Raw genomic sequence first — 72,089 nt, 5'->3', positions numbered from 1 at the left:
ATAAACACAATCACCCTTTCATCTGCAGAAGATTCTGTAAATATTTTTCTAATACCCTCGTTCACAAATCTGGCAATCGTAGGATGATCTACTTTTTCAAGTTCTTTGCAGGCTTCTAAATAGGAAGAAGAAAGGTCTTCTTTTAAAGCATCAACAACTAAATTTGCGGTATAACGGCCGGAAGTCTCTGCAGTTTTGTCAACTAAAATCCAGATTAATGCTGTCCTTAAGCTGATTTCGTATTTCTTCCAGAAGATTTACGTAAGTTGTCGGTATGTAATTTTTACCGAATGTTGATTCATTTGGTATATTTTGATTTCAGCAATAATTGTGCAGAAAGCCTTTGAGGACTGGGTTACTAAGTTTATGAAGAGGAATATTGCTTGCAATGAATGCTTCACATAGATTCATTTTAAACCGACTTTTCTGGTTACCTTTGGACACATTCCTGCTACTGCAACTTCCTGTTGTCAGAAGTTGTTGTCGTGGTCCTCTCTTCTGCGTTCCTGCGATATGAAGAGTTGTCTTGGTATGCTCGTCTATTTGAAACCTTTTTTGCGCGAAACGTTTTTCTCGCAAACTCGACAATATAAAACAGTTCTTTCATATGTAAATGTTACAGGATGGTCAGTTATCCACGAAACGACGTTTCTTTTTTCGGGTGACATGGCGCACAACACGTTACACACTACACATTACAAACACGTTCAACTGTGTTGTTGTTGTCTTCAGTGCTGAGACTGGTTTGATGCTGCTCTCCATGCTACTCTATCCTGTGCAAGCTTCTTCATCTCCCAGTATCTACTGCAGCCTACATCCTTCGGAATCCGCTTAGTGTATTCATCTCTTGATCTCCCTCTACGATTTTTACCCTCCACGCTGCCCTCCAATAGTAAATTGGTGATCCCTAGATGTCACAGAACATGTTCTACCAACCGATCCCTTCTTCTAATCAAGTTGTGCCACAAGCTCCTCTTTTCCCCAATTCTATTCAATACCTCATCATTAGTTATGTGATCTACCCATCTAATCTTCAGCATTCTTCTGTAGCACCGCACTTCGAAAGCTTCTATTCTCTTCTCGTCTAAACTATTTATCGTCCACGTTTCACTTCCATACATGGCTACACTCCATACAAATACTTTCAGAAACGACTTCCTGACATTTAAATCTATACTCGATGTTAACATATTTTTCTTCTTCAGAAAGGCTTTCCTTGCCAGTCTACATTTTATATCCTCACTACTTCGACCATCATCAGTTATTTTGCTCCCCAAATAGCAAAACTCCTTTACTACTTTAAGTGTCTCATTTCCTACTCTAATTCCCTCAGCATCACCCGACTTAATTTGACTACATTCCCTTATCCTCGTTTCGCTTTTGTTGATGTTCATCTTATACTCTCCTTTCAAGACACGTTCAACTGTATTCAAGTAAATAGAAAGCTTAACTTGAAAAACTGATGTGCGACTAAAAGCTTACGCAGTTTAATGTAATTGCTGACGACGCGTACGGTGTGGCACCGGAGGGGATTAACTGGGGGCGCGGGCGCAAGAGCATTTACTCTGACTGTTGCTGTTCCTCTTCTATAATGATTATGCTGGGCAGTGGCCTCCCGGTTAGCGACTGCACGCAGTTCTAGGTCGCGGAGATAGAGCTAGAGACTGCCCGTCTAAATTTTTAAAATATTGTAAGCAAGGAGCGAAAATATGCATCGTCACTAGTTTTTAGTTAAAATATACAATAACCGGTGAAAAGCAACCATATATGCCAATTCATATGAAACATGCAAATACATATAATCAGGTCTCTACTGATGAGCCTTAACATTATTACCACCTGCTAAATTGTGTGTTTGTCCGCATTTGGGACGAAATATATCACTAATTCTGCATATCAGGCATCCGACAGTTTATTGGTAGGTTAGTGGAGGTTTGTGGCATTAGGTGCCTACGCACAGGTCATGTAATTTACACTCCTGGAAATGGAAAAAAGAACACATTGACACCGGTGTGTCAGACCCACCATACTTGCTCCGGACACTGCGAGAGGGCTGTACAAGCAATGATCACACGCACGGCACAGCGGACACACCAGGAACCGCGGTGTTGGCCGTCGAATGGCGCTAGCTGCGCAGCATTTGTGCACCGCCGCCGTCAGTGTCAGCCAGTTTGCCGTGGCATACGGAGCTCCATCGCAGTCTTTAACACTGGTAGCATGCCGCGACAGCGTGGACGTGAACCGTATGTGCAGTTGACGGACTTTGAGCGAGGGCGTATAGTGGGCATGCGGGAGGCCGGGTGGACGTACCGCCGAATTGCTCAACACGTGGGGCGTGAGGTCTCCACAGTACATCGATGTTGTCGCCAGTGGTCGGCGGAAGGTGCACGTGCCCGTCGACCTGGGACCGGACCGCAGCGACGCACGGATGCACGCCAAGACCGTAGGATCCTACGCAGTGCCGTAGGGGACCGCACCGCCACTTCCCAGCAAATTAGGGACACTGTTGCTCCTGGGGTATCGGCGAGGACCATTCGCAACCGTCTCCATGAAGCTGGGCTACGGTCCCGCACACCGTTAGGCCGTCTTCCGCTCACGCCCCAACATCGTGCAGCCCGCCTTCAGTGGTGTCACGACAGGCGTGAATGGAGGGACGAATGGAGACGTGTCGTCTTCAGCGATGAGAGTCGCTTCTGCCTTGGTGCCAATGATGGTCGTATGCGTGTTTGGCGCCGTGCAGGTGAGCGCCACAATCAGGACTGCATACGACCGAGGCACACAGGGCCAACACCCGGCATCATGGTGTGGGGAGCGATCTCCTACACTGGCCGTACGCCACTGGTGATCGTCGAGGGGACACTGAATAGTGCACGGTACATCCAAACCGTCATCGAACCCATCGTTCTACCATTCCTAGACCGGCAAGGGAACTTGCTGTTCCAACAGGACAATGCACGTCCGCATGTATCCCGTGCCACCCAACGTGCTCTAGAAGGTGTAAGTCAACTACCCTGGCCAGCAAGATCTCCGGATCTGTCCCCCATTGAGCATGTTTGGGACTGGATGAAGCGTCGTCTCACGCGGTCTGCACGTCCAGCACGAACGCTGGTCCAACTGAGGCGCCAGGTGGAAGTGGAATGGCAAGCCGTTCCACAGGACTACATCCAGCATCTCTACGATCGTCTCCATGGGCTAATAGCAGCCTGCATTGCTGCGAAAGGTGGATATACACTGTACTAGTGCCGACATTGTGCATGCTCTGTTGCCTGTGTCTATGTGCCTGTGGTTCTGTCAGTGTGATCATGTGATGTATCTGACCCCAGGAATGTGTCAATAAAGTTTCCCCTTCCTGGGACAATGAATTCACGGTGTTCTTATTTCAATTTCCAGGAGTGTATATAAATAACGGGCCACTGATTTGCATACGCGGTGATGGCTCCCGATAGCTAGCCAGATGTGTTCCATAGGATTTATTCAGGCGAATTTGGTCTCCGAGTCATCAAGGTGAGTTCACTACAATGCTCCACTGTAGAACGGTTCTGGTTCCAAGACACGGAAAATATTATACTGCTGAAAGATTACATCGCCGTCAGCGAAGACATCAGTTGTGAAGGGATGCAGGTGGTTCGCAGCTGTCAGCGTGTCCTCGATTACTACCATACGTCCCATGCAACTGAAGGAGAACGTCTCCCATAGCATAATACTGCTCCCACCAGCCTGCGTCCGTGGCGCGCTCTACGTTTCAAGGAGCCGTTCAATTCGACGACGGCGTTTGGAGAGACGACCATCGACCTAGTGTAGCAAAAATGTGATTAACTCGAAGAGTCGACACGTTTCATTTGATGGACGGTTGAATCAGGATGGTCCCGTGGCCACTGCAGTCGTAATTGGCGATGTCGTTGGGTCAACATGCGAACGTGGTTTGCTGCATGTTCAACAATGTACGGTGAATGGGGTGCTCCGAAACACTTGTGCGTGTACCAGCATTGTGCTCTTTCAGCAGAGGGGCTGCGGATCACCATCCGTCCTACTTTGCAAAGCAGACAAGCATCTGAACCACACGTTCTGTGAAGGGTCGTTGACGTCCAATCACTTGGCGCCTAGTGGTAACCTCACTACCCTCCCACCTCTTTCTGTAGACGTTCACGACAGAAGCTTCGCCTTTTTCGCTATACTCGTTCACAGTCTCTGAGTAATAATAATCTGTTCTTTATCAGAGACGCTTAATGAATTTCCCCATTTGCAGCCCATGTCGTTGCTAAGGTGATATCCCGTCCATGTCCGATCCGCTTACACACTTTCGTCTTACACACTTTCGTCTTACTCACTTTCGTCTTACACACTTTCGTCTTACACACTTTCGTCTTACACACTTTCGTCTTACACACTTTCGTCTTACACACTTTCGTCTTACACACTTTCGTCTTACACACTTTCGTCTTACACACTTTCGTCTTACACACTTTCGTCTTACACACTTTCGTCTTACACACTTTCGTCTTACACACTTTCGGTGGCGCGTCACGTGCCCGCAACGTCATCAAGCGGCATCCAGCGTCGCCGCGGGCGGTGGTCATAATGTTTTACCTCATCGGTGTGAACTGGCGTGAGACGTATTACATGATTCGATATACAAATGGTTAGCATTCAAGTGCAACCGGATAAAATTGGTTGGAGTAACGCCATCTACTTTACAGGAGCAAAGAAGTGGTGATATGGGTCGAGGAGGACAGAGGGTGGGCGCTGGAAACGTGAGCCACATAAAATCCACACATATTACATAAATAAAGTACCTATGGATGCATGTATTTATTTATGTATGTGTGTTCCGCATCTCCTCCTAAACCACTGGACCGATTTCAGCCAAACTTGGTACACATAGAACTTACAGTCTAGAAAGAATAGCTGTAGTTCAAAGAGGCAAGGCTGGGGGTGAGAAAGAAATGTAGCTCGAGATGAGCAAATTCCCATAATTTACTCAACCAGTGTTTGAGAATGAAAACACTTAGCTTTTTTCAACAAACTTTATAGGTAATTTCATACTTTTGCGAAACTTTTCTTCGGTAACAACCCCCACGAAATGATGAAAGCAAAATATCGATTACTACCTTTTTCGCTCATGCAGAATGAGGCATGACGTTTTAATCTGTTACTTCTTTACTGCTAAATGTATTCATGATACATTTTGCAGGCAGTATTGGCATATGTGTCTGAATATACCTGCAAAATTATATCATTCTACTACATGTAGCCCGCATCTCGTGGTCGTGCGGTAGCGTTCTCGCTTCCCACGCCCGGGTTCCCGGGTTCGATTCCCGGCGGGGTCAGGGATTTTCTCTGCCTCGTGATGGCTGGGTGTTGTGTGCTGTCCTTAGGTTAGTTAGGTTTAAGTAGTTCTAAGTTCTAGGGGACTTATGACCACAGCAGTTGAGTCCCATAGTGCTCAGAGCCATTTGAACCATTTTACTACATATAGTCCGGGAGATGTGACGTCATAAACACTCAGATGCCTGAAAACCTGCCACATCATGCCAATGTTTCAATTAATTACTTTACTACTAACCTTATTCACAACATAATTCGAGAAAGTAACCAAATACACCACTGACTGTACATAAGAAATTATGTCATTGTACGACACATTTTCCAGGAGGTATGACGTCATAAACGTAAAGCTGCGTGAAAACGAAACTGCAGGGAGACATTTGCTACAGATACAGCTGAAATATGTGTACAAATAAGTGTGACGTGAGTGAAATACGAGGGTTGGAACTTAAATAGTGGCGACTATTTATTCACAATCGATGCATAAGAGTTACATGTTTGCACCTGTTACTGTCACCAGCGATGTGTAGAACACGTTGCCGGCTACGTGGAAGGCGTAGTATACCGTTTGCAGGGCCTGTTGATAGTGTGAATGGAGCGGTCTACTGCCTGCCGAATCTCTGGCACAGTTCTGAAGCGAATGCCACGAAGTGGTTCCTTCATTTTCGGAATCAAATCAGTCACAAGGACTTTAGTCCGGGGAGTATGATGGATGGTCAAGTACTTCCCAGTCCGATCGATCGAACAGAGCAGCCACAGCTTGCGTTGTATGCGCACGCACATTGATGTGCTAAATGATGGGTGGGTTGCGCAGAAACTGTCGCCGCTTCTTTCGCAAAGCTGGTCGCAGGTGACGCTCCAAAAACGAACAGTAATACTGTGCATTGACGGTCTGCTGTGGAGGAACGTATTGCTTTAAGATAACACCATCACATTCGTAGACGAGAATCACCATAACTTTCACCATATTGGTTTGGTGTTTCAGTTTTGGCTTCGTGGCATTCGCTTCGGAACTGTTCCAGAGATTTGACAGGCAGTAGACGGCTCCATTCGCACCATCAACAGTACAGGCTCTGCTAACGGTATACTACGACTTCCACATCGCTGGGAACGGTTTCTTCACAACGCTGGCAACTACTTTGAAGAACAGTAACAGGTGCAAACATGTAACTCTTTTGTATCGGCTGTGAATAAATAGTTGCCACTATTTAAGTTCTAACCCTCGTATACGTGAATGTGCGTGGGCATATTCTGGCAAAGCCCTGGGCATAAAGCCCCATAAACCCCTGGATCGATTTCAACCAAACTTTGGAAATAGAATATGATTGTTGAATCACTTTTTGGTCTAGGCAAACTGACAATCACGTAATTGATGTTTAGAGGAAGTCAACATGTACTGATGTTGAATGAAATTTTCACTCTACAGCGGAGTGTGCGCTGATATGAAACTTCCTGGCAGATTAAAACTATGTGCCGGACCGAGACTCGAACTCGGGACCTTTGCCTTTAGCGGGCAAGTGCTCTACCGGTGGAGCTACCAAAGCACGACTCACGCCCCGTCCTCACAGCTTTAATTCTGCCAGTACTTCGTCTCCTACCGCACGCGAAAGGCAAAGGTCCCGAGTTCGAGTCTCGGTCCGGCGCATAGTTTTAATCTGCCAGGAAGTTTCATGTACTGATGTAATTATTAATGCCCACTTATCGTATACAAAGTGATACAAAATGTTTTTTCCATTCCACGATTCATAGTTTATTGCCGCTTTCTTCTGCAACTGCGCGAAGCTGGAAAATAAATTGCTATCCTTAAGAAAATCGCAATGGCCAGTGGCTATAAAACGTCCTATGCTACGAGTTGTTACAATAAGACAAGGCAACTCAAAAATAACCAGGTCACAATAATACCACCTGTAACGGTTATAGTAGTCGTACGTCTAAAGATAAATTTACAGTTATGACCTAACCTATATTTCGTAGCCGGCCAGGGTGGCCGAGCGCTTCTAGGCGCTACAGTTTGGAACCACGCGACCTCTACGATCGCAGGTTCGAATCCTGCCTCGAGCATGGATGTAGGTGAAGTCCTTAGGTGAGTTAGGTTTAATTAGTTTTAAGTTCTAGGGGACTGATGACCTCAGAAGTTAAGTCCCATAGTGCTCAGAGCCATTTGAACCATTTTTTTAATATTTCGCAAAACATAGTGCTACCGCGAGACGGACGCTAGGAGTGGTATCTAGAAAACTAGCTTCGGACGCGCTTACGACACCGAACAGCCGCAACGTCTAGGTTGTTAGTAAATACGCTGTCTACAAGATCAATTGCAACGACTTCGACAGTTATTTTATTGGGAAGACGGGCCACTATTTTGACATACACTTCAGGGAAGATACTTAGTCTCAAAAAAGAAAAGTTTTGGCACACACGTTGTCATTGAGAGACGCACGGTGCAGGACACTGAATATAGGTCAGAAATATTGCGTTGTGTACCGAAGGGAAGAAAACCTGATCCGCTCGAGGAACTGAAGATGTCCTCTTGTATGAGGAAGGCCCTTGATACGATCTTGAATAAACAAAAGGAGTTGAGCCACAACATTTTTTTAGTATTTTTGATGAAATGTTGTATACAGAATGTGATTTTCATTTTGCAGCGGAGTGTGCGCTGATATGAAACTTCCTGGCAGATTAAAACTGTGTGCCCGTTCGAGACTCGAACTCGGGACCTTTGCCTCTCGCGGGCAAGTGCTCTACCATCTGAGCGACCGAAGCACGACTCACGCCCGGTCCTCACAGCCTTACTTCTGCCAGTATCTCGTCTCCTACCTTCCAAACTTTACAGAAGATCTCCTGCGAACCTTGCAGATCTAGCACTCCTGAAGGATAGGATACTGCGGAGACATGGCTTCGCCTGGGGAATGTTTCCAGAATGAGATTTTCACTCTGCACACAATTTTAATCTGCCAGGAAGTTTCATAGGAGCGCACACTCCGCTGCAGAATGAAAATCTCATTCTGGAAACATCCTCTAGGCTGTGGCTAAGCCATGTCTCCGCAGTATCCTTTCTTTCAGGAGTTCTAGTTCTGCAAGGTTCGCAGGAGAGCTTCTGTAAAGTTTGGAAGGTAGGAGACGAGATACTGGCAGAAGTAAAGCTGTGAGGACGGGGCGTGAGTCGTGCCTGGATAGCTCAGATTGTAGAGCACTTGCCCGCGAAAGGCAAAGGTCCCGAGTTCGAGTCTCGGTCGGGCACACAGTTTTAATATGCCAGGAAGTTTCAAATGTTGTATAGTTCATAAGTAGGTATTGATAAGCGACCGCACTTCTTCGGCCTCTGGGATTGTGAGCTCTCTTCCGACGTACGCCATCTAGCCGCGTCCGTCTGCTATCCTGACAGCGGAATCTGCTCAGCTTCACGGGAGATGTCGCCCTTCATCAAGACCTGTCGTCTCACCACGCTGATCGTTTAATATTTCAATACAGGATATGTCTGAAGTGTAGTGCTTGTAAACACTGTTACATCTATGTACCATGTGGGTGTTATGTTTTTTATATATACCTTTCCTTTTATTTAATATGGCTTGGATTTCTAATCACGTTTCTTATAATTAATTATTTGTGGAGTTGTAAGAGGAAAATATAAAATCATTACCATGTTCTCTTGTATAAGCTTGTAAATATGTTAAAATTAATTAAAATGTACTCGCGCGTCGCCTGTTGGTGCGGTTGGTTATTTATTCCACGATGGAGAGAGTCCTAGGACAGTTCATTTATTCTGAGAATGGGGATGTAGTGCCAGTCAAGCTCGGTCAGATTTATTTGATTTCTGTTAACAACAGGTACACGTAATGTAACGCCTATTTTATAGGTTATAATAGATTACTCTCTTGTCAACCATGGTATGGCTTCCTCCTTATTTTTATGACTGTTATTAACACAGGTACATTTCTTAATATTACTATATACCGTGTGGACCATTCTTTTACAATTGCCGAACAGTTTTTAATTCTTGTTGCCATTGCACAAAGCTTCCTCACTGTAACATCTGTTTTACAAATGCTTGCAATGGATAACCATCGCAGTTTTACTTATGGAACTAGCCCCCTCCTTTTTTCACCTGCGTCTCGCAGGATTTTCGTGTGTTCTGATATTTTTGGTGTTGAATCATAATGTGTTAATTTTTAAAGTATCTGCGCTAGCAGAATAGAAAAGCGGAAAACACAAGTCCGAAAACAATTTATTGGACTCACCAAAAATAATACAATATCCGAAAGAACATCCGACTCGATCCTAACTGGGAATCGACACAAACACAAAATAAGAAATAATAACAATAATAATAATAATGATAATGAAGACCCAACTCTTCACGGGGAGCGAATACCAACAGTTCTACAGCGTCAAGAGGTTCATCGACTACACCAAGAGATCGGCCAGCTAGAAGAGGTGTCTGGTCATGGCTACCAGGGCGGCAGGTCTGTATTCTTCCGAGCGGTGCGTTGAACTGCCTTTTCCCACTGCACTGCACTGTAAGTCTCTGGTTTCATCTACCAGGAGGGTGACAGGCTAAGCTGTGAAGCTGCTATTCCTGTATGGACCTCAGGAACGAGTGGTTGGCCTCACGATTAGGATTGGCCTATGTGAGCGGCCGCGCGGTGGCGGACGCTGCGGAGTAAACTACTCCCGCAGCAGATCAGGCCAACGCGTGGTCGGCCGGCGGTGGACTTGGTGTCCCAGACCGCGTATGAGACGACTGCCAGAGTGTTCTGCAGAAGCGTAGAACACCCTGGCGGACTGCCTGCAGCGATGCCGCAGTAACGGGACGCCAGCTTCCTCATGAAGCAGCCGCGTGGAGTAACGTGGCGGCTTGTGGAGTGCGAGTCGCAGTGTCCGATTCTGGACACGCTGGAGCATCGCAACGTGCGACGGTGCGGCATTGCCCCACACGACGGCGGCGTACTCGAGTACCGGCCGGACGAGGGCCAAGTACACGGTCAGGCCGTGCCGAGGTGGGATGGTGGATGTGGGGTTCAGCAGCGGGTAGAGCGCCCGGAGACGCCCAATCGCCCGCCCCCTGATGTCACGGATGTGCGGCAGCCAGGTGAGGTGCCTGTCCAGCGTCACACCGAGGTACTGGCCGGCCGGCGACCACGGGATGGGGCCTCCCGAGATCGAGACAGGCGGCAGGGCAGGAGGCAGCCGAGTGAAGACGACCGCCTGGCTCTTGGCGGGGTTAAATTTGAGGCGCCACTTGGTGGACCACGCCCCCAGGACGTCGCACGCTAGTTGCAGCCGGCGGCACATCGCGACCACGTTCAGGCTGCGGGTGAACAACGCAGTGTCATCGGCATAAAGAGCCAACTCCACGCGCGCCACCCGCGGTGCGTCAGCGGTGTACAAGGTGTACAGCAGGGGGCCAAGAACCGACCCCTGCGGTACACCCGCACGAATCGGCCGGTCGGTGGAGGTGCCGCCGGCGGCCCGGACGTGGAAGGTGCGGCCCGCGAGGTAGGACCGCAGCAGAAGGGCGTGGGACGTCGGGACCCCATGTACAAGGAGCTTGTACACTAGGCCCTCGTGCCACACGCAGTCGAACGCTTTGGAGACGTCTAGGAGTACCGCCCCAAGGTACTCCCGCGACTCCAGCGCCCGCATCGCCTGTTCCACCAGGCGTAAGAGCTGGTGCGTGGTCGAGTGGCCCCGCCGGAATCCGAATTGCTGCGCTGGAAGGAGCCCTTCGGCGGTGACGTGGCGCCACAGCCGCTCCACGTACAGTCTCTCAAAGATCTTGGAGAGAGACGGGAGCAGGCTGATCGGCCGGTAGTGCTCCACCCGACGCGGATCCTTGCCAGCCTTCGGGATAGCCACCACTTCCGCGTGTTTCCACGCGGAAGGGAAGATCCCGGAGTGGAGAATGCAGTTGAATGTGTCTGCCAGTGGCTGATGGAGTGCCGGCGGCAATAACCGCAGGAGGCGGTTCGTGACACCATCGGAGCCACCCGCCTTCTTAGGGTTGAGGCGGCGGAGCTGGAGTCCAACCTCATCGGCGGTGATGGGTGCGATCACATCGTCAGCAGCGCTGGCGGCGAGGAAAGCCGGCAGGCGGTCCTCCACGAGACGGACGTGTTCGGGATCGAAGACGTCCGCGACCGGGCGGAAGTTGTCGGCAAACACGTCGGCGAGGGCGTTGGCCTTGGCATCAGGGGCACAGATAACCTCGCCGCCGACGTGGAGCGGAGGAACAGGCTGACGGCGGCGGAGGAAGCGCTTGGCGGTCCGCCAGGCACTCCCATCAGTCGTGTTCAGGGTGGCCACAAGGCCAGCCCAGTCACGGTTGCGGTGTCGGTCGATAGCGGCCCGGATTTCGCGCCGCGCCCGATTGAGGCGGCGCTTGGTCGCAGGCTGGCGAGTCAGCTGCCACTCACGGAAGAGACGGTTTTTGGCCGTTATAGCCTCCAAGATGTGTGGCGGAAGCTGCCGGGACATCTCGCGAGGCCGCCGTGGCTGGCGGGGTGACGCAGCGGCGGCAGCGCTGAGTGTGTGCCGCGTAAAAAAGGCCAGCGCAGCATCGGCCCCCTCCAGGGCAGGATCCGGAGCATCACCGAATCGACCGAGCAGGTCAGCCTGAAAGCGGGCCTCGTCAATGCCGCGGAAGGTACGGCGGTCGGGCGGCAGGGAGGCGCCGACGACGTCCATGTCGTAGACCACCGGAAGGTGGTCGGAGGACAGGGCGCAGCGGACAGTAGCCGACGTAAAGTGCCCGACGCCCTTCAGGACCGCTACGTCGAGCACGTCGGACTGGCCGCGGATGGGGAAGAAGGTGTGGTCAAATGGACCCAGAACGACAGCGCCATGACGCTGTGTGACGCGAAGAAGGCGCCGCCCGCTGACGTTGGTGACTCGGGAGTTCCACTGCGGGCTCTTGGCGTTCAAGTCACCCGCAATGAACAGCTTCCCACGCAGCGTCAGCAGGGCATCAAGGTCGGCCTCCAGGAGGTGGCCCCTTGGGGGCCTGTAGACGGCTATGAATGTAATGACCCCCACCGTGGTGGTGAGAGCCACCCCAGTGGCCTCCACGGCGGCGAGAGGCGGCAGCAGTACGGCACGGTGTTTCAGCGAAGCCTGCACATAGACGGCGGTGCCTCCGCCATGGGTGGGCCGGTCGGTACGGTAGCAGCGATAGTTCGCCACCCCGACGACCACACCAGGCTTCAGAAACGTCTCGCAGACGAGACAAATGTCTATCGCCTCATCCCGGAGGAATTGGCGGAATTCCCCTTGTTGGGGAACCAAGCCGCGGGCGTTGAAACCGCACACGGTGAGCCCATGGATATGCTCATTTTCCATGGTGGTCAGCAGGAACAACGCCGGCCTGGAGGGCGGACGTGACGGCGGTGACGAGCACCGGGAGCTGCTCGAGCAGCTGGCTCAGCGAACGCAGGAGCGTACGGAGCTCAGCCGCATCGGCAGCCGTGGTGGCCCCTGGGGCGGCCTCCAAGGCAGGAGCAGGAGGCTGCGGCGGGACCGCAGGAGGCGGCGTTTGCGGGGGGACAGCCCGAGGGGCAGACCGCCGTCGCGGGGCATCAGTGGCCGAACGTTCCGCCGCGGTACGCCGCGGTCGGCGGCGGCGCCGGCGGGGGGCGGCAGCTGGTGCGGGAGGCGTGGTTGCAGGGGCAGCAGCCGCATCGGACGAGGCAGGCTGCTGCGGCGCAGCACCATCGGAGGCAGCAGGCCGCTGAGAGGAGGGGGCGGGCGCCCCTCCCTTGGCGGCATCAGCGAAGCTGGTACCAGGCTGTACCTTGCGGGAAGGGGCAGCCGGGCCACGGCGCTGGTGCCGGCCACGCTGGAAGGCCGGACATCCGCGGTAGCTCGCGACGTGCGCGCCACTGCAGTTGCAGCACGTCGGTTTATCCTCTCGTGGGAGCGGGCATTCCTTGCTCTGATGCTGGGCCCCGCACTTGACGCAGCGGGGCGGCATCGAACAGTAGCGAGACACATGGTCGAGCCGTTGGCAAGAGAAGCATTGGGCCCTCCTGCCCTTGGCCCGCACCGGCTCCACTTCGACGGCGACCCGCCCAACCCACCGCACCTGAAAGATCTTGCGATTCTCCAGGTTGTCAACAAGAACGACCTGGTACAGCGGCATGGGGCGGTGGGTGCGTGGGGAGTTCATGAGCCCCGTGTGGCGGATGCCGAAGCCCATGTCCTCCAGTTCTTCACGGAGGTAATCCGCCCCAAACTGGAGTGGGAGGCGGCGGAACACCACCTTCAACAGCTTGAGCGACTCCGATGGGTGAGTGTAGCAATGGAGGCCATCTTTGCAGATGACATCCATTACTGCATGGTAGTCCTCGACAGACGTCATGGAGAGCCGGTAGAGATCATTGCCGGCGGTCCGGACGCTGGCAGTGGGCGCCACCCGAGTGATCTTCTGCTCGAACGGCTTATAAGGGCCGTCCCATTGGACCACAATCGGCGGGGGGCGCGGCGCAGCAGGCCGGGGCGGAACCCCGGCGTCGTCTGGAACGTCATCAGACGCGTCCCGGAAAGCGTTGGCGGTCGGCAGCGACAGCGCAGGCCGTAGGACAGCCGCCCGTGCCGTGTGCCGCCTGGCAGGGGTGACGAAACCGTCCTCATCAGGGTGGTGCGCAGCAGCAGGGCCTGTGGAGGACCGCTGCTCCCTCGCGCACACCGTCGTCGCGACCGTCTGGGCCGCAGTGGCAGCGGCGGCGCGGGAGGCCTTAGGGGCCTTCTTCCGCGGCCGAGCAGTGTCGGAGGCGTGGGAGCGGACGTCAGAGTCGTCAGCTGCGTCAGCACGGCGCTTCCGGAGCGCGCGAGCATCGTCAGCGTCACGTCTGTCAGCGTCAGCGATGGCCTCCGCAAGATTTGCGTCTGGCAAGTCGTCGTCGTTGGCAATCACGGCGGCCTCTTGAGCTGGCTTTGCACTCGCCCAGACCGCGGTAGTGACCTTCGCGCAGGGCGGGGCAGAAACTGGCGTGGCTACGGGTTCTTGATGTTGCAGGGCCGTAGGAGCAGCCACGAGCGAACCGACCTCTTGCATGGCCGGCCTCTGTGGTGCTCCCTGTGAGACCGCCGTCGCCAGGGACGCAGATTGTGCGCCTGGCGAGGCCCCCACCGGCTCACCTGCCTCCTTTCGCCCCGAGCCCGGCAGTGCAGCAGCCTTCCGGATCCTGCAATATGCAAGCACGGCAGCTGCGTCGTCCTCGCGACCGGGGTAGTCACCCCCATGTGCAAGCTTGTGCATGCGCACGTGCATGCGCTCCCGGGAGCGAGAAACATCACCAAAAGAAACATCCAAGTCATCGTCAGGTAGTCGGCGCCGGTTCGTCATAAGTGGGGGGCCGGATGGGGCCGCCAACAGGAGCAACTCAGTCGCCTGAGCTGACCCCGCCGGACAGCGATCCGCCACACCCTTCGCTCTATCGTCAAACACGTCCTCTCGCCTCGACATCGCAACTCGGAGTGTGCCCGTGTGTACGGTGCCGTCGTGTGTGTGACTGCCTTTTCCCTTTTTTTTTTTTTTTTTTTTCTTTATTGAATTTCAATTCCCCCCCGAAGGGGGCGGGCTGGCAGCAGCTGACTACGCCGCTCTGCAGCCTACAGAATTTGTGTTAAAAAGAGGAAGATAATAAAAAATAACAGTTGGCGATAAATTCGGTGACTTAAAGGTAAAATGGCAGAAAATTCTAGAACTTAAAACATAAAACACATGGGTGATGATGCTAAGATAATACACAAGAAGCAGAAAAATAACAGACAGACAGTTAAAAAAACACGGCGACAGTCTGGTTTCTGTTCGCAAGATATAAAATGCACACCCAGCGACAGCATGATTTCTGTTCGCAACACTGTGGAAAGACGCACAACACTGAACACTCACTTAAACACGGCACTAAGAAGTTGGCACAAAGAAGACATACCACAGCTGAGAGCAGGTGGGGGGGAAACTGGACAGATGATGGAGAAAAAAAAGGGGGGGGGAGGAAAAGTGAAGGGGGAGGGGGGAAAGAAGCCAATGGAGAAGACCCATAAGAGGGGTGGGGGGTGCTGAGCAGACGTGCCAGGGAGTGGGGAAGGCAGAGGAGGGGAATGCAAAAGGACTCGGGGGGTGGGGGAGGAGAAGGGACACAGGGGGAGGTTGGGTGGGGAGAAAACACAGGATGGAAGGGGGGAGGAAGAGGGAGCCCAGGGAAAGGTCGGAGGAAAGGAGGGGGGTGAGGATCAGAGTTGATAGGAAGGATAAATGGAGGGAGAGAGGGCATCATCCGGGAGGGGGAGTTGACGGAAGCCACCTTGGGAAAGGAGATGGAGGGTGTAGTGATGGAGGGTAGGGGGGACACAACGGTGAAGACGTGGCAGGGGGCGGGGATGGGAGAGGAGAGGAGCAACCAGGGGGTGAGGGGGTTCAAGACGGCGGAAGGTGTAGAGGATGCGGATATGTTCGAGGAATAGGAGCAGATGGGGGAAAGGAATGAGATCATAGAGGATCCGCGTGGGGGATGGGAGGCGGATACGGAACTGCCTTTTCCCGGCAGTGCGCCGCCTTATAAAGCCCGTTGGCGAATGTATCTGCCGGAACTATTTGCGATCACGTGCCTGGCATATCAAAGTAGTTCCTAGGCTAGCTGCGATCTCTGGTGAAGCTGTTCTGCAGGCTCCGCCAACGGGTAGCGGTCCCTGGCGGCCGTTGGTGGAGACCTGGTGGTGTGTTGTGGCCGCCGGTAAGTGTTTGTTTTGACAACACAGACGGCGTAGGTTTTCCTGGAGAATGTATACCCTGTGGTGCAGGCAACCTGTGATGGTTGGACGTAAAGTGGGATGCCCATGCAGTAGGTGCTGTGATGCCCCAAGTGTGCGGCCACAGCACATTTCATTTGACATAGGATATGTCTTTTATATGTCGCATGTTGTCATTTTAACATATAGGATAAATTTCTAGTCTTTAGTGTGTATCCATCTCTTATTTTAAAATTTCAAGAACATTTGGATTCATGTACAACATTTTTGTTGCTAAGATAGTTGTTTATTTCTGAAGGGTACTACGTACCTGGTTCGCCCTCGATAATACTCTTAAAATTAATATTGTCCTATTCTGGTATGATGTTCACCGCTGATACTGTTCAATGAAAATTCACCTGCATTTACAATTTGAGCGGTAGGTTAGTTTCAGAGCTGTATAATAGTACCCGTGTGTTCACTTTACTGGTGGAGATGGCTCTCCCTATACACAGAGTGATTCTTATTGGAGTTTAAAAAACCCCAAAGTGACGTAGCTGACGCTGCGACAACTGATTTAATACAAGACATATGGGAGAACAAATGTCGGGAAATACCTTAAAATTGGAAGACAAATCTTGAACATGGGACGTCACTAGACGGCGTTCCTCGTCTGACATGTAACTTTTGGACTCGTCGATTCTACACATCGCTTCGCTCGTTTACTCTGTTTTCGTTCTTGCATCATCCGATGTGATAGGCAGTGCTCGCGATGGTGGTAATACAAGTGGTGTTTAACAAGCTTGCAGATATGCGTCTATATTTTGGTGCTGCTAATTCCAGTGTCCGTGCAGCTAGTGGTATTTATGCAGAACGTTTCTCACAGCGCATTTTACCTTCTCATGCATCGTTTGCTACTATGCATCGACGAACATGTGAAATGGGGACCCTGCACGTAAGTAAACAAGGAAGGTTGAAAATGTATTGAGGGAAGGTAACACAGTGTTCTGAAATCAATGTTAATTATCAGGTAAGATCTACCTTATGAAACATTTCTACTTCTTTGCTATTTGCGAGCACAACCCGAATACATCGGACAATGCAAGAATGAAATCGGAGTAGCCTAATCAGAGCATGTGTAGCATCCCTACCGGCGAGGATAAGAACAACAAGCCTAGCACGTGCGGCATGGTAGGCCATCTGGTGACATCACATGTTCAACATATTCACTTTTGGGGTATCTCACGCCACTTGCAGCCTCATGTGTCTTTCGCCAAATAACTGGTCTCAGCGTCATCTACGGCGCTTCGGAGTGTTTTAAACAGTAAGTAAGAATCACCATGTATATTGAGTCGGCTTTAACATGTTTAAACTGTATATTATTTTGTAAGGAGTTAGTTTCTGAGGCGATTTTTGTTCTTCTTGTTTACAGATGTTAAAATGGTTGCCATAGAGAACCGAAAGTAGTTATCATGTTTCAAGTGTCTGGTGTAAATTGCGTTCTAGGCAGTAAAAGTTTTTGTACACATTTTTTTAACACTTCTAATAAACACGGTACATATATTAATTACTATCTGGAAATAAATATTTTATGGGTACGAATCTCCAGCTTGCTGAGTGACAACTTGGTGAGAGAAGAGGAAGAGATGGACAGAGAGAGGACCGGAGGAAATAAATAAAGGAAGAGCTCGGTGGAGAGAGGGGGTGAACAGAGAGAAGGGCGATGAGGAGATAAACAGAGTGGGAGGATGAGCAGATTGTCAGATAGGGGGTAGGTTGGGGGGTGTGGGGTAGGACATGGACAGAGACAGTGATGAGGATGAGGAGATTGAATTAGAGGGGTGAGGAGATAGTCGGGGTGAAGAGGACAACGACAGGTGCTCAGCAAGCAGCTAATTGAAGTAAACTATGCGTACACGAGAGATGTTCAGAAAAAGGCGGAACGTTTGGAACAGTGGCTCTACCGGCGCTATGATTACTGAGCACATCTTGTGATAGATTTAGACAGCAAACTACTGCTGTTCTCGTTTCGTTGTGAACGTTAAAAGCCGAGCTACAGCCTCTGAAGCGTGCGCCTGTACACGCTGTTCGTCGAATTACTAACAAAACGACAGTGAAAGACAAACTGCATGTTGGCTTCTGTCTCGATTTCTTCGACCTTCGTTTGAGACAGAAGCCAACAGGAAATTTCGTAACAAGTGGCTACGAAACATTTAACAATTTCGGCCAATGAAAGAGTTTGAGGAGCAACGCGTGTGTATGGAATTTTGCTACGAATCTGGTAAATCTTTCACAGAGCTGTTCGATTCCCTAGGCATTCACAGAGGAACGAGGTGATGTTGGTTGGCTGGTTGGCTGTCTTCTTGTTTTTTGACTGCAAACGCATTGTCCATCAGATGCTTGTACCACAAGGTCATATGGCAAACCAGGAAGTCACCAACGAGCGCGTTTCAGAGATGCTATACGGAGAAAGGGTCCAGAATTGAGCAGAAACCAGACTTTGATGTTGCCTCATGATAAAGCGCTGGCTCACGCAAGGCTCCTTGTTCGCACCATCTGTCGAAAGTCAGACTCCCGTTGTGTCCATCTACCCTATTCTCCGGAACCATCTCCAGCAGACGTTTTACTGCTTCTCCAACATAAAACAGCGTTGAGAAACGTCTTTTCTGGACCATAGGGGAGCTTCAGGGCAATGCTGTCAAACCCCTGCGTACCATCCCAGAACGGGATTTACAAAAATGGAAGAAACTTTGGAAACAGTAATTGCCAGTGGAGGGAACTGCCCCGAGGTGAAAAGTGCTTGCAATGTAGTGACATGAGCAATAAGCACGTTACGGGGAAAGTCCGGTCTTTATTCGGTCCTTGTATTCTCGGTAATCGCCAGACACCAGGGCTCGTCCAGGCCTGCTGTGAGGGCGTTTGCCAATCTGAATGGTAAAAAATGGAAATGAGCGTTTGGCGTCATTGGCTGGGAGGCCCCTTATGGGGCAGGTTCGGCCGCCTTGGTGCAGGTCTTATAACATTCGACGCCACATTGGGAGAACTGCGCGCCGGATGGGGATGAAATGATGATGAAGACAACACAACACCCACTCCCTGAGCGGAGAAAATCCCCGACTCAGCCGAACCCGGGCCCGTAGGACGGCAATCAATCAGGCTGACTACTCAGCTATCGGGACAGACATCTGAATGGTAATGTAATACAGGAAGAGGACACGTTGTAATTCACGCTGCAGGTAGCTGATAGCCGGTAGAGGGACGGAGGCAGATGACAGGAAGGTACGCGTCTGTTCGGTGTGAAAGCCAGATCACAAGAGAGCGACTCGACTGTGCCCTGCCCTACAAGATGCGGACAGCGGCAACCAAGTGACGCCTTTCTCACGGCCCCTACTGGTCGTCTACAGACGCGTGTCGCTGGGTCAGTCAGCAGAACACAGGACGTGGTGGCGCGATGCTGCTGCCGGGGTCCTCATGCATAAAGGCTTAGTGGCAACGCAGCCTGGGAACGTGTCGCGAAAGACGCGACTCAAACATACAGTATAAATTGCCAGGGACGTGATTGGACAGTAGAGAGTTAGGTTCGGCTGACAAAAATTTACTTTCGAGGTTTTTCTTTTATTTTCTCTCAGATTTCATCAGTGAGTCCCCGAATGAGACGCCAATTAGGAACGCCCGACGTCCTTGGGGCGAGCCAGGTGCCGGACTGAGAACCTGACTCAATTGGACGAGGCCGGTGTCGGTGGAAATGACGTCACGACCCCCTCAACTGCCAAGATTTTGATACCGATAGCAAAGAGAAGCACTCGTACCCTGGAACGAAGACCTGATCTCACTTCAAGCAACAACAGTACTGGCTGTTGACATTTAAAGTGGCACCAAAACATTCCGTTGAGCAGCGCCCTAAAATTTAGTCAGAAATGCATTAAATAAAACTTCTGGCATCAGTATTAACCGTGAGCGCAACATACACAATAGTTAGGAAACTAGGATTCACAGTCAAGCAGCTACATTTTTTCACGTGCTCTGTCGGTAGTGCTAAACTACTGGCCATTGAAATTGCTACACCACGAAGATGACGTGCTACAGTCGCCAAGATGCTGTGATATGCAAATGATTAGCTTCTCAGAGCATTCACACAAGGTTGGCGCCGGTGGTGACACCTAGAGCGTGCTGACATGAGGAAAGTTTCCAACCGATTTCTCATTCACAAACAGCAGTTGACCGGCGTTGCCTGGTGAAACTTTGCTGTGGTACCTCGTGTAAGGAGGAGAAATACGTACCATCACGTTTCCGACTTTGATAAAGGTCGGATTGTAGCCTATCGCAATTGCGGTTTATCGTATCGCGACATTGCTGCTCGCGTTGGTCGAGATCCAATGACTGTTAGCAGAACATGGAATCGGTGGGTTCAGGAGGGTAATACGGAACGCCGTCCTGGATCCCAACGGCTTCGTATCACTAGCTGTCGAGATGACAGACATCTTATCCGTATGGCCATGCAGCCACGTGTCGATCCCTGAGACAACAGATGTGGACGTTTGCAAGACAACAACCATCTGCACGAACAGTTCGACGACGTTTGCGGCAGCATGGACTATCAGCTCGGAGACCATGGCTGCGTTTACCCTTGACGCTGCATCACACACACGAGCGCCTGCGATGATGTACTCAACGACAAACCTGGGTGCACGAAAGGCAAAACGTCATTTTTTCGGATGAACCCAGGTTACGTTTACAGCATCATGATGGTCGCATCCGTGTTTGGCGACATCGCGGTCAACGCACATTGGAAGCGTGTATTCGTTATCTCCGTACTGGCGTATCACCCGGCGTGATGGTATGGGGTGCCATTGGTTACACGTCTCTGTCACCTCTTGTTCACATTGAAGGCACTTTGAACAGTGGACGTTACATTTCAGATGTGTTACGACCCGTGGCTCTACCCTTCATTCGATCCCTGCGAAAACCTACATTTCAGCAGGATAATACACGACCGCATGTTGCAGGTTCTGTACGGGCCTTTGTGCATACAGAAAATGTTCGACTGCTGCCCTGGCCAGCACATTCTCCAGATCTCTCACCAAGTGAAAACGTCTGGTCGATGGTGGCCGAGCAACTGGCTCGTCACAATACGCCAATCACTACTCTTGATGAACTGTGGTATCGTGTTGAAGCTGCATGGGCAGCTGTACCTGTAGACGCCATCCAATCTCTGACTTAATGCCGAGGCGCATCAAGGCCGTTATTACGGCCAGAGGTGGTTGTTCTGGGTTCTCAGGATATATGCACCCAAATTGCGTGAAAATGTAATCACATGTCAGTTCTAGTATAATATGATTGTCCTATGAATACCTGTTACCATCGGCATTTCTTCTTTGTGTAGCAATTTTAATGGCCAATAGTGTAGACATCAGAAGACAGAGTAGGCGCTTTTCTAATCTACACCAAAAGCTACTTAAGCTACAATGTTCACGATTTTTTAACTTTTATGAACTTGCTGCCACTTATAACAATGCCAGTAGGTCCTTATAACTAAGACTCTATTAACTGGGACTAGTCGTACCTGTAACTGCATTTTCATGTTAAAACCCGGAGTTAACATTTCTGTAACTAGACGGGCACTGAGAGTAAACTATGGCAAACAGCAGCAGACTACCTAGTAACAAGCGCCCTAGGCTAATTCAGAGCAGTTATCAGTGGATCTAGGACTTTTGCAGATGAATGATTAAGACCGGCACTGAGGAACGGAGACTTCATCGACAACGAATGCACGTCCGTTGTTTGTTATTCAAAACAAGGGCTCAGCGTTATTAATATGGGCCTGTCTGTAAAACAACTGTCACGGAAAAGTATACAAAGCTTTCACAGAACAAGCAACAATGATCTCGTTTCTTAGAACCAGCTGAAACACGGTAATGCTGAAGCCACACGCCGATCGACAGACAAGCAGTATCAACATTATGACGGGAATGCTCAAAGTACAGAGGAAAATAAGGCAGCGACACAACTAAGCACGCGCATGTTCGTCCAGCAACGAAACAATCAAAAAAGATCACGACAAATAAATAAAATGTAGCAAGTTAAATTTAATAGTCCGTGGGACACGATTCTCGAAACTAACATGTCGTCGAACAACACCATTGTGAGACCATCTAAAGCACAGTGATGCCTCCAGTCTTAATTTAGTTGCTCAAGATTCGACACAGAAAACCTTTTAGTCGTTCGTATCAAATGACGCAAAACTGTTTTCCTCGTCCTAAACTAACAACTCGTATTATACCACTGAAATGCGGAATCAGGTTTCTAACAGCTGCCACAAAGATCTCGAAACAACAGCTAATACAAGGCACCAGACAGACGAACTAAAGGCCACTAATTTTTCACGTAATGGACTACCAAAAACACACATGGGACATGTCTGCCTAATCACCGATTACACGCCGTAGTGGAACGACTCTTAAAGGAGTTAACACCGATTTCTGGATACCTGATACACGACAGAATAGGAACATAGACGCTAACAAAACTTATTACAGCCCACTCTTCACAACAGCTTGTCAGTACATGCTGCAGGAAATAAAATCTAACCTGCTGCTGATGGTACATGACCGAAGCTAGCCAATACCTTCAATTTTTGATATGCAAGTAACTAAGAAAGCAATTCAAAAACACGCGCACTTCCAGGGTCATATCGTATAGCATCTCTGCAGGTTTCGCTGCACATGAGTGAGCTCGCTGCATGAAGGATACAACCACTGCTACGGAAATGGAATACAAGATTTCAATTGTATTGCGCAGCACAGCTTTTGGTGTACAGCTGACAGTACCAAGCATTGGGAATAAACTTTAGAAGAATAAAACTGTAAACGTTTCGCACGGATGGCAAACGTAAATATCCAACCAGGAACGCCAAGTCACGCTGGAAACCCCCAAAAAAGCATGCAAAACGATTTCACTAGACGTTGTGCCAAAAACTGCCGGCAGCACACGTTCTGGCTGGAGGAAAACGGAGACCGACAAATATTAATAACTACTCTTACATGGTTTTGCACACCAGAGAAACAATACGTATTCCTAATAACTAACTACGCGTCGATTGCTAAACCACTCACAATGGAGCCATCTAATTTCAGAGCACGTGATTCATGACTGATTAGGAACACAAACTACACTCACGGAGACGTCAGGTTGTCGATCCCAGTAAGAAACAATTCGTAGTACAGCTGATAGAATGCAACAATTATATCCGATGCTTCCAACATTCGACAAATAGGTGACCACGTAATAACAACTGGACAAAATACTTGTAGCACTCCAACAGCACTATAGAAAGCCTCTCACATCAGCATCTAAATACGTGAATTCACGCCTCGGCGATACGACAACTTCTAGAAGCGGCCCGGCACGTAGCGTCAGTTTGATAGATAGCACCGCAGACGGTGGGTGGCGTGATTTTTAAATTCTACGCGAGGCAGGATCGTACAGTACAAATTTTTTTTTAAACAAATCCCTAAAATATGCCCAAACTGGATAGCCGCCCTGTACACTACAGTCTGCCTATAACGAAAGATTTCAAAGTAGTCTTCTCATTCAGAAACCACATTTAATTGTTGGCTGCGTATGGGAAGATCGTATTATGCATCACGAAAGGAGAAGAAACGTCCACCACAAAGTCACAAGTGAACTCTTTTGGAGAAATATTTGAGTCTGTTCAACTACATACAGGTGTTCAATAATGAGATGGCCTGTCCCCGTGAAGAAATCAAATATTCCATAAAGAAAAAGGAATAGCATTAAATACACTCATCCAGATATCACTTAAGAAAACTCATTACGTGGAAAACGAGAAAATCCTCATTATAAACGAGACATGTGCTAATTTCATATGGATCTTCTTTTAAACATCTCGGAGAATCATAGTACCATCAGGAGTACATAATCTAGCCAGTTTTGAAACAGCCATCAAACTCAAGAAAGCGTACAGAATAACATGGAACCCCTACAAAATAAGAGTGATACCCCATAATGCAAAACTTCAGCGTTACAAGACAATTGTCTTGCCTGAAACATTAAATGCCTAGAAAGTACAAGAGGCCACTCAGAAATGGAAGACACACAAAAGGAAAAACTAAAAATTTTCGGAAAAGTTATGATCCATTTATATCAGTGCCAAATGGATTAATACACTCCTGGAAATGGAAAAAAGAACACATTGACACCGGTGTGTCAGACCCACCATACTTGCTCCGGACACTGCGAGAGGGCTGTACAAGCAATGATCACACGCACGGCACAACGGACACACCGGGAACCGCGGTGTTGGCCGTCGAATGGCGCTAGCTGCGCAGCATTTGTGCACCGCCGCCGTCAGTGTCAGCCAGTTTGCCGTGGCATACGGAGCTCCATCGCAGTCTTTAACACTGGTAGCATGCCGCGACAGCATGGACGTGAACCGTATGTGCAGTTGACGGACTTTGAGCGAGGGCGTATAGTGGGCATGCGGGAGGCCGGGTGGACGTACCGCCGAATTGCTCAACACGTGGGGCGTGAGGTCTCCACAGTACATCGATGTTGTCGCCAGTGGTCGGCGGAAGGTGCACGTGCCCGTCGACCTGGGACCGGACCGCAGCGACGCACGGATGCACGCCAAGACCGTAGGATCCTACGCAGTGCTGTAGGGGACCGCATCGCCACTTCCCAGCAAATTAGGGACACTGTTGCTCCTGGGGTATCGGCGAGGACCATTCGCAACCGTCTCCATGAAGCTGGGCTACGGTCCCGCACACCGTTAGGCCGTCTACCGCTCACGCCCCAACATCGTGCAGCCCGCCTCCAGCAGTGGTGTCGCGACAGGCGTGAATGGAGGGACGAATGGAGACGTGTCGTCTTCAGCGATGAGAGTCGCTTCTGCCTTGGTGCCAATGATGGTCGTATGCGTGTTTGGCGCCGTGCAGGTGAGCGCCACAATCAGGACTGCATACGACCGAGGCACACAGGGCCAACACCCGGCATCATGGTGTGGGGAGCGATCTCCTACACTGGCCGTACACCACTGGTGATCGTCGAGGGGACGCTGAATAGTGCACGGTACATCCAAACCGTCATCGAACCCATCGTTCTACCATTCCTAGACCGGCAAGGGAACTTGCTGTTCCAACAGGACAATGCACGTCCGCATGTATCCCGTGCCACCCAACGTGCTCTAGAAGGTGTAAGTCAACTACCCTGGCCAGCAAGATCTCCGGATCTGTCCCCCATTGAGCATGTTTGGGACTGGATGAAGCGTCGTCTCACGCGGTCTGCACGTCCAGCACGAACGCTGGTCCAACTGAGGCGCCAGGTGGAAATGGCATGGCAAGCCGTTCCACAGGACTACATCCAGCATCTCTACGATCGTCTCCATGGGAGAATAGCAGCCTGCATTGCTGCGAAAGGTGGATATACACTGTAGTAGTGCCGACATTGTGCATGCTCTGTTGCCTGTGTCTATGTGCCTGTGGTTCTGTCAGTGTGATCATGTGATGTATCTGACCCCAGGAATGTGTCAATAAAGTTTCCCCTTCCTGGGACAATGAATTCACGGTGTTCTTATTTCAATTTCCAGGAGTGTAGAAAAACTACATACCTATAAACACCAATAGACGACTTCACTCATGTTACTCTTTAAGTTCTATGGTCACTTCTGCAAAACGGACAATAGTGGATTAACTAAAAATTACTGAATTATAATAATTTCTAAAAAGGTGAAAACATTTGCTCAGAAGAACGATACACCATTGCAGAACCCATATCGTTTGGAATTCTAATGGCAAACCACGTATTCCTAGAGAAAGCTGAGACAATCATAGGGAAGCAGAGGACAAACGAAAACAGAAATAACCCAGCGCTTCAATAGGGAGATTTTGGGAGCAGAAAGAGAGAAGGACGCTGTCAGACAAAGCTAACAAGTCCAAACGCGCTCTCTAACAGGGCATAACAAAGAAAGAAGAACATGAGAAGTTCCTTGAGGCTTTTCGCGGATAATTCTGTTGTATACAGAGAAATCACAATGCTATAAAATGATACCGAATAGCTGGAAGACTTGCAGAGCGTCGACGCATGGTGCAGGAACTGGCAGTTGACCCTCAACATAAACAAGTGGAACGCACTGCACATACATAGTAAGATTACATGATTGCAGAACAATCATTGGAAGCAGTCACATCCACATAAAGTTAAAGTGGAACGACTATATAAAACTGGTCACGGGTAAGGCAAATGCCAGACAGATTCATTGGAAAAACAGTCAGGAAGTGCAGTACAAAAACAAAGCAGGTAGCTTACAAAACCGTCGTTCCCAAGTTTGGCATTTGCATCAGATAGGATTGACAGACGGAATAGAGAAGATCCTAAGAAGCACAGCGTGTCCCGTTACCGGTAGTTCGTTTACTAAGCTGGAAAGAGTGAAAAAAATGCTCAGATAACTCTAGTGGCAGAAGCTGCAAGAGAGGCGTTTTGTGTCAAATTGTAGTTGCCGTTAAAATTCCGAAAGTGTACGTTCGAAGAATAGCCAAAATAGAACGCTTTCTGCAGCTGCACCTCGAGAAAGTAGTATGAATGCGAAATTAGAGATAGGCATACGAACAATTACTCGCGCCTGGAACAGAAAAGAGGGGAAGTGGTACTGGTACACAGAGTACCCTCTACCACACACCATAAAGTCAGTTTTCGAGTATAGACACAGGCAGATGTAGTTTGTTGTTATTGTTCTGCGATAGTACTGCTCACGTTGGCTCGGCTTCCAAGACTGACATGACAATACGGAATCGATGTGTTAGGAGGACCTTACCCAACGCCATGCAAGATCTCAGGAGCCCCAAGTGGCTAGCGCCTGAGAGGACACACAGTGTTTGCTCTTCGCTGTGGAAAAGCGCACCGTCACGCCACGTACATTGAGTCAGGAAATGGGCTTGTTTACAGAAAGACGCGTATCCACACAGGCAGCGCCATAACGTATGGAAAACGGCGGACTGTAAGCAAGGCGACAACAGTGGCGGCTTCCCCTGACGCGGCGCCAGAGAGTGGCACGCCCGCAGCGCTGCGTCCAACGTCAACACTGGACATAAGTTTTTATGCGGTCTGTAACGATTTCTTTCAGGAAACATTCCTCGTGCATTCAGGAATGGAATGTGTTATATGGCATGCATAGAGAAACGCTTTACTTCCATATCAGAGCTCATTCCTCTTCATCGTGCAAAAGCTGCAATACTATCAATGAACCTTCTCACTGATATCCTTTCCCCCTTCATTTCTGTACTACCTTACAAAAGGTCATTTACTTCTTTCATCTACATCTACAGAGTGTTCGGGAACTCCCATTACAAACTTCTAGGACTTGTAGAGGGCAGCGAGTACGTAATATTTTGAACAGGAACCCGTGTTCGGAAACGCACACTTTCCGTTCTACGACGGTTTCAGTTCAGATGTTTAAATCACCCTTTCTGTTTGTAACCTCCCCCTCACTTATCGACCTTAATGACAGTGAAAAATTAAACCGCGTGTACCTAATGGAAATTTGGGAAAAGCAATCGTCACCGAGGTTAATTTGTCTGTAAAGAGGGAGGAAAGGGTTACATCTAAATGAAAGGAAAAATGCTAATGAAACTGGTGGAAATTAATTTTGAAATAGGGGTAAAGTTAATAAAGAAAGTAAATGTGCGGCCGTTACGTTAACAATCAACTAGCGGTAATTAGATATTTGAGATTTGGGGGAAATTACGGTCGATAGTCCTAAGTACAATTACTATAGTAACTGAAAAAGAAAGATTATTACACACATAATTAGCACTAGAAGCGTGGCAACTGAAGGTTGACAAGTGTAGTGTGAAAACTGAAAGTTGGTCAGAAGTAATAAATTTAGCTACACTTAATTTAGCAAAAGAATTAATACAACCGGAAAATCGAAAGTTAATTTAGTGACTGAAGTTAATAGTGAGCTTTCTTTCTGAAGCACATCGAAATTCAGTAAAATACGGTTAGTCCTGGACTACCTCAACAATCATTTCAAAAGCTACTTGAATCTACGCAATTTAGAAATAAGAGATTTAACTTTGAACTTGAATTAAATGATTCTGAACAATTAACAAAAGTAAAATTTAGTACGTACCAAGCTGAGCTGCAGTCACAGGTAAGCTAAAATATGGTAACAAAACTAGCACTCTTAATTTGTGCTTGTGTAATCTAAGTATTGTAGCCAGCTATGAATACTTTAACTGAACTTTGAAATTAAAGCAGTGAAATGGAATTATGCTGGCGTTTGAATTTCAACGACACTCGGGTTGATTTCGGAAAAGGAAGGGACCCTGCTTGGTAATGCAATTGGGACAGTGAGCAACAAAGGTTCATGCTAAGTAGCTGTAATTTTGTGATGCAACAATTTTAAAAGTTTGAAAAGCTGAGGTCTGCCATACAGTTCTAAAACTTTACGTGCTTCCAGTCTTCCATGTTGGTTGATTGAAGGTTTGAAGCCGTCGATCGAGGATGTGGCGACAGTCACTCATTGTCGGCCGTCGCTGTTGCAGAAGCTGGATGTTGGCGCGCCTTCTTCTCGACACGGTCACCAGACGAAACGGGCTCTTGATGTGCGCCAGCTAATGCTTCCCGTCCGCGACACCATGTCAGAAACTATCATCGCAAGTCGAGCGCAATTACATGCTGCCAAACCCCGAAAGCGCGGCAACTCGCGGGAGCTTCACACCACACACCTGCTCCACTCGCTACTCCAGCCAGACCCTCTCATGCTCTGCCCGCGCTCCACGCGGCAGAGTTAACACTACCAAAGATCCTAAACACTTTGGTTCTCCACACGACCTATCGATGTATTCGTTCGATAGCATAGATTTCCCTAGGCCAGACCCAGCGTATAAATACAAATAATATTCACAAAACAAACCAACATAAATGCATAAATATATATATATATATATACAAACAGTAAAACAATTACAATATATAAAGAGACAGAAATGTCATATCTTGAGGTAACAAACCAAGGAAAAAAAATTATAGTACAATAGATGGAAATAGGAGGATATGCATTTCCGGCGTTACACGTGCCCCACATTATCTGAGGATGTTCGTGTAACGTAAACAGACTCAGAAAATGTCCCAAAAAAGAAACAGCGGAAATGCATATGCTCAAAATATCAAAAAAATTTAGCATTCGTCTAATTAACCATAAACCAATTCTTAGACAATAATAATTGAGTGGAGACACTCCTAATCTTATTCCACTCTGTCATCTTGCACAAAATAAAACAGGTTGACAACATATCAAAATTCATAGAAAACATAGAAAATGGTTTAGCTATTCCAAAATCATTAAAATTCGTAACACTATAAGAAATGGAATACTATTTGCAAAATTAATTAGAGTGCATGGTCATAAAACCAGGTAGATCAAAATACGCAAATAAATAATTAAATAGACTACACATTTTGTATAACCTTTTCATAATTACTATTCTCGTCACGAGAATTTATTTAACGCTAAACAAGAAAATAATGTACAGCAGATCGACAAAAACATAAATATTAACAGCACAATTCTTTCACATCAGCTGTCCGGGAAGAAAAAGCAACTCCACCTTCCGTACTCGCAAGTACAAAGAATGCCGACAGCGGCACTAGAACCAACAGCGGCACAAGAGCCGACAGCGGCTCCGCCTTGCCAGTATTGTTGCGCCCGCCTGTGCGGCACGCTTGGTCTCACTCGCCCTTGTAACGGCGTTTCCAGAACGTCCGTTTCACTGAATTCTTTCGGAAAAACTCACTCCCGAGTAATCTCAAGGAGTCCATAAACACTATCACAGTGGATAACTCAACACTGTCCATCATCACACGCATGTACTAGCCTGAAACTTAAAACAGCGTTTAAGTACATCGGCAATGACTAGTAAATCACGTCTTTATGAAATCTTACAGCTATTTACAAAACCATATTTACATTCCTTAATCTACTGTGACTCAGCTGAAAACTTAAACTAGCAGCTTGGATTTTTCAGTTGATTAGATCATGATTAAATTCATTAAAATTAAATTGATTAATCAAAATTAATTACTTATTAATTACAACTTCTGTAATGACCTTGGTCAGTCAAAAGCATGGCAATCTAGCAAATCGTTAAATCTTACACTCTATTTTACATACTGTACAAATTACCCATTGTGTGGTATTAATCGATCCTAGGTCGGTACAATTTCAAGTCTACAATGTTCCGTGTACCTAAAAGTTTTCCAGAGCTTGGATACTCTAAGCAATAAGCATTTGTGTGAGGTATACCAATGACTTTATATGGTCCATTATAAACAAACTTAAATTTAGAGATTTCGTGGTCTATCTCGCTCGATTTCTCATGAGCTTTTACAAGTACTAAGTCTCCGATAGCAAACTTAGCAAAACGCGCTTTAGCGTCATGACGACGTATGCCAGCATCGACTTTTAGCTTCATTACTTCTCGCAAACGATCTTTTTTCACACCAATACTAATGTCAATCCGTGGAGGGAATTTGATTATCTCTTCCAATTCACTTTCTACACTTTTGTCAATGCCGAAATTCCTCACGTTACGGCAGTTCAAACTCATTCCTACGTCAATGTCATCCGGCCAGTTAACAATGGGTATAGGCTGGTATTGCCTATGCACACCGTCTCCTGCCTCGTCAAAACTAACTACTATTGTTTTATCTTGTGACGTACATGTCAAAGTTTTGCTTTCGCAATTAATCACTGCACGGTACTTTAATAGCCAATCTAACCCGATAATTACTTCCGTAGTTAAGTCTGGCACGACGACAAACTCTTGTTCAAATCGTGCCCCACATATCTCGAAGTTGACAAAAATCTGTTTTGTGACCGGTTTACTGGCCTTCCCAGTAGCACCGATAATTTTCACTCCTGTTACTGGCATAACTACGATGTCTGTCTTTCAGTAACTCAAATATTTTCCCAGATACAGCACTCAGTTCTGCACCAGTGTCAATCAACACGTTTAGTTGTAGGTCGTGCATATTAACAGACACTACTATCTGTCTACACTTGTCCTCGACTGTTTCTTTATTTTCCCACAGTAAATCCTCGTCTATATCCAGGTCATTCCAGAAAAAACCATCCGGCTTTGATCCTAAATCCGGTTTATCTGGCGGCTTTTTCAGCCTCTGTTCACATATACTTTTAATTTCAACACTTTTGTCCTGAGGCTTAGTCTGTAGCTTTGCCTCCAATACCGAAACCTTTTCCTGTAACTCGTCAACTAGTGAGTGTTGCTTTGCTATCGATTCACTAATTGTCACCTTCGTTGATTCCTCTTTGGTCAGATTGATCTCATCTGCCAATCTACCTAGAGAAATGTCCCAGTAGTATCTGCAATTACTTCCTCTAGATCTGCGCAACCCACACTGTTATCGTCTGACCGTATAATGTCAGCTCTAACCTCATACACGCTGTAATCTATATGCTTTTCTACCAATCGTGTCCGGCTATCACTAAAATTTTCGTAATCTTTCTCCTTAATACTCTCGCAATGTTTAAACTGGAGGTTTGCGTCGGATGGGTCGGCTACTTCTACCACTACGACTTTCGGTAAGGTCTGCCGGTTAGGGCCAGAACTTTCCGTTACTACTTCAACATCCAACTCTTGCGGGACGAGACACGACGAATCTTGCTCGTGCTCCCCATTAACATCAACTATTTCTGGTAAAGTCTGCCGGTTAGGGCCAGAACTTTCTATCATTTCACAAACACTATCTTCCTGCGGGACGAGGCGCGGAAAATCCTGCACGCGCTCCCCATAAACACTTCTCCCATACAGGCCCCTATAATCTCTTAGTTCGTCGTATAAGCGACCGAACTGCCTTAACCAGACCTCATCCCTCTCTGCATCCCCTCGCTCGATGACGTTTATCCGACATCTGATTTTCTCTCAACACTTGCGAATCATTCTTAAACTCAATCTCCAGTTCCGCTGTGGGTATTACAGCTGCCACTTTATAATCGATTTCCGGAACACTACTTAAAATGATCTCACTGAGAGTGAATGTACTTCCTACTTCCGTGTATACAGCTGATCTACTACTTGTGGGCGCACTCCTTTCTCCTAACACTGGCACACTCTCCCGCCGTTGATTATTCCACACGGAATTTTCATAACGACGACACCTGGGTTTTCTCCTGTTATTGGGCCGCCAAAATTTCTCCACGCCCGGTCGGCCCCTCACCGGCACGGCTAATGGTTTCCCTGTCTCGTCCCAGCAGATACGCTCCCCGGATGCTGCTGAGGCGGCTGATCACACCCTCTGGCGTTATTACTATTGTGTGAAGCCCGTATCACGTTAGTATGATACTAGTTTCTGTCATTCCTGTTATTATTTGCATTGTACCGATTGTTATTACGGTCCGAACCATTATTGTTATTGCTGCCATGGTTGCGGTATGCATTATTCCCATGGTTATAGTTGTTGTGGTTGCTGTGGTACCCGTTGTTGTTACCACGGCCTCTACCACTGTCGCGATTATTGCGCCAATTGTCCTCGTCCTCCACTCTTTCCAGGAAATCATTTATTGTCCTGTAATTGCTTCCTACGTAGCGTTTTGTATCATCTGGAAGCTTTTTGTAAAGTTCCCAGACTATTTCGGATTCCGTGCGTCGATCACGCAAATATTCCAACTTGCGGATCCAGCCCTCACAAAACTCCTTCATCGAACCGCGCGAATTCGCATCGAAAGGCCTCGATACGACAAATTCGCGCCAGACACTTTGCTGTTTTTGCTCTGACCAGTATTCAGCCAGAAACAAATTTTTAAATTCGTCAAAAGTCAGGTTCGTAATGTTGAGGTTTAAGCCCCAACGCTTGGCATCGCCAGCCAACACATCAATAATCGCATTAATTTTTGTCTCATCAGTCCATGATCTGGGTAAAACTCTTTCACAATTCTTAATGAAATCCGTCGCGTGTATACCGCCTTTTTTCAAGGGGTCGAACCGCTCCTCTTTCGTAAACAATTCCGAACTATGTGCATAGATTGGCACATAGCTCTGTTTTTCGTCAAGTTTCTTTTCTAATTCCGACACTCTCGTAATTACTTGGCAAGTGGTTGTCGCAAGCGTTTCTACTTCCCTTTTTTTCACTTCGCAGGTATTAGCCTGCTTCGTCACTTTGGTATCTACTTCGGATACTAAAGCCTTTAAAGTTTCCACCTTCTTTTGATCCTCTTTTTTCACTAATTGAATTTGTTCCGTCACCTTATTCTCGATGATTGGAGCAACTGATTCTCCTACACTTTTCTCGATTCTGCTAATTTCGGAATAAAAACGAGTACTTATGCTCGCATTTTCCGCCTGAACGCCAATCATTTCCTGTTTAAGATTACCGATTTCGGTATTAATTACAACAATATCTTCTTTGATTTTATCAACTTTTGTGTTAACAACTCCAACATTGTTGTTAACAACGTTAATAGCTTTGTTCTGATTGTCTAGCATCCGTTCAATTTTTTCAGACTGAGCTTCTTGCTTGGCAGCCTGAGCTTCTTGCTTGGCAGCCTGAGCTTCTTGCTTGGCAGCCTGAGCTTCTTGCTTGGCAGCCTGAGCTTCTTGCTTGGCAGCCTGAGCTTCTTGTTTGGCAGCCTGAGCTTCTTGTTTGGCAGCCTGAGCTTCTTGTTTGGCAGCCTGAGCTTCTTGCTTGGCAGCCTGATCTTCTTGCTTGGCCGATTGACTCTTGATTTCGTTAATCAAAACATTCAATAAATCAGTTAAATTCCCGGAAACTACCGGTTTTACTTCCGTAGCGGCTTCCTCTTTAATTGTCCCCCCATATTCGTCGTCAAGGGATTCAATTTGATTTTCACTTCCGATTCCGAAACATTTTCTAAAGTTTGGAATTCCATTTCTGCTCTTTGTTGCGTTTCGGCGGTCGCGTCTTTCATGCTCGCCGCCTGCCCCTGAACAATGGGTACCGCGGTGCGCGTTTCACATTGTTCGACCGATTGTTCCGTATCCAAGTCTACCAAATTTTGGTAATTGTTGCCTTCACTCATTTTAATAATTTTCAATATAAATGCCAAATCTCAAATATAATTAGGATTACTCCCACTACTTATTCTCGCTGACGTAACGGCCTGTACGTAACCAGTACTTTGTTACGAGATTTGCACCATACAAAATTCGTGTCCAGAACAACCTCAAATCCGAAGATTGTCCTGTCACCAGGTCGCCACGTGTAACCTCCCCCTCACTTATCGACCTTAATGACAGTGAAAAATTAAACCGCATGTACCTAATGGAAATTTGGGAAAAGCAATCGTCACCGAGGTTAATTTGTCGGTAAAGAGGGAGGAAAGGGTTACATCTAAATGAAAGGAAAAATGCTAATGAAACTGGTGGAAATTAATTTTGAAATAGGGGTAAAGTTAATAAAGAAAGTAAATGTGCGGCCGTTACGTTAACAATCAATTAGCGGTAATTAGATATTTGAGATATGGGGGAAATTACGGTCGCCAGTCCTAAGGACAATTACTATAGTAACTGAAAAAGAAAGATTATTACACATATAATTAGCACTAGAAGCGTGGCAACTGAAGGTTGACAAGTGTAGTGTGAAAACTGAAAGTTTGTCAGAAGTAATAAATTTCGCTACACTTAATTTAGCAAAAGAATTAATACAACCGGAAAATCGAAAGTTAATTTAGTGACTGAAGTTAATAGTGAGCTTTCTTTCTGAAGCACATCGAAATTCAGTAAAATACGGTTAGTCCTGGACTACCTCAACAATCATTTCAAAAGCTACTTGAATCTACGCAATTTAGAAATAAGAGATTTAACTTTGAACTTGAATTAAATGATTCTGAACAATTAACAATAGCAAAATTTAGTACGTACCAAGCTGAGCTGCAGTCACAGGTAAGCTAAAATATGGTAACAAAACTAGCACTCTTAATTTGTGCTTGTGTAATCTAAGTATTGTAGCCAGCTAGGAATACTTTAACTGAACTTTGAAATTAAAGCAGTGAAATGGAATTATGCTGGCGTTTGAATTTCAACGACACTCGGGTTGATTTCGGAAAAGGAAGGGACCCTGCTTGGTAATGCAATTGGGACAGTGAGCAACAAAGGTTCATGCTAAGTAGCTGTAATTTTGTGATGCAACAATTTTAAAAGTTTGAAAAGCTGAGGTCTGTCATAGAGTTCTAAAACTGTACGTGCTTCCAGTCTTCCTTGTTGGTTGATTGAAGGTTTGAAGCCGTCGATCGAGAATGTGGCGACAGTCACTCATTGTCGGCCGTCGCTGTTGCAGAAGCTGGATGTTGGCGCGCCTTCTTCTCGACACGGTCACCAGACGGATCGGGCTCTTGATGTGCGCCAGCTAATGCTTCCCGTCCGCGACACCATGTCAGAAACTATCATCGCAAGTCGAGCGCAATTACATGCTGCCAAACCCCGAAAGCGCGGCAACTCGCGGGAGCTTCACACCACACACCTGCTCCACTCGCTACTCCAGCCAGACCCTCTCATGCTCTGCCCGCGCTCCACGCGGCAGAGTTAACACTACCAAAGATCCTAAACACTTTGGTTCTCCACACGACCTATCGATGTATTCGTTCGATAGCATAGATTTCCCTAGGCCAGACCCAGCGTATAAATACAAATAATATTCACAAAACAAACCAACATAAATGCATAAATATATATATATATATATACAAACAGTAAAACAATTACAATATATAAAGAGACAGAAATGTCATATCTTGAGGTAACAAACCAAGGAAAAAAAATTATAGTACAATAGATGGAAATAGGAGGATATACATTTCCGGCGTTACATGTTTAAGGAATTGAGTTGGTCTTGACGCAGTACAATTATTAGGTAACAATCCGAAAGGAAACATAACGAAACTTCCATTTAACACTTAAGCACATTTGTTTGTATTAACAGTTCAACATTATATGTTTTCATTACTCCAATTAAAAGTACCATACTGTATGTACAGAACAGCACCGATACACTACAACAGTGGCTCGATGTGGCGACCACCAACGTTGCTTCGTTATGTTTCATTTCGAACTGTTGCCTAATAATTGTAGTGCGTCACGCCTAATTAAATTCCTCAAGCAGAAGTGAATTAATTAAACGTCTGAGTTGAGACTGTATTATAACGGAAACGGTACATTTCCGGACATGGTTTCCTGTTCGAAATATTATATACTCACTCATCTCTACAAATCCTTGAAGTTCGTAACGAGAATTTTCGAAAACCCTGTATACTCCGCAAGTGACCTCACAGCGTGTGGTGGAGGGTACTTTACCTACCAGCCCTTGTTGGCTCGAATCCCTCTGATTTTATTCTAATAGTGTTTTCGCGAGATAGGAGGAAGCAATATATTGATTAACTCTTCTGGGACTGTACGCTCTCGGAACTTGAACAGTAATCCACACCGTGATGCAGCACGCCTCTCAATCAGCGTCTGCCAGTGGAGTTGGCTGAGCTGGCGCTTACTGAATGAACCAGTAAAGAAACGTGCTACTCTTCTTTTGACCTTCTCTATTCCCTCTGTCAATCATGTTTGGTACGGATGCCAGATTGAAGAGGAATTTCAGGAATTGGCGAACAAAAGTTTTCTACTTTTTATACCTGGGATTCAGTCATGTAGAACTTTATAAAAGACATCATATTTACGCCAGTCACTGTAACACTTTCTTTATTTCAAGATTGCAATTTCGGCCTTAGGGCATTATCAAGTGCAGATTTTTGTGGCTTTAAGCCATGTCAACTTAGAATGAGCTGACACATTTATATGTCGTTATTACTACTAAATACATATGTAACAGCGTCACGAATGTATTTAATAGTAATGACAAGGACATACAAATGTGTTACCTCATTTTAAGTTGTTGTTGTTGTTGTGGTCTTCAGCCCTGAGCCTGGTTTGATGCAGCTCTCCATGCTACCCTATCCTGTGCAAGCTTCTTCATCTCCCAGTACCTACTGCAACCTACATCCTTCTGAATCTGCATAGTGTATTCATCTCTTGATCTCCCTCTACGATTTTTCCCTCCACACTGCCCTCCAATACTAAATTGGTGATCCCTTGATGCCTCAAAACATGTCCTACCAACCGATCCCTTCTTCTAGTCAAGTTGTGCCACAAACTTCTCTTCTCCGCAATTCTATTCAATACCTCCTCATTAGTTACGTGATCTACCTACCTTATCTTCAGCATTCTTCTGTAGCACCACATTTCGAAAGCTTCTATTCTCTTCTTGTCCAAACTGGTTATCGTCCATGTTTCACTTCCATACATGGCTACACTCCATACAAATACTTTCAGAAACGACTTCCTGACACTTAAATCTATACTCGATGTTAACAAATTTCTCTTCTTCAGAAACGATTTCCTTGCCATTGCCAGTCTACATTTTATATCCTCTCTACTTCGACCATCATCAGTTATTTTGCTCCCTAAATAGCAAAACTCCTTTACTACTTTAAGTGTCTCATTTCCTAATCTAATCCCCTCAGCATCACCCGATTTAATTTGACTACATTCCATTATCCTCGTTTTACTTTTGTTGATGTTCATCTTATATCCTCCTTTCAAGACACTGTCCATTCCGTTCAACTGCTCTTCCAAGTCCTTTGCTGTTTGTGACAGAATTACAATGTCATCGGCGAACCTCAAAGTTTTTACTTCTTCTCCATGAATTTTAATACCTACTCCAAATTTTTCTTTTGTTTCCTTTACTGCTTGCTCAATATACAGATTGAATAACATCGGCGAGAGGCTGCAACCCTGTCTCACTCCTTTCCCAACCACAGCTTCCCTTTCATGTCCCTCGACTCTTATAACTGCCATCTGGTTTCTGTACAAATTGTAAATAGCCTTTCGCTCCCTGTATTTTACCCCTGCCACCTTCAGAATTTGAAAGAGAGTATTCCAGTTAACGTTGTCAAAAGCTTTCTCTAAGTCTACAAATGCTAGAAACGTAGGTTTGCCTTTTCTTAATCTTCCTTCTAAGATAAGTCGTAAGGTTAGTATTGTCTCACGTGTTCCAACATTTCTACGGAATCCAAACTGATCTTCCCTGAGGTCCGCTTCTACCAGTTTTTCCATTCGTCTGTAAAGAATTCGCGTTAGTATTTTGCAGCTGTGACTTATTAAACTGATAGTTCGGTAATTTTCACATCTGTCAACACCTGCTTTCTTTGGGATTGGAATTATTATATTCTTCTTGAAGTCTGAGGGTATTTCGCCTGTCTCATACATCTTGCTCACCAGATGGTAGAGTTTTGTCATGACTGGCTCTCCCAAGGCCATCAGTAGTTCTAATGGAATGTTGTCTACTCCCGGGGCCTTGTTTCGACTCAGGTCTTTCAGTGCTCTGTCAAACTCTTCACGCAGTATCTTATCTCCCATTTCATCTTCATCTACATCCTCTTCCATTTCCATAATATTGTCCTCAAGTACATCGCCCTTGTATAAACCCTCTATATACTCCTTCCACCTTTCTGCCTTCCCTTCTTTGCTTAGAACTGGGTTGCCATCTGAGCTCTTGATATTCATACAAGTGGTTCTCTTCTTTCCAAAGGTCTCTTTAATTTTCCTGTAGGCAGTATCTATCTTACCCCTAGTTTTAAGTTGACATGGCTTAAAGCCACAAAAATCGGCACTTGATAATGGCTTAAGGCCGAAATTGCAATCGTGAAATAAAGGAAGTGTTACAGTGACTGGCGTAAATATGATGTCTTTTATGAACGTTTTCTAATCCACATCCTTTGCGGGTGGATTACCCTTCCTAAGACTTGAATCTGTCTGGCACCCGCCTTATCTACGATTAGTTTTGTATTGTCGTGCCACATTAAATCGCAACGTACGCATACGTCGAGATATTTTCTGGGTGTGACAGCTTCAAGTGGTTGTCTGCAAACTGTGTAATCATGCAATAAAGATTCTTTGTATGTCCTCACAGTACGCTACATTTGTTTATGTTGGACGACAATTCCCATTCGCTGCATAGAGCGTCGACCCTCTATAGTCTTCCTGCATTTCGCTACAACTTATGTCCATACAAGAGCATCGTCGGAGAAAAGCCTCATGGAACTTTCGACGTTATCCACTAGGTGATTTATATATAGGGTTGTAAGGAAACAGTGTGAAATGCTTGTAAGTGCGTTGCCAAGTTGGGCAGTGCTGAGAAATAACTATTAAGAAAAAAATTCTCTAAGTTGCTGGTTTTTAGAATAAATTAGCAGTGAAGTTAGCCAATCAGGCCGTTGAACGAGGAAATTCAAATGGCTCGCTAGAGACGGTACGCCAAATGCGTCCTTCGATTGGTTTCCTAATATCGAGCAAGAGAGCGATAAAAAAATTGGGCATGGTCCGTTAGTAAAGAAGGAACCCAACCCAAAGTCTGAGCTGTCTCGTGTCCTGTCATCTGCTCTATGAGAACAACGGACATTAATTGTATCTGCCTGGCCACTTGAATTAGCGCGTGCAACGGCCTCATTGGCTAACTTCGTTCCTAATTAGCTCGGAAACGGAGCGACGTATCTAATTCTTTTCTTAAACATTTGTCCCATCTTACATGAGATCGGAAAGGAAGAGGACACTTGGAAGGGCTCATCCACGATAATTGCATCATTTTTCCTTTGACAGTTCACGTTTATTTACAAATCACATTATTTGGCCTGAGAATAACTAAAATAATTATTCTCCTGAAATCTTCAGAACAAATCGCCACCTATGCCTCTTAAAAGGGTTTTAAAAGAAGAAATTGAGATTAATTTCAATGTTAATCGGACTGGCCTTTGCAAGTAACATCTGCAGCTGCGATTATAAATCACCAGTCCAAGCATTAAGTCTTCAGAACAGACCAACCATGAAAGTTAAGTGCCAATAGTTACGAACCAATAAGATTTTCTTTTAAATGCGTGGAATGACTACTATACGGAAGTGATAGCAAAAGATTAAAAAACACCTCGAACATTGACAAGTAGAGAAAGTATGTGTGGTGTCACCGCCAGACACCACACTTGTTAGGTGGTAGTTTAAATCGGCCGCGGTCCATTAGTACATGTCGGACCCGCGTGTCGCCACTGTCAGGATCGCAGACCGAGCGCCACCACAAGGCAGGTCTAGAGAGACGTACTAGCACTCGCCCCAGTTGTACGACGACATTGCTAGCGACTACACTGACGAAGCCTTTCTCTCATTTGCCGAGAGACAGTTAGAATAGCCTTCAGCTAAGTCCATGGCTACGACCTAGCAAGGCGCCATTAGTTACTTCATGAATCTAAAGAGGCTCACTTGTATCATCAAGAATGCTGTATACCAAAGGACGATATAAAAGTTAAGTGTTCTAGTAGCTACGTTCTTTTCTTTATCACACTCATCACGTATCCTGTTCCAGACTTAACGCCAGACGGCGTGAGTTGACGCGTGCCCTTTCGGCTACTTCACTGTGGACTGGCTGCCTTAACAGTCCACTACAGTAAGCTCAAAATTTCCAAATATTAGCCCAATAAATACAGGCTGAAATATTCTGATTTAGAAAGCTGAAAGTTAATCACAAATCAGATAATGTTACCCATTTCAGAAGAGACGTAAAAAATTCGGTGGAAAATATTAACACAAGGGCTTGTACGTAAGAGCGTAGGCTAATCGAACCTAAACATTATTCTTTTTTTTCTTTCTTTCTCTTTTTTTTTTTTTTTGCATTCTGTTCGTTGTTGTTGGTTGTGTTTGGTCCTTGCGCACGTCACATGACATCCGTTTAAGTTCGTTGTTGATCCTTTCACTCAGTTTTTTTTTATTACAGAGGCGAACTAGCGCTCTGACCGAAAACGCTGAGCTACCGTGCCGGCGTTACTGCGGCCACCTCCACTAAGGTAATGTTGGGCAGCCACAAACACTTCAGCGAGCACCATGCCGGCAGTAATCAAACAGAAATTCAAAATAGCAAATTGCATAGAGAAAACAACGCTTAATAACTTAAAATGGTAATATTATCCGGTAATAAACGTCTTCCCAAAACAACTTAACGGGAGGGTACTAGAAATAGAAAAACAGTCAACGAGACAGTTAAGTTACACAGCCAGAGACTTGTCTGCACCAAATTCACATTTGTACGAGAAATAGAAGCTTACCTATAGAAAGTGGTATTTTATTGCTAGAATTTACAAGTAAGGTTCTCTTCCATGGAACTTAGGTTTCAGAACGATCTAAAACACAATTTGAACAGCATACATTAGCTCGACAGATTTCCGAAAAACAATTAAAAGATTTAACAATAAAACCAAGAAAATATCACAAGACTTGAAAAACATCCACCTAATAAACCAGATTTACCACAGAGGTTATGAATAATTTAATAGCAATAAATATCCAGTTTTATGAAACACTAAGCAACAAATGCCCTGCCGGCTCACAGGGCCGGCCGCGGTGGCCGTACGGGTCTAGGCGATGCAGTCCGGAACCGTGAGAATGCTACGGTCGCAGGTTCGAATCCTGCCTCGGGCATGGATGTGTGTGATGTCCTTAGGTTAGTTAGGTTTAAGTAGTTCTAAGTTCTAGGGGACTGATGACCTAAGATGTTAAGTCCCATAGTGCTCAGAGCCATTTGAACCATTTGGCTCACAGGAAAATAACGCAGATTTGAAAGCCACCAGATTTAAGGTACCAGACAGCTTCTGGTGTAAACAAGTAACATTAAGGCAAAAACTTGTGGCGTAAACAAGTAACAGTAAGGCAAAACTTCAACTGGCAGTAATAATGCAAGCAGCTACCGTTACACGTGCGAAACAAGCACTAACAACTAAGTGGATCAAACTCAAATACCCCAGCTGTGGTTGGCAACCATTACAATGGGTGAATTTTGTTCTTTTTTTGTATCCATAAAGCGAGAGTCACAGAGGCGGGCATATCTCAGAGCAAGCAATACCGACCAGTGCTACACAAAGAAGTTATTCCATAATTTCAGACCAGTGCAAAACGTCAGCATCCAAAAACGCTCAGCATAAACATAATGGAAGACAGTTCAACTGAAGCACTCTGTAGAGTGTGGTGAAAACTTCGATGCAGCCACTAACGGTACAATCGCAACCAATCGCTCTCCGCACAAACAGACACCGAGCGATGGGGTGCAGTGGTTAGCATACTGGACTCGTATTCGGGAGGACGACGGTTCAAACCCACGTCCGGCCAGCCTGATTTAGGTTTTCCGTGATTTCCCTAAATCGCTTCAGCTAATTGTTAGGATGATTCCTGTGAAACGGGGCGGCCGACTTCCTTCCCCGTCCTTCCCTAATCCGACGGGATTGGGTCGCCTCCCCCGAATCAACCAGCCAGCCAGCCAACCACAGAGTCGACAGCCCACACAGCCGACGGGCCGACCGTTGTCCGTACAGCCCTCTCACAACGTACCCAGACACTACCCAACTCCCCACGCTCCGATGTCTTTTTAAGACTCCGCTCCAGCGATTACTCACAGGAAGCTAAGCAAATTCCTGCCACCTAGCGGGGCGCCAGCAAGCGATGGGGGAGAAAAGCTGAAATGAAACCGCCGCTGTTCACAATTATTTCTCAGCACAGCCTACCCTACAACGCCCTTATAACCTTCTAGGTCTGCTTCTGACCACCTTGTATATTGTGGAAAATAACGGTACTACAGCGCTCCTCTTCGACAGGCCGGAAGTTAATTTTACGTCTGAAGACTTCTCTCCGTTCAGAATGACATGCTGTGTTCCGTTTGCTACCAATACTTCAGTCTAATCACACAATCTGATATATCGTATGCTCGAATATACATTACTGGCCATTAAAATTGCTGCACCACAAAGATGACGTGCTACAGACGCGAAATTTAACCGACAGGAAGAAGATGCTGTGATATGCAAATGATTAGCTTCTCAGAGCATTCACACAAGGTTGGCGCCGGTGGCGACACCTACAACGTGCTGAAATCAGGAAAGTTTCCAACCGATTTCTCATACACAAGCAGCAGTTGACCGGCGTTGCCTGGTGAAACGTTGTTGTGATGCCTCGTGTAAGGAGGAGAAATGCGTACCATCACGTTTCCGACTTTGATAATGGTCGGATTGATGCCTATCGCGACTGCAGTTCATCGTATCGCGACATTGCTGCTCGCGTTGGTCGAGATCCAATGACTGTTAGCAGAATATGGAATCGCTGGGTTCAGGAGGGTAATACGGAACGCCGTGCTGGATCCCAACCGCCTCGTATCACTAGCAGTCGAGATGACAGGCATCTCATCCGAAAGGCTGTAACGGACCGTGCAGCCACGTCTCGATCCCTGAGTGAACAGATGGGGACGTTTCCAGGACAACAACCATCTGCACGAACTGTTCGACTAAGTTTGCAGCAGCATGGACTATCAGCTCAGAGACCGTGGCTGCGGTCACCCTTGACGCTGCATCACTGACAGGAGCGCCTTCGATGGTGTACTCAACGACGAACCTGGGTGCACGAATGGCAAAACGTCATTTTTTCGGATGAATCCAGGTTCTGTTTACAGCATCATGATGATCGCATCCGTGTATGGCGGCATCGCGGTGAACGCACATTCGTCATCGCCATACTGGCGTATTACCCGGCGTGATGGTATGGGGTGCCATTGGTTACTCGTCTCGCTCACCTCTTGTTCGCATTGACGGCACATTGAACAGTGGAGGTTACATTTCAGATGTGTTACGACCCGTGGCTCTACCCTTCATGCGATTCCTGCGAAACCCTACATTTCAGCATTATAATCCACGACCGCACGTTGCACGTCCTGTACGGGCCTCTCTGGATACAGAAAATGTTCGACTGTTGCCCTGGCCAGCACATTCTCCAGATCTCTCACCAACTGAAAACGTCTGGTGAATGGTGGCCGAGCAACTGGCTCGTCACAATACGCCTGTCACTACTCTTGATGAACTGTGGCATCGTGTTGAAGCTGCATGGGCAGCTGTACCTATACACCCCATCCAAGCTCTGTTTGACTGAATGCCCAGGCGTATCAAGGCCGTTATTAGGGCCAGATGTGGTTGTTCTGGGTACTGATTTCTCAGGATATATGCACCCAAATTGCGTGAAAATGTAATCACATGTCAAGGCTAGTATAATATATTTGACCAATGGATACCCGTTTATCATCTGCATTTCTTCTTGGTGTAGCAATTTTAATGGCCAATAGTGTAGTTCATTGGGTGGCAGGACGGAACTACAGAATGCCCTCCGGCAGTCAAGCAACGCGGCTTCGATCTGGATGCGTGTACTACCGCTGTTAGGGTAGAGCGAGCTGCGTTTCACACGATCGTTGCTTTCAGAACCCTTGTTGCTTCGTACAGAGGATGTTTTCGGTCGCCAGAGATGTCATGACACGCGGGAGTGAAACACGTTCCAAAAGTCTACAACAGACAGACGTCAGAGATAAGGGGTATAGTTTGCTGCGTCTGTTCGACGATCCTTCTCCAAAATGGGAGTGACCAGTGTTTTCTCCAAACATTACAAATTCTGTGCTCCTCTGGTGACTGGTGCCAGAAGAGGGTCAAGTTCCTTCACATACTCTGTATAGAATCGAACTGGTATCTCGTCAAGTGACCTTTCCTCTGGTGGTGAGTGGTTTCATTTGTTTTTTATCCGTTGGTCACTTAATTCGATGCATATCAGTCTGTCGTTCGGACGACGATTTAAAGCAGGAAAACCAGTGTGATTTTCCTCTGTGAAACAATTTTCGAAAAATATTTTAGTATTCCGGCTTTTTCTGTGTCATTATCTGTTTCAGTGTCATTGTGGTCTCTGAGTGTCTGAGAGCCGGCTTCGATCCGTTTTCTGATTTAACATAAAACCAGAATTTTGTAGGATTTTCCATGAAGTTCGAGTATAATGACTTTTCTGGAGACTAGAAATCTACTCTGTAGGAATCAGCATGGGTTTCGAAAAAGACAGTCGTCTGAAACCCAGCTCGCGCTATTCGTCCACGAGACTCAGAGGGCCGTAGACACGGATTCACAGGTAGATGCCGTGTTTCTTGACTTCCGCAAGGCGTTCGCTACAGTTCCCCACAGTCGTTTAATGAACAAAGTAAGAGCATACGGATTATCAGACTAATTGTGTGATTGGATTGAAGGGTTCCTAGATAATAGAACGCAGCATGTTATTCTCAATGGAGAGAAGTCTTCCGAAGTAAGAGTGATTTCAGGTGTGCCGCAGGCGAGTGTCATAGGACCGTTGCTATTCACAATATTCATAAATGACCTTGTGGATGACATCGGAAGTTCACTGAGGCTTTTTGCAGATGATGCTGTGGTGTATCGAGAGGTTGTAGCAATGGAAAATTGTACTGAAATGCAGGAGGGTCTGCAGCGAATTGACGCATGGTGCAGGGAATGGCAATTGAATCTCAATGTAGACAAGTGTAATGTGCTGCGAATACATAGAAAGATAGATCCCTTATCATTTAGCTACAAAATAGCAGGTCAGCAACTGGAAGCAGTTAATTCCATAAATTATCTGGGAGTACGCATTAGGAGTGATTTAAAATGGAATGACCATATAAGTTTGATCGTTGGTAAAGCAGATGCCAGACTGAGATTCATTGGAAGAATCCTAAGGAAATGCAATCCGAAAACAAAGGAAGTACGTTACAGTACGCATGTTCGCCCACTGCTTGAATACTGCTCAGCAGTGTGGGATCCGTACCAGATAGGGTTAATATAAGAGATATAGAAGATCCAACGGAGAGCAGCGCGCTTCGTTACAGGATCATTTAGTAATCGCGAAAGCGTTACGGAGATGATAGATAAACTCCAGTGGAAGACTCTGCAGGAGAGACGCTCAGTAGCTCGATACGGGCTTTTGTTAAAACTTCGAGAACATACCTTCACCGAAGAGTCAAGCAGTATATTGCTCCCTCCTACGTATATCTCGTGAAGAGACCATGAGGATAAAATCAGCCACAGAAGCATGCCGACAATTCTTCTTTCCACGAACAATACAAGACTGGAATAGAAGGTACCCTCCGCCACACACCGTCAGGTGGCTTGCGGAGTATGGATGTAGATGTAGATGGAGAAGTTGGTAGATTAAGTTTTACTTTTGTATTCGTTGTTAGCTTCGCGCATAGTCCTCCTTGTAGTAATTTTGGCTTAGTTTTTGTTTGTGTATGAGGCTCTGGCTACGTTTCAATTTCCAGTGACGCTCTGTTTGCTTTCGTAGCAGCTTCATAGCACAGATGCCAAATCAGGGTGGTCCTTCCATCCCTCACAGTTTTGCTGGTATTTGTCTAAAGCGTATTGTACGAAGCTCTGGAGCTTTGTCCATTGAAGGTCAACATTGTCATTACTGGAGATGAAATGTCGTGTTGATCTGTCAGGTAATCTGAAATCTGTCTCTTGCCGCCATAGCTAAGCAGAAAGGGTTTCCTTCCCTTCTTTGTATTCCTATTTATTGTCGTTTTCAGTGATGCTATGACGGCCTCGTGATCACTGATTCCCTGTTGTACGCCGAGTCAAAAAGTTCGGGTCTGTTTGTCACCAGCAGGTCTAAAATGTTGTTTTCACTGCTTTTTAAATACGTAGATTGAACCGTAGACAAGACAGACTGCATCTCTGCGTCACGCCGTTTTGAATTCGGCAATCCTGTTTTGGCCTTCCATTCGACTGTTTCCTCTTGATTATTGTACATATTATGTATTATGCGTCCATGTTTCTCAGTATTTCAAATATCTTGTACCATATTACATTTAACGGTCGCATTTCACAGGTCAACAGCCCCTAAGAATGTGTCTCGATTTTCGTTAAATCTTCCGTCTATTACTAAGCTTAGTCTCAGAACTGCCTCTCTGATACCTTAACTTTTTCTACAGCTAAGCATACCTTCCTCTCTGATACCTTTACTTTTCGTGCAGTTATACCATTATCTAACAGTTCCTCAACTTTACTTTTCATTGTTCTATATATTATTCTTGTCATCAACTTGGCTTAATAAAATGTTAAGATGATATAGTTTTCGCATATTTCTGCAGCTTTAATCTTACAGATCGCGCAAAGGATCTTCTTCTGAAAATACGACGGTATGCCTTCAGGTTCACAAACTCTTCACAGTGACCTGAATAATCGTTTTCTTATCCCACCCCCCTCCTTCCTCCTTCCTCCCTATGATTTTTTAGAACTTCCAAAGAGACGTTATCAATACCTTCTGCCTAGTTTGATCTCTTGATCCCATGTCATCCAAACCTGTATCAATGTTGAAATTTAGAAATCTCCTGTCGCCTTGTATAAATAACTGAAATTTTAGGAGAATAAGGCAGATTTGTATAATCCGTGTCCCAGGGTTACTAATCAAACCGTCTCGGGCTCGAACCTCGACACTACTTAATTATGAATAAAATCATCAGCAATGGCACCCGAAGACTTCCAGCGAAAGAAGTCACCGTAGTTCCACCAACAGCCTTGTCGAAGAGAGCGGAGAAATGGACAGGGCACTGTCTTGCCCTTGGGGCAGGAAACTGCCCTAAAAGGAGGAAGAATCTGCGATAATTAAAGAAAAGAGGATGCAGGAGGCAATGGGAGCTACTGCATTAAATGCAAATAATTTCTATCCCCAAGACGTGTGACCTGTTAATGAAAAGGTCATAGAAAAGGTAATCGAGAAGGTCATGATCATCTCTCCATTGGCAAAAGATTCCGAACTAGTCCCCCATTACGATCTCCGTGATGGAGCTGCCAAGTAGGAGGTGATCAAGTGAAAAAGATTGAATAACTAGGGAAAGGGTATCGTTCTACTAATCGGGACGTGGAATGCAAGAAGTTTGAAAGTGGTAGGGAAACTAGAAAATCTGAAAAGAGAAATGCTAAGGCTCAATCTAGATATAGTGGGCGTCAGCGAATCCAAATGGGAAGGAGACAAGAATTTGGTTCAAATGGCTCTGAGCACTATGCGACCAAACTTCTGAGGTCATCAGTCGCCTAGAACTTAGAACTAATTAAACCTAACTAACCTAAAAACATCACACACATCCATGCCCGAGGCAGGATTCGAACCTGCGACCGTATCGGTCGCTCGGTTCCAGACTGCAGCGCCTAGAACCGCACGGCCACTCCGGCCGGCGACAAGGATTTCTGGTCAGATGAGTATAATGTAATATCAGTAACAGCGGATTATGGTATAAAGAGAGTAGGATTCGTTATGGATCGGAAGGTGAGTTATTTTGAACAGATCAGTGATAGGGTTGTTCCCATCAGAATCGAAACGAACACCAATAGTAGTGCAGATATACATGAAAACATCGAAAGCATAAGAGATAGAGAAAGTATCTGAGGATATTGAAAAGGTAATACAGAACGTAAAGGGGGATGAAAATCTGATACTCATGGGGCACTGGAATTTGATCGTAGGGAAAGGAGTAGCACAAAGAGCTTCGGGAGAATATGGGCTTGATAGGAGGAACGAGAGAGAATAAAGACTGAATTCAGCAATAAATTTCTACTAGTAACAGCGAATATTAAGTTCAAGAATCGGAAGAGGAGGAGGTATACTTACAAAAGGAGGGAGATAAGGGGAGATTCCGGTTGGATTACATCATGGTCAGGCAGAGATTCCGAAATCAGATACTGGAATGTGAGGCGTACCCAGGAGCAGATACAGACTCAGTTCACAATTTAGTGGCGATGCAGACTAGGCTGAAACCTTAGGGACTAATCAGGAAGAATCAACGAGCAGAGATGAGAGATATAGAAGTACTAAGGAATCGAGAGATACGCTTGAAATTCTCTGAGGCTACTCATATTGCAATAGTGAATAGGTCAGTAGGCAGTTCAGTTGAAGGGGAATGGATATCTCTAAGAAAATTGGAAGAAAAGCGCAGGTGCAAAGAAAGTAACTGCGAAGAAACCATGGGTAACGGAGGAAGTGCTTCAGCTGATCGATGAAACAAGGAAGAACAAAAATGTTCACGGAAATTCGGGAATACAGAAATATAAGTTACTTAGGAATGAAATTCATGATAATGCGAAATGACTCATGAGAAATGTGAAGAAATTGAAAAATAAATGACTGGTGCATTGGAATGACTAACTCAGCATACAGAAAAGTCAAAATAACAATTGATGTAATAAAAAGCAAGGGCGATAAATAATTAAGAGTGGAAGGGGAAAAAGCGGATAGAAGGAAAGAGTACGTTGAAGGCCTCTGTGACCGGGGAGGAGGGGGGGGGGGGGGCGGGAGTTGGCTTCTTGTCTTCTGTTGACGTGATACAAAAATTAACAATAGTCGACAGGGAAGAGAAAGGTTATTTAAAAAATATGACTTAAGATGAAATAAGGCAGAAGGAAATTTCTAAAATCACGGGGGGAAGTGGCAACAAAACGACTATTGACGGTGGTGTCTTGAATGTATGAGACTGTTTATACACCGTCAGACTCTCGGGAAAACATTATCCCCACAATTCAGAAGACAGCAAGAGACGTCAAGTGCGAGAAATTTCACACAATTATCATAAGAGCTCATGCGTTCAAGTTAATGACAAGAATATTATACGGAAGCACTGAAAAGAAAATTGAGGACGTGTTAGACGACGATCAGTTTGGCTTTAGGAAAGGTAGAAGCACCATACAGTCAGTTCTGCCTTTACAGTTGATAACGGAAGCAAGACTGAAAAGGATTTGTCGACCTGGAGGAAGAGGTCAGCAGTGTGACTTGGTGCAAGATGATTGAAATTCTGAGGAAAAATCGGGATACGATGTAGGGAGAGGCGGGTAATATACAATATGCACAAGAAACAAGAGGGAAAATAAGACTGGAAGATCACAAATGAAGTGCTCGGATTGAAAAAAGTGTAACACAACGATGTAGCCTTTCGCCGCCGCGTACGTCGAAGAAGCATGATGGAAACAAAAGAAAGACTGAAGAGTGGAATCAAAATTCAAGGTGAAAACATATCAATGATGAGATTCTCTGATGGAACTGTTACTCTCAATGAAAGTGAAGAAGAACTACAGGATCTGTTGAATGGTATGAGGACAGAATACAGACTTAAACCGTAGAAACACGAAAGTAATAACTAGCAGAAATGAGAACAGCGAGAAACTTAACATGAGAACTGATAAGCAATTCTGCTACCTAAGCAGGAAAAAATCCCATGATGGAGGAAGCAAGGACGACATGAAAAGCAGACTAGCACCGGCAAAAAGGGCATTCGAGGACGAAATGTCTGAGAATGTACACGTGAAGCATGGTATTGCATGGTAGTGAAATATGGACTGTGGGAAAAGAGGAGCAAAAGAGCATTGAAACATTTGAGATCTGTAGCTACAGACAAATGTTGAAAATTAAGTGGACTGTTAAGGTAAGGAAAGAGAAGGTTCTCTACACAATCGATGAGAAAAGGAATACATGGAAAACACTGACAGTAAGGAGGGAGATGACGACAAGACATCTGTTAAGACATAAGGAAGTAACTTCCATGGTATTAGAGCGAGTTGCAGAGGATAAAAGCCGTAGAGGAAGACAGAGATTAGAATACATCCAGCAAACACTCTACTGGGACAATAAGGAAGGAGATGACGACAAGACATCTGTTAAGACATAAGGAAGTAACTTCCACGGTATTAGAGCGAGTTGCTGAGGATAAAAGCCGTAGAGGAAGACAGAGATTAGAATACATCCAGCAAACACTCTACTGGGCACTAAAATTCCTACACCAAGAAGAAATGCAGATGATAAACGGGTATTCATTGGACAAATATGTTACACTAGAACTGACATGTGATTACATTTTCATGCAATTTGGGTGCATAGATCCTGAGAAATCAGTACCCAGAACAACTACATCTGGCCGTAATAACGGCCTTGATACGCCTGGGCATTCAGTCAAACAGAGGTTGGATGGCGTGTACAGGTACAGCTGCCCATGCAGCTTCAACACGATACCACAGTTCATCAAGAGTAGTGACTGGCGTATTGTGACGAGCCAGTTGCTCGGCCAAAATTGACCAGACGTTTTCAATTGGTGAGAGATCTGAAGACTGTGCTGGCCAGGGCAGCAGTCGAACATTTTCTGTATCCAGAAAGGCCCGTACAGGACCTGCAAATTGCGGTCAGGCATTATCCACCTGAAATATAGGGTTTCGCAGGGATCGAATGAAGGGTAGAGCCACGGGTCGTAACACATCTGAAATGTAACGTTTGTAAGTAGGCTGTTTAGGTTTTTTTATTGGTAATGCCACCTCTGTATAAAAAAAAATCACTGGCTGTGCTTTGTGCAGTCTGTGGCTGCTTTGCATTGTTGTAATACTCGCCATTGTAGTGTTAGGCAGCTGGCTGTGAACAGCGCGTAGCGTTGCGCAGTTGGAGGTGAGCCGCCAGCAGTGGTGGATGTGGGGAGAGAGATGGCGGAGTTTTGTAATTTGTCATGAACTGCTATATATATATATATATATATATATATATATATATATATATATATATATATATGATATTAAGGTAAATACATTGTTTGTTCTCTATTAATATCTTTCATTTGCTAACTATCCCTATCAGTAGTTAGTGCCTTCCATAGTTTGAATCTTTTATTTAGCTGGCAGTAGTGGCGTTGGCTGTATTGCAGTAGTGGGAGTAACCAAGATTTTTGTGAGGTAATTGATTTGTGAAAAGTAGAGGTTAATGTTAGTCAGGGCCATTCTCTTGTAGAGATTATTGAAAGTCAGATTGCGTTGCGCTAAAAATATTGTGCGTCAGTTTAAGGACAGTCGTGCATAATTGTTCAACGGGGATGTTTCACGTCCACTGTTCAAAGTGGCGTCAATGCCAACAAGAGGTGACCGAGACGTGTAACCAATGGCACCCCATACTATCACGCCGGGTGATACGCCAGTATGGCGATGCGACCGTCATGATGCTGTAAACAGAACCTGGATTCATCCGAAGAAATGACGTTTTGCCATTCGTGCACCCAGGTTCGTTGTTGAGCGCACCATCACAGGCGCTCCTGTCAGTGATGCAGCGTCGAGGGTAACCGCAGCCATGGTCTCCGAGCTGATAGTCCATGCTGCTGCAGACGTCGTCAAACTGTTTGTGCAGATGGTTGTTGTCTTGGAAACGTCCCCATCTGTTGACTCAGGGATCGAGACGTGGCTGCACGGTCCGTTACAGCCATGCGGATAAGATGCCTGTCATCTCGACTGCTAGTGATACGAGGCCGTTGGGATCGAATACGGCGTTCCGAACTACCCTCCAGAACCCACCGATTCCATATTCTGCTAACTGTCATTGGATCTCGACCAACGCGAGCAGCAATCTCGCGATGCGATAAACCGCAATCCGACCTTTATCAAAGCCAGTAACAGAGCTGGATGAGTCTGTGCGGAATTTGGCTGTCAGAACGTGTCCTACACCGCTACTCTGGGTCTCCGGAACGCAGCTGCTGCCGTTGTTGGAACACACGTCAACCTCCACGAGATCCGCTGGTTAACCTACAGCCACCTAAACCACCATGGCAACAATCCGATCCTTTTTTTTTTTTTGAGTCACCAGTCTTCTGATTGGTTTGATGCGGACCGCCACGAATTCCTCTCCAGTGCCAAACTTTTCATCTCAGAGTAGCAACTGTAATCTACACTACTGACCATTAAAATAGCTACACCACGAAGATGACGTGCAACAGATGCGAAATTTAACCGACAGGAAGAAGATGCTGTGACATGTAAATGATTAGCTTTTCAGAACATTCGCACAAGGCTGGCGCCCGTGGCGACACCTACAACGTGCTAACATGGGGAAAGTTTCCAACCGATTTTTCATACACAAACAGCAGTTGACCGGCGTTGCCTGGTGAAACGTTGTTGTGATGCCTCGTGTAAGGAGGAGAAATGCGTACCATCACGTTTCCGACTTTGATGAAGGTCGGATTGTAGCCTATCGCGATTACGGTTTATCGTATCGCGACATTGCTGCTCGCGTTGGTCGAGATCCAATGACTGTTAGCAGAAAATGGAATGGTTGGGTTCAGGAGGTTAATACGGAACGCCGTGCTGGATCCCAACGGCCTCGTATCACTAGCAGTCGAGACGACAGGCATCATATCCGCATGGCTGTAAAGGATTGTGCAGCCACGTCTCGATCCCTGAGTCAACAGGTGGGGACGTTTGCAAGGCAACAACCATCTGCACGAACAGTTCGACGACGTTTGCAGCAGCACGGACTATCAGCTCGGAGACCGTGGTTGCGGTTACCCTTGACGCTGCATCACAGACAGGAGCGCCTGCGATGGTGTACTCAACGACGAATCTCGGTGCACGAATGGCAAAACGTCATTTTTTCGGATGAATCCAGATTCTGTTTATAGCATCATCATGGTCGCATCCGTGTTTGGCGACATCACGGTGAACGCACATTGGAAGCGTGTATTCGTCATCGCCATACTGGCGTATCACCCGGCGTGATGGTACGGGGTGCCATTGGTTACACGTCTCTGTCACCCCTTGTTCGCATTGACGGCACTTTGAACAGTGGAAATTTCAGATGTGTTACGACCCGTGGCTCTACCCTTCATTCGATCCCTGCGAAACCCTACATTTCACCAGGACAATGCACGACTGCAATTTGCAGGTCCTGTACGTGCCTTTCTGGATACAGAAAATGTCCGACTGCTGCCCAGGCCAGCACATTCTCCAGATCTCTCACCCATTGGAAACGTCTGGTCAGTGGTGACCGAGCAACTGGCTCATCACAATACGCCAGTCACTACTCTTGATGAACTGTGGTATCGTGTAGAAGCTGCATGGGCAGCTGTACATGTACACGCCACCCAAGCTCTCTTTGACTCAATGCCCAGACGTATCAAGGCTGTTATTACGGCCAGATGTGGTTTTTCTGGGTCCTGATTTCCCAGGATCTATACACACAAATTGCGTGAAAATGTAATCACATGTCAGTTCTAGTATAATATATTTGTCCATAGGATACCTGTTTATCATCTGCATTTCTTCTTGGTGTAGCAATTTTAATGGCCAGTAGTGTGATTACGTTACGAACCGCCATGTTAGACCGTACAGTTGGGAGGTATCTAGTGAGAGGAGTGAAAATATGTAGACTTGAATAATAAATGTGTAGATTGTTAATAATGTTCGTTTTATTTGAAAAGATTGAGGAGTTTTCATATAAAAAATTAGTACTCATTACTTTTCAGCACACACTCGTGCAGCTAAATAATTTTCATTCTGTGTGTGTGGAACACTGATCAGTTTGAAAATCAATTGTCTGTCACAAACCAAGCGAAATTAGAGATGCAACTTCTTTCAGGGAATGCAGAAGGAAGGCGAAGAGAATAGGTGGGTTGGGCGTGCAAAAGTGTCCAGCAAGAATTACCATTCAGCGAATGTGCAAAACACTATTATTGGAAGGGCACTGGAATATATCGCAGAGAACTAGGCTGCAACGATCGAAACGAACGAAATACATGTTCTGGCAAATCAGCCCACCGCCATACGCATTTCGCACGAAAACGTCGTCCACCCGTTGATTTTACCAGCAGATTAACCTGCGGGATTGAGAAAGACGCGTGTAATGTAAGTCACTCGCTTCTGATGCGTCATCCAGGCAATAGGTTTTTCATCAAAGAATTCTCCTTACCGATGAAGCTACCTTCACAAATAATGGAAAGCTGAAAGTAAAACACATACATTATTGGGCAAGGGGTAGTCAGTTTATGTGTGACAGTGCCTCCGGTGTTCATAGAGGAACAGTTAGACCTCAGACATACTCATGTGCACTAGCACAACAACTGGAATTGCATCTGGGGAGAATGAGATTCAGATCCCTTTTAAGACTATAGATACACTCCTGGAAATTGAAATAAGAACACCCAGGAAGGGGAAACTTTATTGACACATTCCTGGGGTCAGATACATCACATGATCACACTGACAGAACCACAGGCACATAGACACAGGCAACAGAGCATGCACAATGTCGGCACTAGTGCAGTGTATATCCACCTTTCGCAGCAATGTAGGCTGCTATTCTCCCATGGAGACGATCGTAGAGATGCTGGATGTAGTCCTGTGGAACGGCTTGCCATGCCATTTCCACCTGGCGCCTCAGTTGGACCAGCGTTCGTGCTGGACGTGCAGACCGCGTGAGACGACGCTTCATCCAGTCCCAAACATGCTCAATGGGGGACAGATCCGGAGATCTTGCTGGCCAGGGTAGTTGACTTACACCTTCTAGAGCACGTTGGGTGGCACGGGATACATGCGGATGTGCATTGTCCTGTTGGAACAGCAAGTTCCCTTGCCGGTCTAGGAATGGTAGAACGATGGGTTCGATGACGGTTTGGATGTACCGTGCACTATTCAGTGTCCCCTCGACGATCACCAGTGGTGTACGGCCAGTGTAGGAGATCGCTCCCCACACCATGATGCCGGGTGTTGGCCCTGTGTGCCTCGGTCGTATGCAGTCCTGATTGTGGCGCTCACCTGCACGGCGCCAAACACGCATACGACCATCATTGGCACCAAGGCAGAAGCGACTCTCATCGCTGAAGACGACACGTCTCCATTCGTCCCTCCATTCACGCCTGTCGCGACACCACTGGAGGCGGGCTGCACGATGTTGGGGCGTGAGCGGAAGACGGCCTAACGGTGTGCGGGACCGTAGCCCAGCTTCATGGAGACGGTTGCGAATGGTCCTCGCCGATACCACAGGAGCAACAGTGTCCCTAATTTGCTGGGAAGTGGCGGTGCGGTCCCCTACGGCACTGCGTAGGATCCTACGGTCTTGGCGTGCATCCGTGCGTCGCTGCGGTCCGGTCCCAGGTCGACGGGCACGTGCACCTTCCGCCGACCACTGGCGACAACATCGATGTACTGTGGAGACCTCACGCCCCACGTGTTGAGCAATTCGGCGGTACGTCCACCCGGCCTCCCGCATGCCCACTATACGCCCTCGCTCAAAGTCCGTCAACTGCACATACGGTTCACGTCCACGCTGTCGCGGCATGCTACCAGTGTTAAAGACTGCGATGGAGCTCCGTATGCCACGGCAAACTGGCTGACACTGACGGCGGCGGTGCACAAATGCTGCGCAGCTAGCGCCATTCGACGGCCAACACCGCGGTTCCTGGTGTGTCCGCTGTGCCGTGCGTGTGATCATTGCTTGTACAGCCCTCTCGCAGTGTCCGGAGCAAGTATGGTGGGTCTGACACACCGGTGTCAATGTGTTCTTTTTTCCATTTCCAGGAGTGTATATGTGTTTGTGATTACGTCAGATCGCTTAAGGCAAATGACGCAAGTGTTCCTGTGCGAAGGACACGGCTGAATTCCTTACCATACCTTGCTAAATCTGAATTTTTTCCTCTGTTCCTAATGACTCGTCACTGAAGAAATCTCAGGTCCTTCCTTCTGCAGCGATGTATCCTAGCAGCTGGAAACGAACAATACATGTTCGTGGAGTCCACTCAAGCGGACAGTCAGACGTGATGCAGTTCAGTCCACAGCCAACTGTTGAGCCCTTGGCGATGGTGAGGGCAGTATACAGTGCTACAAATGGTTCAAATGGCTCTGAGCACTATGGGACTTAACTGCTGTGGTCATCAGTCCCCTAGAACTTAGAACTACTTAAACCTAACTAACCTAAGGACATCACACACATCCGTGCCAGATGCAGGATTCGAACCTGCGACCGTAGCGGTCACACGGCTCCAGACTGTAGCGCCTAGAACCGCACGGCCACCACGGCCGGCATATAGTACTACAGCTGCAACGCTGTTACAGTGGTGTGCTGCTAAGCAGGAGAGAGATCAGCTAGGGAACATGACTATGAAAGATCAAATTTAGATGAGATAATAGTCGTACAAGTAAATTGTTGCCATTAACAAAATGCCCGGTAATGCGGATGGGCAGGATGCCGTCAGTATAATGGTCAGGTGACAGAGGACACCGATAACGTCTGGCAGGTAGGGGAGAGTATTTTACTGTGGAACAGTTTACACACTTTCAACTCTAGCCAGTCTTGTAATAGAAGTTAACACAGTTTCTTATTCCGTTCTGAAATGATAGCACCAACTTCATTTGTGCCTCAGTCGTTTTCTGAAATACAAACATTACTACACAAAACTAAAGTTTTTCCAAATGTATAAAACTGTTCCAAGGTACAAAATGGTTAGGTGTCTAGTAACAAATATTCTATTCAATCTAATAGTATTACGATCGAGAGAATGTTGTCGTTTCTGTGTACCTGTTTCAGTAATACTCTACTACATCCGAAAAATCAGTAAGTACAATCAAACTAAGAAGAAATATTACCAAAAATCAGTTACAAGTTAAAATTATTTTTAAATAAACCTATTGACAACGAATGCAAATTTCCATTTTCAAGACAGGGAAATTGTTAAGACTTATAGTTCAAATGAAAATGTCATGTATTCTATGGCAAAGAGACCTTCCATTTCAAGATAAAAGATGAAGCACAACTGATGAATTGTGGATTAGTCGTCCAAACTAGTGAAAATGCAGAGAGAGAGAGAGAGAACGACGCACCACGAAAGAATTATCCGAATGGGACTGAAATTTGTAGACGTGATGTACATCTACAGACACACAGATGATTACGATTTTAGAAAAAAATTGATGAATTATTCAACAGAAAGGGCTTCACAAATTGATCACGTCAATAACGCTTTGCTCCACTTTGACACTTATGCAAGTTGTTATTCGGCTTAGCATTGATTGATACAGTTGATGGATGTCCTCCTTTGGAATATAGTGCTAAGTTTTGTACAAGGACTGTGAACATCAGGTGTAAAGAAAACCAGAGGCACACCAGACTCATACAGGCAACCAAATGAGCCATAGGAGAACACTGTCTAGAGCTCGGTCACTCGATGAACTACAATGACACCAAGATTATCACACAGACCCCTATATATTGGGATAGTCTCATAAAAAATCCATCGAGTTCAAGATCACGGAAAATTTCATCAACCGTGACACTGGATACCAGATCAGCACGGCCTCGACTCCAGCTCTTGAACTTCTGAAACCTCAACGCAAAACACATCGAGATTTCACAAGAAACAGGCGTGGGGACCGACAAAACAGCCACGAGACGGAGCAACAGACACTACAGATTTGTCCTGACACTCCCGAGATGATGACCACGACCCTAGAGGACGTGGAAGTCGGGCGCGGACTTCGGTCGAAACACAAACGATCAGACGGAACCATTGGAGCCGCGCCAGGCGGGTGCGGACCGGAGACGGAACACTCGACGCGGCGAGTACCAGTTAAGAAGCGCCCAGCAAACAACAGAATTGGAGACTGTTGTGTACATTTTTTTTTATATTGTGTGGTGTGGACTGAAGAGATCATCCTTATTCTTTTAGGATGGGATGTAAGGATAAAAGGAAAACACTTTATTTATTACACATTCAGTTAGGCTTGGGCACGCAATGGGTCCTTTAGCCTGCTGTCTTTAGTGATGTCTATCTCCTGTGGAGGGTGAAATGTGTCAAGGCTGTTATGTGTGACCGCTTCCTCGTGTTATGACAGATTGCCTATGGGGGGTGAAACGTTATTGACTTCGGTACTCGATACTTGTGCCATCTTGCAGGGTTTACCGTTCCTACCGATTCTAATTGTCGAACTTCGTCCCTAATGGCATCGATCTTGTCAAAAACTCGTAGAGCCTTGTCATGGACCTTCTCTTGTATAGTGGTCTCGTGGAGTGCGGTGCGGATGTCGACGTTTCGTGTCCACCATGGAGCTCCTGTGATCCATCGATAGCAAATGTTTTGCAGTGCTTGGAGGTTGTTGTAGTTGGAGACGCACGTAGTTCCCCACGAGGTGGAGCCATACAACATTGTGGGTTCCACTGTTGCCTTATACAATTGGAGTTTAGTCTTAGGGTTGCGATCCTTACTCTTCAGGAACGGAATCAATGACCTGGCCATCTTCTGGGCTGCCGTCTTCTTGTCGTCAATATGCTGCGTAAAGAGTAATTTTTTGTCAAGGTACACACCGAGATACTTCACTCCCGGCGACCATGGGATAAATTGGTCAGCTATTTCGAGTCTGTCGTTCAGAACTGGTTTCCTCCGTGTGAACAGAACGGCTGCCGTCTGTTGTGTACATAGCTCCGCGTAGTCAGCGCGTACACAACTTTCCCACTAGAGCGCGCCCCGCTCAGCACAACAGCGCAGGCGCAGCGCTCGTCCGTCTCCGCACTACGAGATTGTGCTGCCATAGAGATGGACCAAATTCTGCTTCCGCCGATCCACGTACTAATATGTAACGCAGCCAATGAGATTGTTGCTAACGTAGAACCTTTTCTCCTCGCGGATCACACTCGCGCAGTGATACCTGAACGCTCGAGGTATTATAACGAGTGTACAGACCTCCGATTAGTCAGTCTGCATCAGTCTATAGTCAAGTTTCAGTCTGTGCCTAGTAAGATTATCATATTCCTGTACATAGCCATGAAGATAAATGTATAGACACTTTGTCACGTATCAGAGATATGTGAGAATAAGATTAACATACCAAGACCAAAGGAGTTTCAGATTGTCAAATGTAAATAGCATCCAGAACCAAGTTAAGTTATTTCTATGCTTTTTTATTATTTTAATAAATGTGTGTGAAAATTAACCAAGTTCTGTTTAAAGTTGGTCACCGTCAATCTGCTACTCTAAGCGTGGCATTTCTATCGTCTGATGTAACGGCAGAAGATAAAACACGCCACGATAAGACCATGAGACATATTGCTGACACTCGCCTACTTCGCTAGAGCGACAAGTCAAATAATCTGATGGTGTGTGTACCGAAGGTCTTACAGTAGGCACACCACAGAGATCCAGACACTACAGATGAGGACCGCGACCCCAGAGAGCGGCCAAGCCGGGTGCGGACGGCTGTGGGAACACCAGCGACCAGAGAGGACCACGAGAGCCGCGTCTGGCGGGCGCGGACCGCGGAGGGAACACCAGCGACCAGAGAGGACCACGAGAGCCGCGTCTGGCGGGCGCGGACCGCGGAGGGAACACCAGCGACCAGGGAGGACCACGAGAGCCGCGTCTGGCGGGCGTGGACCGCGGAGGGAACACCAGCGACCAGAGAGGACCACGAGAGCCGCGTCTGGCGGGCGTGGACCGCGGAGGGAACACCAGCGACCAGAGAGGACCACGAGAGCCGCGTCTGGCGGGCGTGGACCGCGGAGGGAACACCAGCGACCAGGGAGGACCACGAGAGCCGCGTCTGGCGGGCGTGGACCGCGGAGGGAACACCAGCGACCAGAGAGGACCACGAGAGCCGCGTCTGGCGGGCGTGGACCGCGGAGGGAACACCAGCGACCAGAGAGGACCACGAGAGCCGCGTCTGGCGGGCGTGGACCGCGGAGGGAACACCAGCGACCAGAGAGGACCACGAGAGCCGCGTCTGGCGGGCGCGGACCGCGGAGGGAACACCAGCGACCAGGGAGGACCACGAGAGCCGCGTCTGGCGGGCGTGGACCGCGGAGGGAACACCAGCGACCAGAGAGGACCACGAGAGCCGCGTCTGGCGGGCGTGGACCGCGGAGGGAACACCAGCGACCAGAGAGGACCACGAGAGCCGCGTCTGGCGGGCGTGGACCGCGGAGGGAACACCAGCGACCAGAGAGGACCACGAGAGCCGCGTCTGGCGGGCGCGGACCGCGGAGGGAACACCAGCGACCAGGGAGGACCACGAGAGCCGCGTCTGGCGGGCGTGGACCGCGGAGGGAACACCAGCGACCAGAGAGGACCACGAGAGCCGCGTCTGGCGGGCGTGGACCGCGGAGGGAACACCAGCGACCAGAGAGGACCACGAGAGCCGCGTCTGGCGGGCGTGGACCGCGGAGGGAACACCAGCGACCAGAGAGGACCACGAGAGCCGCGTCTGGCGGGCGTGGACCGCGGAGGGAACACCAGCGACCAGAGAGGACCACGAGAGCCGCGTCTGGCGGGCGTGGACCGCGGAGGGAACACCAGCGACCAGAGAGGACCACGAGAGCCGCGTCTGGCGGGCGTGGACCGCGGAGGGAACACCAGCGACCAGAGAGGACCACGAGAGCCGCGTCTGGCGGGCGTGGACCGCGGAGGGAACACCAGCGACCAGAGAGGACCACGAGAGCCGCGTCTGGCGGGCGTGGACCGCGGAGGGAACACCAGCGACCAGAGAGGACCACGAGAGCCGCGTCTGGCGGGCGCGGACCGCGGAGGGAACACCAGCGACCAGGGAGGACCACGAGAGCCGCGTCTGGCGGGCGTGGACCGCGGAGGGAACACCAGCGACCAGAGAGGACCACGAGAGCCGCGTCTGGCGGGCGTGGACCGCGGAGGGAACACCAGCGACCAGAGAGGACCACGAGAGCCGCGTCTGGCGGGCGTGGACCGCGGAGGGAACACCAGCGACCAGAGAGGACCACGAGAGCCGCGTCTGGCGGGCGCGGACCGCGGAGGGAACACCAGCGACCAGGGAGGACCACGAGAGCCGCGTCTGGCGGGCGTGGACCGCGGAGGGAACACCAGCGACCAGAGAGGACCACGAGAGCCGCGTCTGGCGGGCGTGGACCGCGGAGGGAACACCAGCGACCAGAGAGGACCACGAGAGCCGCGTCTGGCGGGCGTGGACCGCGGAGGGAACACCAGCGACCAGAGAGGACCACGAGAGCCGCGTCTGGCGGGCGCGGACCGCGGAGGGAACACCAGCGACCAGAGAGGACCACGAGAGCCGCGTCTGGCGGGCGTGGACCGCGGAGGGAACACCAGCGACCAGAGAGGACCACGAGAGCCGCGTCTGGCGGGCGTGGACCGCGGAGGGAACACCAGCGACCAGAGAGGACCACGAGAGCCGCGTCTGGCGGGCGTGGACCGCGGAGGGAACACCAGCGACCAGAGAGGACCACGAGAGCCGCGTCTGGCGGGCGTGGACCGCGGAGGGAACACCAGCGACCAGAGAGGACCACGAGAGCCGCGTCTGGCGGGCGTGGACCGCGGAGGGAACACCAGCGACCAGAGAGGACCACGAGAGCCGCGTCTGGCGGGCGTGGACCGCGGAGGGAACACCAGCGACCAGAGAGGACCACGAGAGCCGCGTCTGGCGGGCGCGGACCGCGGAGGGAACACCAGCGACCAGGGAGGACCACGAGAGCCGCGTCTGGCGGGCGTGGACCGCGGAGGGAACACCAGCGACCAGAGAGGACCACGAGAGCCGCGTCTGGCGGGCGTGGACCGCGGAGGGAACACCAGCGACCAGAGAGGACCACGAGAGCCGCGTCTGGCGGGCGTGGACCGCGGAGGGAACACCAGCGACCAGAGAGGACCACGAGAGCCGCGTCTGGCGGGCGCGGACCGCGGAGGGAACACCAGCGACCAGGGAGGACCACGAGAGCCGCGTCTGGCGGGCGCGGACCGCTGCCGCGAGGAACAGCGTCCTGATCCTGGGCCCACAGGAGCCAACAATCTACCCAGCCAGGGGACGGCCGGACGTGCTCGATGTCGCAGTCATAAAAGGCATCGGGCACCACACGACCGCCTCCACACGGTGTGCCCTGTCGTCGGACCACCTGCCGGTGGTCTTCGACATAGATGTCGCCGGAGCCACGCTGCCACCAAACCGACGGACGTACCGGCGCATGGACTTCGAGCGCTTCCAGGAGATAGTCCTGGAATCGATCGCGGACACACCCGATCCCGACGCGGTGGGCGCAGACGCCGCTCTGCGTGTCCTCTCCCGCCAGCTAGTGCACGCAGCCGACGCAGCCACCCCACCCCAGCCACAGGGGCCCAGGGACATCTCCCGCAACCTACCGCCTGCGATACGGGAAGCAATCAGGGAGAAGAACAGGCTGTTCCGGGAGTGGCAGCTCACCCGCCAACCCGCGATGAAGCGACGCCTCAACCGCATGCGGAGAGACATCAAAGCAGCGGCTGAGGTGCACAGGAACAGCGTGTGGTCGGCCTTCGTCGCCTCCCTCAACCCAGAGGACGGCAGCATCTGGGCACGGTGAAGTCGTTTCTGCGCCGACGACAGCGCATACCACCAATACTGGTTGGGCAAGACGTCGTCTGCAGCCCAGACGGCGAAGCAGGTGTCCTGGCGGACCAATTCCAATCGTCATTCACCCCGGTGGACGACAATCTGGATGAAGACCACATCCAGCGGGTAGCAGAGCAACTCCCAGTGTTCCTGGAGGCAAGGGACGACGGCGACGTCATCGAAGCCATCTTCGAGGCGGAGGTGGCCGCACAGCTGCAGGCGCTCAATACTAGGAAGGTCGGAGGCGCTGATGGGGTCACCAACCACCTGCTGAGGAACCTTCCAGCAGGGGCCCATCCGCTGCTGGCGGGTATCTTCAACCAGGTCCTTCGCTTGGGTGTCTACCCCTCTGTGTGGTAACATGCAGAGGTGGTGGCCATCCCGAAAGCGAACAAGGACCCGCGTGACGCTGCCAATTACAGACCCATCAGTCTGTTCCCGGCCCTCTCCAAAGTGTTCGAGCGCCTCTACGCCAGGCGCCTGCTTCGCCACGTGACAGCAGAAGGAGTGATACCGGATGAGCAGTTCGGCTTCCGGAGGGGTCACTCCACGGTCCATCAGCTGATGCGGCTGGTGGAAGAAGCCATGCGCGCCCTGGAGACGCGGGAATACCTTGGGGCGGTGTTCCTCGACGTCTAAAGGGCATTCGACTCCGTGTGGCACGACGGCCTCGTGTACAAACTTTTTGTGCACGGGGTCCCGACGTCGCACGGGGTCCTCCTCCGGTCGTATGGCTGACAGGACTTTCCACGTCCGCCTGGACGAGGGGACGTCCACGCACCGACCCATCCGTGCTGGAGTGCCCCAGGGGTCCGTTCTCGGCCCCCTGCTCTACTCCTTATTGACGGCCGACGCTCCGCGCGTGGCGCCGGTGAAGTTGGCACTCTGCGCCGACGACACGGCGCTATTCGTGCGGAGTATGAAGGCAGTCGAGATGTGCCGACTGCTCCAGCGTGGATGTGAGGCCCTTGGTGCGTGGTCAACGAAGTGGCGCCTGAAGCAGAATGCGGCGAAGAGCCAGGCAGCGGTGTTCACGCGAAGACCACTGCCACCAAATCTTCCGCCAGCCACCGTCATGGGAAGCCCCATCCCATGGAGCAGAACTGGCTGCTACCTGGGAGTCCTTCTTGACCAGAAGCTAAAGTGGAAAGCCCACATCGAGGACGTCAGGGGCAGAGCAATAGGGCGCCTGCGCGTTCTGTACCCTCTGCTCAACCCGTCGTCTGCCTTGCCTCCCCACCACGGCATCACGCTGTACCTGGCGCTGGTTCGTCCAGTGCTGGAATATGCGGCCGTGGTCTGGGGCAACGCAGCCGACACACACATCAACAAGCTGCAGAGGGTGCAGAACAGGGCGCTCAAGGTCGCTCTGCGCCTACCGAGGCTCTATTCGACCGCTCGGCTACACCGCCAAACCGGCATCCCCTTCCTCCGCGACCGATTTAAACAATCGGCGCGGCTCTTCTATGAGCGGACTGTACAGTCCGACAATAGGCTCATTAGGGACTTGGGCCATCCTCTTCACCACAGGCCAACCACGCGTTGGCCTGAACTGTTACGAGATTAATATCTCGTGGCAGAGAGAGGACAAGTCCACCCCAGCAAACCCCTCAGGCCAATTCGTACCGTGAGGAAGCCACTCCACAGATACAGGATTATGCAGGAATAGCAGTGTATGCTTAGCCTGCTCCCAACACGGGTCAGGGCAGGCCCGTATGGACAAGTGAAGGTGAAGGTGAAGGTGAAGGTGAAGGCATAAATACGGGACTCGATCCGCCGAAGGACCATTCTCGGGTAGCACTTGAAAGAGACAGCGAGCTACGCCGTCGAAATATCGTGCGGGAATGAAGGGAACATCCGGCAGAAGTCCCAATTATGATACCTTTTATCTTATAGCAAAGTTAAAATGAATGAACAAGAATGTTTCACATAGATATCACTTTGAAGCGTTAAAATTCTTGTTGAGACCGTATAAAGCAAGGTGTTACGTTATCAGTTTCATTTTTTGACATATATCTAAGAATCAATGAAGAAAATAAAAGACAAATTCGGAATAGAAATTTCTCGTAATATAACATGATATCTACAAACGCACGTCAGCCAGTATTTAAGCGAAGCAGAGAAGAATAAGAGATCATTCTAGCGACGACACTAGCCCCAAATGGGAAAATCCAACCGTATTTGGCAGAGAGGAGCTGTAAAACGAGAAGGCCACACGATGTTTGTCCCCCCACCTCATAACGGAAGTCCGCAGCTCGTGGTGTAGTGGCTAGCGTTGCTGCCGCTGGATTACAGGGTCCCGCGTTCGATTCCCAGCCTGTTTGGGGATTTTCTCTGCCCGGGGACTGGGTGTTTATGTTGTCCTCATCATTTGATCTGCATCATTCGTGACGGTGGCTCGACTGAAGTGTGTAAAAAATTGGACTGTGTAACACTTGGGACTTTGTACGAGCGCTGATGACCGCGCAGTTGAGGGTCCCACAAAGCAAACGTTGTTATCATCATCACGGAACTTGGACGCCGAAACTTGCCCACTCTGTTAATCAGGATAGGCGACCGTCTGTGGCAGATAGGGTGGTAAAGTACAGTACTGGTGGGGGCCCAAGCGTTTTCGAGCGCACCGTTTAGAGCACGTAGTCCATTGTGTAGCTGCACAGTGAGCGACCGCTACTCGTTCCGTCGCTGAACCCACAAAATTGTCGATTATAATTGCAGTGCGCACTGGATCATCGACAATGGGCAGTGAATGAATAGAAACGTGGCTCCCGGTCGTATGAATCACGTTTCTCGTTACATTAGGTCGATATTCGCGTCCACATACGTCATCATCTAAGGGTACGGTTGCGCGGAATATACGCCACATCGGGGATACAGGCCTATGGGAGCAGTATTACTCCTTGGGGCTCATTTAGTTGGGCGTCCACGGGACCTCTGGTTGTAATACACTCCTGGAAATTGAAATAAGAACACCGTGAATTCATTGTCCCAGGAAGGAGAAACTTTATTGACACATTCCTGGGGTCAGATACATCACATGATCACACTGACAGAACCACAGGCACATAGACACAGGCAACAGAGCATGCACAATGTCGGCACTAGTACAGTGTATATCCACCTTTCGCAGCAATGCAGGCTGCTATTCTCCCATGGAGACGATCGTAGAGATGCTGGATGTAGTCCTGTGGAACGGCTTGCCATGCCATTTCCACCTGGCGCCTCAGTTGGACCAGCGTTCGTGCTGGACGTGCAGACTGCGTGGGACGACGCTTCATCCAGTCCCAAACATGCTCAATGGGGGACAGATCCGGAGATCTTGCTGGCCAGGGTAGTTGACTTACACCTTCTAGAGCACGTTGGGTGGTACGGGATACATGCGGACGTGCATTGTCCTGTTGGAACAGCAAGTTCCCTTGCCGGTCTAGCAATGGTAGAACGATGGGTTCGATGACGGTTTGGATGTACCGTGCACTATTCAGTGTCCCCTCGACGATCACCAGTGGTGTACGGCCAGTGTAGGAGATCGCTCCCCACACCATGATGCCGGGTGTTGGCCCTGTGTGCCTCGGTCGTATGCAGTCCTGATTGTGGCGCTCACCTGCACGGCTCCAAACACGCATACGACCATCATTGGCACCAACGCAGAAGCGACTCTCATCGCTGAAGACGACACGTCTCCATTCGTCCCTCCATTCACGCCTGTCGCGACACCACTGGAGGCGGGCTGCACGATGTTGGGGCGTGAGCGGAAGACGGCCCAACGGTGTGCGGGACCGTAGCCCAGCTTCATGGAGACGGTTGCGAATGGTCCTCGCCGATACCCCAGGAGCAACAGTGTCCCTAATTTGCTGGGAAGTGGCGGTGTGGTCCCCTACGGCACTGCGTAGGATCCTACGGTCTTGGCGTGCATCCGTGCGTCGCTGCGGTCCGGTCCCAGGTCGACGGGCACGTGCACCTTCCGCCGAACACTGGCGACAACATCGATGTACTGTGGAGACCTCACGCCCCACGTGTTGAGCAATTCGGCGGTACGTCCACCCGGCCTCCCGCATGCCCACTATACGCCCTCGCTCAAAGTCCGTCAACTGCACATACGGTTCACGTCCACGCTGTCGCGGCATGCTACCAGTGTTAAAGACTGCGATGGAGCTCCGTATGCCACGGCAAACTGGCTGACACTGACGGCGGCGGTGCACAAATGCTGCGCAGCTAGCGCCATTCGACGGCCAACACTGCGGTTCCTGGTGTGTCCGCTGTGCCGTGCGTGTGATCATTGCTTGTACAGCCCTCTCGCAGTGTCCGGAGCAAGTATGGTGCGTCTGACACACCGGTGTCAATGTGTTCTTTTTTCCATTTCCAGGAGTGTAGAAGGCACCAAGACAGCCGTGGACTTCCTGAACGTTGCTGCGGGCTGCCTGCATCCCTTCGTACTGGATGTCTTCACCGGTAGCGATGGCATCTTCCCGTATTTTACGGAATTGCGTGCGTGACTTGTGTGTAGACATATGTTCCCACATTTTTACCCCTACAACAATTGTAATGCGTTCCTCCTTTGTGTGAATGACCTCATATAATATGAGATTTCTTCTCCAGCAGTCGTCCCCATGACTCTCTCCTCCAGTCTGACTGAAACAGAAACGTTACCCTAGCCTCAGCTCCTAAAGTTTCAGTAAAACAGGTGGATCGAGGACATGCCAATCCGGCCAGCCTATCGCTCGTTCCGCATCGTGTCGTCTTCCTCCTTGCCTTTAGCGAGAGGAGCCTTGTACTTTGCGAAATTCATCATCGACTATCTTAGTGCTCGTTGCTTAGCTCGCGTTTGCGGAGTAATTACATCACAAATAGTTTTATGAACATATTGTAGGCTTACTGAAAAATTAATTTATTAATAAGTCGTTACCTTTTCTCTGGGATTCTGACAACTGTAGCATATCCAGTGCGCAGTGCGACAACGCTGATTTGTCGTTTTGACAGATAACTGCAACATCTTCTATACATCAGGTTGCCCTCCATGGACAACTGTACACTTATTAAGGCTTCTAAAGCATAGCGTTTTAGGAATGTGATTCTGACCAGAAAGCGATTCTGATAACTGGAGACCAAAATTTTTGTTACTCATCCCTTTTGGGTTCTTGTGGTGATATTTCCACAGAAACTTTCATCCCCCAAGATATATTTCTTTGCTTCTAACTGAGAAGTTAAATACAATCATTTTTCAATGTAATGAAATATTTTCTTAAAAATTTTCATCCCTTGTGTGATAAATTTTGAAAAAACAATGAAACATGTTATCCTTATTTCTTCAGAGAAGCGAAACACAGATTTTGATAGATTTTGCTTTGAAAATTTTTTCGTAACGAAATAATTTCATAAAAATTTTCATCCCCCATTTCACTCTCTTAAGAGGATGAATTTCCAAAAATGCTATAAGAACTATTTTTTATTTCTGAATGAAAAACGAAATACCATTTTCGTAGTTATAGCTTCAAAATTTCCTTAATAGCCAGATATTTTCAAAGAATTTTTCTATATTCCTACATAATTGTGGTAAAGAGTGTGATCAAAATACGACTTACAAGTTTCTGACCGTAAATTTCCGTCAACCTAATTTTTTTAAAATTTGGTTCAGTAGTGATCTTTTGCGTTCCGCAGAATTATTCATCTGGATAGCATCTTTAGTTCATATTTGATTATTGTGAATAAAGATGAGACTGGTGGTGAGCTTTTTAAAATCTGACATAGCGCTGAGCGAAAAATGATTCTGGCTTGAGTGCACTATCTTGTCAATTATAATTGATTATCAATATATTATCGAAGACATACGTGATGAGAAACTAAAACCGATTTGATGTCTCTAGTTTACAAATGGGGGTAATTTCCACCTGTCAACAGTGGGCGTGGCTTGTTAGTAGTTTATGGGAGGCTCGATAACCTGACTTTGGGGACATTCTCCTGCTAGTTTCGACAAATTTTACCGATCATAGACTGTCTAGTCAGCACGCCTTGCACACAGTGTTGCCTTCTACCATCCCTGGACGTTGACTCAACAGAGTACTCCGAATTCATTCAAGCGGACTGTAATGACTAAAAGAATTAAACAGACAAATCTGTTATTATACGACATTCGATCAGTGGCCATAGCCAGTGGCCATAATATTTAGCTCGTCAATGTTTTTGTATCTGCACATCATTCTTTCGTACGTCCTATTGGAATGGTCACATATTAAAGAGAATGAACGTCGTAATAATGAAGTTCCTTATGTCGTAGGTGATGGGAAGAGAACATTTCGAATTTTCAGGAAGATCTGTAAATAATCAGAAGTAGATTCTCGATAACCATTCAAATTTTAGCCAGGTTCTTACATTAATGAGGTAACTGAAACTCTGAATTCGAAAAAGAAGTTGTTAATAGGCCCAGTAATTGAGTCAAAATGAAGGCAGCTGCATTGGAAGAACACTCGCGAGTCGCAGGCCACGTTTCCATCAAAACGTTAAGGCAAGTCACTACAGCATCATTCTTTACTCTGAACAGCTCTTCCAGAGTTATATACGGGCCACAGACAAGTAGGTCAGCCGCATTACCATACGGCCGTTAGTCAATCGTCTTAAAACCTACATTTCCATAACTGCAGTCAGTAACTCCAGACAACCCATCACACTGCATCCGCCTTGTCACACCCGTGGGCGTCAAATTTCATGTATATCTGTATAAATTATGACGATGAGTTTTTTTCTTTGGCTCTGTGTGTTAATACGCCGCGGTCTAGGATGCACTGATGTGGGAAAAGTTGTGGAAGGTGACTTCACGATCTGTGTCAAAGTGTACGTGTTGGCACCGATGCTCAACTTCCGCCACCAATCGATCAACTGCTACAGCCGATATAGCCTGTAGCTGAGCTTGTCTGCAATCTACCCGAAATATAGAAGAGCGAGGGTCACGACTGAACGGGGTCTTAAAATTAACTTACCCACCAAGCAATTGTAACTATGTCTGTTCCTAAACTCGTAAGACGTAAGCGGTCGTCTGCGGAAGAGATTAAGCTCGAGTAAGTATTAGAGCGTGTTTTTTGTTTCCACCTTTGCAAATATAAATGATTGAGTTTGTACCAGTTATTACAGTGCCAGATAAAATTACTTAGAAAGATCTTTTAATATTCCGTCGCTACTGCACTTTTTTATGGTGTAACTACTTTCGAGTACACTTGATCATGTTCAGACCTACGTAAATACGTAAACAATCAGTTGCATTTGGTAGTTTCTGCTTAGACGCGGTGCGTTGCTTATGCAACTACAATGATCTGAAGATGATCAAGTGTGACCGAAACTACTCACAGCATAAAAAAGGAATGTGTAGTTCCTTTGTAGACACGACGGATTGCTTCCGCAACTACAGAGATTTGAAGATGATAAAGAGTGATTGCAATTAGTTATAGCGTAAAAAATGTATAAATGATAGGGAAACATATAGTCGTTTCTTTAGACGAAAATACAGGCTATACTAAGATAAAACTATCCTTTGATATACTTTAATTTCTGGTTCACTGGAGCTGGATGTAGCCGCTGATCTCGCGGATTATAATGAAAACAGTGTTTTTAAAGTGAGTACTTCATTCGTAGCGGTCATTATCATTACTGGCGATTCCCATTGTGTTATCTTTACTTGATGGCATTAACATGCAATGTCTGGCAACGGCTGTAAAATGTCAAATCACCTAGATGCAGTATCACGAATGTGTGTCAGAAAGTTAAGCGTAATAGTAGTATGTCTATGTTGCTCCTAGATCACTTTGAGATTCTCATACACTCCACCGGCGTAACGTTGCCAGGGAGTGGAAGGACCAGGCAGAATAAGAATGGAACAGCATTCCTATTGAGACCTTAATTAACACTCCTCAGCCAAAATAATTTTACTAATTAGGTCAACAGTTCCTTGGCATAATAAGACAAAACTAGGTAGTTGGACGAACGATTTGAGAACAGTTACTGACAAACGACCAGCAATACTATCTAATATTTCAGTGAGATCAAATGACGAAAGGTTACAATGTTAGTTCAAGTACTTGTTCTCGACCCTCCAAATGGTCATTCATGGGAACATGAAGTATGAAAATTTAAATTTACCACAAATGTTTTTCTCTTTTCAAAACATACAATTTTTGTGTGCCACTGGTTACTATTGCCTATTGCTGAAATATTTTAAGCCAGTTTCATTAAGAGGAGCTAGATAATATTGCAATAATTTAAAGCACACCATCAAATCAGACCTATATCAGTTACGAAATGGAAGTGATTGAAACCAGAGAAGGTAGTGATGCCTGTTGGGTACTGAGGTCTGGAGCGAAGCGACCCCAACGGTGTTCCATTCGGTTCAGGTCAGGACCTGGGAAAGGTCAGCCAATTTTGAGTATGTTATTGTCCAGAAGCCATTCTCACACAGGATTCCTTATAAAAGAATGTATTGTCACATTGATACAGTAATCATCTCCAAACTTCTGCCCTACTGAACACAGTACAGAAAGCTGTAAAATGTCAAAAAACACGAAAGAAATCTCTTGGCTCATAGTGAGCACACATCCTGAAAATATCGTTTAGCACACTGGGCTCGCAGTTAGGACGACAATTCAAATTCGCACCCAGTCATCCAGATCTGGGTTCCAAAATGTGTGAGACTGGTTCTGCTCTATCTTCTTACCACAGTTGTGCAAGGAGTGTTTTAGGATTTTGTGTTGAACCAAAGGCCTGCAAGGAAGGAAGACACCAGCTCACTATGCTGAGTTCAGAAGAGTGCAGCAGTACAGACAGTGATGTAATCAGACAATGATCTCAATGTCGGTTCCACTACACTCCCTGTAAAGGAGACATTATCGCTAACAGAAATAAGTACGAGTTCAGATGTAACTATATGTTAGCAAAAATGAAAATCTTATATTTCCGTTATTAAGGTTTATTTATACTC

The 72,089-nt window shown here is 47.6% G+C and overlaps 1 protein-coding gene across 1 annotated transcript; it reads left to right on the top strand.

The window, feature by feature from the left end:
- The first annotated feature begins 16,819 nt into the window (after positions 1–16,819).
- LOC126199163 (collagen alpha-1(II) chain-like) lies at positions 16,820–68,823 on the top strand. The gene is made up of 3 exons (XM_049935918.1): positions 16,820–17,002; positions 59,963–62,525; positions 68,786–68,823. The coding sequence occupies exons 1-3, from the start codon at positions 16,820–16,822 to the stop codon at positions 68,821–68,823; spliced, it is 2,784 nt and encodes a 927-aa protein (XP_049791875.1).
- Positions 68,824–72,089: the final 3,266 nt, after the last annotated feature.

Source organism: Schistocerca nitens, chromosome 8 (assembly GCF_023898315.1).
Source record: "Schistocerca nitens isolate TAMUIC-IGC-003100 chromosome 8, iqSchNite1.1, whole genome shotgun sequence".
NCBI lineage: Eukaryota > Metazoa > Arthropoda > Insecta > Orthoptera > Acrididae > Schistocerca > Schistocerca nitens.
Note: the sequence above shows the minus strand (reverse complement) of the source record. Positions and strands in the feature narration are given on the sequence as shown.

Excerpts from the sequence above, each read along its gene's own strand:
- LOC126199163 (XM_049935918.1), top strand. The coding sequence starts at position 16,820 with ATGGTGGTAATACAAGTGGTGTTTAACAAGCTTGCAGATATGCGTCTA. Across the intron at positions 17,003-59,962 it reads GTGAAATGGGGACCCTGCAC|AGAGCGGCCAAGCCGGGTGC; the intron begins GTAAGTAAACAA and ends CCGCGACCCCAG. Across the intron at positions 62,526-68,785 it reads CCGCTGCCGCGAGGAACAGC|AATTATTCATCTGGATAGCA; the intron begins GTCCTGATCCTG and ends TGCGTTCCGCAG.